General features: G+C 39.2%; 2 protein-coding genes across 6 annotated transcripts; one reads left to right on the top strand and one right to left on the bottom strand.

Moving 5' to 3' along the window:
* Window positions 1-39,458: 39,458 nt before the first annotated feature.
* On the top strand, window positions 39,459-45,605 carry LOC141617690 (zinc finger CCCH domain-containing protein 18-like). Of its 5 annotated transcripts, none has more exons than XM_074434855.1 (8): window positions 39,459-39,800; window positions 42,149-43,084; window positions 43,309-43,479; window positions 43,592-43,771; window positions 43,857-43,933; window positions 44,121-44,276; window positions 44,373-44,490; window positions 44,932-45,605. In XM_074434855.1, the coding sequence occupies exons 2-8, from the start codon at window positions 42,171-42,173 to the stop codon at window positions 44,999-45,001; spliced, it is 1,686 nt and encodes a 561-aa protein (XP_074290956.1). In that variant the 5' UTR covers window positions 39,459-39,800; window positions 42,149-42,170; the 3' UTR covers window positions 45,002-45,605. The 5 variants fall into 5 exon arrangements, with proteins under 5 accessions (XP_074290956.1, XP_074290960.1, XP_074290959.1 ...); XM_074434859.1 differs by having other exon boundaries at window positions 39,488-39,800; window positions 44,121-44,249; XM_074434858.1 differs by having other exon boundaries at window positions 39,492-39,729.
* Window positions 45,606-48,040: 2,435 nt separating this feature from the next.
* On the bottom strand, window positions 48,041-52,971 carry LOC141617689 (transcription termination factor MTERF9, chloroplastic-like). Its single transcript, XM_074434854.1, has 7 exons — window positions 52,394-52,971; window positions 51,228-51,309; window positions 51,101-51,150; window positions 50,316-51,008; window positions 49,430-49,847; window positions 49,211-49,324; window positions 48,041-48,528 (listed from the first exon to the last, which is right to left on the bottom strand). Exons 1-5 carry the CDS (start codon window positions 52,688-52,690, stop codon window positions 49,533-49,535), a joined length of 1,437 nt encoding a protein of 478 aa, XP_074290955.1. The 5' UTR covers window positions 52,691-52,971; the 3' UTR covers window positions 48,041-48,528; window positions 49,211-49,324; window positions 49,430-49,532.
* Window positions 52,972-72,089: the final 19,118 nt, after the last annotated feature.

Below are 72,089 nucleotides of genomic sequence, written 5' to 3'. Positions count from 1 at the left end.
CGATTCTCGTTGTTTTTCGTGTTGTTGGATTCCTTGCGTCGAGGGTAAGCTTCTAGCATAATTTTTATAATGTTTTGCTAGTTTTGGTCAAACCCTAATTTAGGGTTTGGGGGGTTTTATGAGTAGTAAGTAATTGGTAGCCTTTATGTGTTATGTGTGGTAGGAGGAGAATTCGTAGAGGAGCCGTTTTGAGACAGCTGTTTAGATCGTCTGCGTGTTTGCTTTCCAGGTAGGATTTCCTACTCAGCATTAGTCCCATAATGGGATATTGGTGTTGTGCTTTGTAGTTAGCTGTTTGATTGTGATTGTGATTGTGATTGTGATTGTGATTGGTTGTGATGGTTCTCGAGATGCGTTCTCGGCTGAGTGGGGTCACTTGCGGGAGTGATCTCACGCCCTAGTTTCGCCCTTCGTGGAACCCGCCACGAAAGGGGATGTGCACATTAATGATACAGGGTTATCGCTCGTACGATGAGCGGGGCTTAGGTGGGAACGGCTGCGGTCCCCCACTGGCAGGGCTGGTCCAGTGGACAGTCAGTGTTGAGAGGATGATGGGAGTTGGTTTGTGTGTGTGTGACAGTTCAGCTGTCTGTTTGCCTTATTGTTATTATCTGTTTTGATTGTGTGATTAGTACTGACCCCGGTGTTGTTTTGTAAAACCTGCGGTGATCCATTCGGGGATGGTGAGCAGATATTGAGCAGGTATAGAGATGGTACTGGATAGCTGGGGATGGCCACGACATGACGATAGAGTCTTCCGCTGTAGTTTAGTCTTTATTTACATTTCATTTGAGAACAGTCAGTTGGAATAATGTATTGTACTTTCAGTTGGTTTGAGGATTGTAACTTTTCATTAAAGCACTTATAATAAATGTTGTTTCTATTTTGTCTATTTGATTATCATACCTCGGGCAACCGAGATGGTGATGTCTCCATACCTGAGTGGTCCTGGTAAGGCACTTGGAGTATGGGGGTGTTACCAATGGTATCAGAGCGACGATCCTGAAACCTGTAACCAATGAACTTAATGAATATAGGGAGTCAATTAAAATGAACCCGGGGTAAAAGTTGTAGGAGCTAGTGCAAAGGCTTGGGAGACGTCCTAAAGTCGCGAGGGGTCGCCCTACAGCTTTGAACCGGTCACGTGGGGTAAATATGTGTTGAGTCATGTGTGTGCTTAGTAACTTGTGTAACAATGTGATGGAATGTGATGATGGATGGATGTTTAAATTGAAAGTTGATGAGATGAAAGGAAGGTGATGATATATATATAAACATTGTTGATAGCATGATGGAATGTTTTATAACGTGGCAATTAATAGCATGAATGTTATGATGTAATGTGATTTTATAAAGTTATCATGTTAGTATATGACGTAATATGCGGGTAGCTTTTACGTATTAGTGATACTTGATCGAGTGAGGTGACGACTCGATCGGGTAGGTTTTTGGCAATTTCGAGGCCGAATCGAGTTTTGGGGCACTCGATCGAGTAACCGGGGTACTCGATCGAGTATAGCCACTCGATCGAGTAGCCAAGATACTCGATCGAGTGGGTTAGAGATCGAAAGGTCCGTTTGGTTCTGGAGTTTGGGTACTCGATCGAGTACATAGGGGCACTCGATCGAGTAGCCCGTCACTCGATCGAGTGGGTTTGGGTACTCGATCGAGTGGGTTCTGGGCATCGTGTTTTCGTGTTTTGAAGTTTAGTACGTATGTTCATATCTACCCTTTCTTATATATGTATAGTTTCAAGATGCCGCCCAAGAGAAATGCCTTGTATGCACGAGCTGAGGTTATGACCCCAGATGATATCGTTAAGATGCTAGAGCACCAGGATGCTCTTACCGAGACCTTGAAGAGAGTGAATGAGGAAAAAGATAAGAGTAAGGAGAGGGAGGTTGATCCTTCTAAGATCGCTCTACATTGCGAGGTTTAACCCGAAAGAATACAAGGGGATTGAGGAACCTAACTTTCTTGATAGTTGGTTGAGGGAGATGGAGAACATACTTTGGATTTGGTGCGTTGTCCCGATGAGATGAGAGTGGAGCAGGCTGCATTTTATCCGAGAGAGGCAGCAGGCAAGTGGTGGGATTCAAGAAGGTGAGCGCTAAGGATATATACATCAACCAAGGCTTACCCGCAATACCTTGGGGAGAGTTTCGTAGAGCCGTGAGGAAGGAGTTCGTGTCGGAGCATGTGAGGAGTAAGTTGAGGGAAGAGTTTGATAAGTTTAAGATGTCACCGAGATGTCTGTGGCCGAGTACTACAGCGGTTCAATGAGAAATCTAGATATGCTTTGAGGATATGGGTTTGAGTGAAGAGAATCGGCTTTGAGGTTTGAGCGAGGGCTAACTCGCGAAAATTATGGATAAGTTACCCGTGGGAGTCCTTACCGACGTAAAGGAAGCATATGAGAGGGGCCGGGAGAGCCGAGAGGCTAGTGGAGATGGCTCGGAGAGGTCGGGAGGAGAGAAGAGGAAGTCTGAGAGTGAGGGTGGTGGCCAATCTAATTTCAAGAAAGGCAACCATAATCAATCTAAGGGATTTTCTTCAGATCCGGATTTAGTCTTTGGAACTTCCTTTGGGCGTGGCCGAGGGAGTGTGAGTAATAGTTGGGGAGTGACCTGCTTTGGATGTGGTGGCGTAGGCCACAAGAGGCATGAGTGCACGAGTGCACCCGATCTTTCGAGACCCGCACGAGCTTCGCGAGCAACGGGCCGGCTGGATCATGGCCAAACCGAGGAGGCCGAGCTACCGTGTGGAGGCAACCGCAACGGCGGTAATTCTTATCAGAAGACACCGACGAACAACAACAACAATCAAGGGTCGGTGCTAAAGCCGACCGCATCGCTAATACTTGTCCGGGAGGTGGGCGAGAAGACCGATGGCAAGTTGTTCATGATGGACAAGACGGCAATGAGGAGGATGCGCATGTTATCACCGGTACATTCCTTGTTAATGGTATTCCTACGTTTGTTTTATTTGATTCGGGGCTTCTCGGTCGTTTGTGTCTTGAGTCATGTAAAACAGTTGGGTTTGAGAGTATATGAGTCTGTTAGTGAGCGAGTTTTCATACCTTCGGGTGAGTCTGTACCATGTGGGAAGTTATTTAGAGATGTGTCTTTGATAGTTGGGCAAGTCGATTTCCCTGTAGACTTGTTAGAGTTTCCTTTTAATGGCTTTGAAATGATAGTTGGGATGGATTGGTTAGGAAAGTATAAGGCTAAGATAGACTGTCATCAAAAGAAAGTGTCCCTAAGAGGTCCTAAGGGTGTTAGTGTGTCTTACCGTGGGTTTTTAGTCAAACCCAAGGTTAAGTTGATTGCAGCTGTTACCTTGAAGTCTTATCTGAGGAAGGGATGTCCTTTGATCCTGTGCCATGTGAGAGATGATCGGATAGTGAGTCCAAAGCGCTTGATGAGATACCCGTGGTGGGAGAGTTTGCGGATGTTTTTCCTGGAGGAGATTCCGGTTTGCCACCGAAGAGGGAGATAGATTTCACCGTTGAGTTGAAGCCAGGGACGGGGCCAATCTCTAAGGCACCGTACCGTATGGGTCCTAAGGAGATGGAGGAACTTAGGAAGCAGTTGGATGATTTGATAGAGAAGGGATACATTAGACCAAGTGTATCGCCTTGGGGAGCACCAGTTCTGTTCGTGAAGAAGAAAGATGGGAGCTTGAGGCTGTGCATAGATTACAGGGAGCTGAACCGTGTGACGATAAAGAACAAGTATCCTTTGCCAAGAATAGATGACCTGTTTGATCGCCTTGAGTGGTGCAACATCTTTTCTAAGATTGATTTGAGGTCGGGGTACCATCAGGTGAAGATTAGAGATGTGGATATACCGAAGACGGCTTTCACGTCGAGGTATGGCCACTATGAGTATGTGGTGATGCCGTTTGGGTTATCTAATGCACCGGCAGTATTTATGGATTTGATGAACCGAATCTTCGACGCTCTTGGACCAGATTCGTAGTGGTGTTTATCGATGATATCTTAGTCTATTCTAAGACTAAGGAAGAGCATGAGGAGCATCTGAGGATCGTGTTGCAGACCTTGAGAGATCATGAGTTGTATGCTAAGCTGTCCAAGTGCGAGTTCTGGTTAGAGGAAGTTGCTTTTCTGGGGCATGTAATCTCTAAAGATGGAGTAGTCAGGATCCTAAAAAGATTGAAGTCAGTGACAAAGTGGGAAGCACCGAAGAATGTCGGCCGAGGTGAGGAGTTTCTTGGGTTTAGCTGGATATTACGTACGGTTCGTGAAAGACTTCTCCAAGATAGCTAGACCGATGACGGCGTTGATGAGGAAAGAGAACAGGTTTCGTTGGGATGAGAGTTGTGAAAAGGCGTTCCAAACCTTAAAGGAGCGTTTGACCACGCTCTCCCGTCCTAGCATTACCCGAAGGGAGCGAGAATTTCGAGGTTTATACGACGCTTCAAGAATGGGCTAGGATGTGTGTTGATGCGAGAATGGTAAAGTAATTGCCTATGCTTCTAGGCGATTGAAGCCTTATGAGGAGAACTACCCTACTCATGACCTGGTTGGGTCTTTGTGGTGTTTGCTCTCAAGATTTGGAGGCATTACCTTTATGGAGCAATCTTTAAGGTATTTTCGGATCACAAGAGTCTCAAGTACATCTTCACGCAGAAGGAGTTGAACATGAGACAGAGGAGGTGGATGGAGTTGATTGGAGATTATGACATGGAAATCATCTACCATGAAGGGAAGGCCAATGTTGTTGCTGATGCTTTGAGTAGAAAGAGTGTGCATTCCTTATGTACAGGCTCTATCTTTGATGAGCTGAGGGAGGAGGTAGCGAGTTTTGGAATTCATATGATGCAGAAAGGAGATGCCATGGGTGATATGACGGTACATATAGAGTTTTATGATGAAATTCGGGATAAGCAGGCTTCGGATCCTAAGATAGTTGAGTGGAGAGCTGGAGTAGAGAAAGGGACAGTGTCCCGGTTTTCCATTCATACAGATGGTAGTTTGAGGTTTGATGGTAGGTGGTGTGTGCCTAATGATGAGGAGTTGAAAAAGACAATCATGACAGAGGCTCATTGCACACCATATTCAGTTCATCCAGGTGGAGACAAGCTATATAAGGACTTGAAGAACACGTTTTGGTGGCCTGGGATGAAGAAAGAGACAGCTGAGTTTGTGTCCCGTTGTTTGACATGCCAGAGAGTTAAAGGGGAACAGAGAAGACCACAAGGTAAGATTCAGTCTTTGGAGGTGCCTGAGTGGAAGTGGGAATCTATTTCCATGGATTTCATTGTGGGTTTGCCGAGGAGTCAACAAGGTAACAATATGATTTGGGTGATAGTGGATCGTTTGACCAAGTCAGCTCACTTTGTTCCAATGAAAGATACATGGACTAAGGCACAATTGGCTATGGCCTATCGAAAGAACGTGCTTAAGTTACATGGAGTCCCTAAGGACATAGTGTCTGACAGAGATGCGAGGTTTATATCGAAGTTTTGGAAAGAGTTGCAGGAATCGTTGGGAACGACTTTGAAGATGAGTACAAATTTCATCCCGCGACAGATGGGCAGACAGAGAGAACAATCAAGACCCTTGAGGATATGTTGCGGGCCTGTGTGATGGATTTTGGTGGTAGCTGGGAGCAGAGGTTGGATTTGATAGAGTTTTCTTACAACAACAGCTATCACACCAGCATTGGTATGGCGCCGTTTGAGGCTTTGTATGGGAGGAGATGTAGGAGTCCAATCTGTTGGGACGATAGCGCGAGGCAAAGGGTCTTAGGACCAGAGATGGTACATGAGATGGTGGAACAGATTAAGATGATCGAAACGGATGAGAGCAGCCCGGGATCGACGAAGAGTTATGCGAGATCTACATCGTCGGGACATAGAGTTTCAGGTTGGGGACAAGGTTCTTCTGAAGGTATCTCCGATGCGTGGAGTTATGAGATTTGGGAAGAAAGGCAAGTTAAGTCAGAAGTTTATAGGGCCTTATGAGATCTTAGAGCGAGTCGGGGAAGTTGCTTATCGTTTGGCGTTACCAGCTGCATTGGAGAGAGTGCACAATGTGTTCCATGTATCGCAGCTGCGGAAGTATGTGAGCGACCCGTCACATGTGTTAGAGGCAGAGAGCTTAGAGCTGGATGAGTCCTTATCATACCTTGAGGTGCCTAAGAAGATCCTAGACCGGAAGGTTAGGAAGACCAGGAGTGGGGAGACAGTGTTGCTTAAGATCCTTTGGTCTAACCACGAGACTGAGGAAGCTACATGGGAGGCTGAAGATATCATGAAAGAGCGTTACCCTTTTCTCTTTGATCAGGTATGTATGGTTACGAGGACGTAACCTTGTTTCTTTTAGGGGGGTAGGAGAGGATCGCGAGAGTTTTTAAGAGCTTTTACACCCTTCTTTTTCATGTTGTGTCGGTATGTTGTCGGGATAAGTTGGGTTAGTGTCATGCTTTACGTTGTGTTTTGTTTGACCTTCGAGTCGGGAGGCTTATGGGAGTACCTTTGGTTTGGTAGTGGTTTGAACTTCGGGGACGAAGTTCCTTTTAAGGAGGGAAGACTGTAATACTCCGTATTTATAGTCTTAGGGGTACTCTATAGAGTAGCCCTTACTCTGTCGAGTAAGGGTAAGTGTCGCAGCAAAATAGTTTCTGACCTGTTGGGCACTCGATCGAGTAGCTCGGGCACTCGATCGAGTAGGGGGGTACTCGATCGAGTACCTTGGGTACTCGATCGAGCGCCCGGTTTTTGACGGGGAATTTTCGCGGGTTTTGTTAATTATGCGATTAGGGTATTTAAACCAATTCGTCTTTGTTTTAAAACACTTTTACCAAAACCTAAAACCTGTTTAAGAGAGAAAGCGGCAGCTTCTTCTTCCTAATCGCATCCTTAACGATTCCGGAGTTCGACGGTCGATTCTCGTTGTTTTTCGTGTTGTTGGATTCCTTGCGTCGAGGGTAAGCTTCTAGCATAATTTTTATAATGTTTTGCTAGTTTTGGTCAAACCCTAATTTAGGGTTTGGGGGGGTTTTATGAGTAGTAAGTAATTGGTAGCCTTTATGTGTTATGTGTGGTAGGAGGAGAATTCGTAGAGGAGCCGTTTTGAGACAGCTGTTTAGATCGTCTGCGTGTTTGCTTTCCGGGTAGGATTTCCTACTCGCATTAGTCCCATAATGGGATATTGGTGTTGTGCTGTAGTTAGCTGTTTGATTGTGATTGTGATTGTGATTGTGATTGTGATTGGTTGTGATGGTTCTCGAGATGCGTTCTCGGCTGAGTGGGGTCACTTGCGGGAGTGATCTCACGCCCTAGTTTCGCCCTTCGTGGAACCCGCCACGAAAGGGGATGTGCACATTAATGATACGGGGTTATCGCTCGTACGATGAGCGGGGCTTAGGTGGGAACGGCTGCGGTCCCCCATCGGCGAGTGGGTCCAAAGGTGGACGTCGGTGTTGAGAGGATGATGGGAGTTGGTTTGTGTGTGTGTGATTTCAAATTGTCTGTTTGCCTTATTGTTGTTATCTATTTTGATTGTGTGATTAGTACTGACCCGGTGTTGTTTTGTAAAACTGCGCGTGATCCATTCGGGGATGGTGAGCGAGATATTGAGCAGGTATAGAGATGGTACTTGGATAGTCAGGGATGGCCACGACATGACGATAGAGTCTTCCGCTGTAGTTTAGTCTTTATTTACATTTCATTTGAGAACAGTCAGTTGGAATAATGTATTGTACTTTCAGTTGGTTTGAGGATTGTAACTTTTCATTAAAGCACTTATAATAAATGTTGTTTCTATTTTGTCTATTTGATTATCATACCTCGGGCAACCGAGATGGTGATGTCTCCATACCTGAGTGGTCCTGGTAAGGCACTTGGAGTATGGGGGTGTTACAACTCACACTTAACACACAGAATCCACCAATCAAATATACTCACTTTATCAAGGAACTATGTATAAGAATCACTAAGTATGTCCCATCACACCACTTAAGTCTTTCTAATATCACAACCTCTCAAAACCAGGGTTATGGATGAACCACATACAAACTCCACAAAGCCAAATTATTCAACCAAGATTAACATCCCGTAAAAGAAAGAGTACTATAAAAAGGCGTAAAAGGGAAGATAAGTAAGGAACAAAGAACAAATTAGGGGTATAAGAGTAGCTTTCAAAGTAAAACAGAAGAGAGCTTAGAAGAAGGATAAGCACCAAGAGATAAAGAATAAGGCAAGGTACGTAAAGAATGAGAAATATCTTCGAGGAAGTAGAAGCATCCTTCAAAGTTTGAACAAATCTTCAATCCTCAGCAATAGGTACCAAATATTGATCTTCACGTTGGCAGGTTTATGGTTATTGATCCACGGGCACAACAATTATTAAATGATAATCAACAAACATGTTCGAACTTAACAAAGAGCAAGCACACTACAAACTACCACCTTAGGTCCTTAAGTCTACCCATCTCTCGTTCATTATTCAAGGTCAAGTTCAAATTTAAATTTGGGGTACACGTGTGTGCGTCGGGAGCAACATAGGCTCTGATACCAACTATGACACCCCGCGATAAAGCGGAAAATATAACTAATAAATTAAGGCGAAAATTATTATTATTATTGTCACTATTATTACTGTCCGACTAAAATACGTATTTTTATATAAATGAGCTTTTATATATTACTTTAATAAAAATTGTATTTGAAATAAAATTAATTAAATTCAAAAATTCAAAAATATAAAATAAAGTAATCAAACGGTTTAATAAATTTTAAATGTCAAAATGGGAAATTCGCGGGTGTTACATTTACCCCAAAATTATAACTCACAGCTTTGATATGGAGTATGGCCGTCGAAAAAGAAGCCGTCCACATAAGGTGACAAGCTCCAACAACTCAAATTCGGTCACCCCAAACATCTCACTGTCGGCAGTGTTGCGGAGCGAAGACAACACAAGTGCTCCTCTTCTGCCCCTTTTTCTATATGTTGCTCAACATTGCAATTATAAATACATTGTTCCAACTTACCATATTCCGTATCGCAGCTCCCTCATTTGATAGCATGGACATTGAACCAACTATTTCTTCGACAACGGCCCAATCCGCGGGCACCTCTAGCTTCTCAACATCAACGGAATCCGCAGCCGGCAATCCCCCAAACAGTTTGGTTCAACCTAACACCAACTACCGTAAGAGAAACTCAGGCACCAGTGTCATGGCTTGTAGTCCCCGTAGGTGAGGACGTCCACGCAGGTCAACAAGTGCTGATAACCCTGTCTCAACTGCTTGCGTCCCACAAGTGGCTTTCCAATCCGCTAACAGTATAAGCGGTAAACTTATCCCACTTTATTTATGTTTTGCTCTTTCTGAGTTACACAAAAACGTTACAACATTATTGCCTTAATAAAAAAATAGGTTTAGGGTACATCTATGAAGCCATGCATGACCAATCTCTTGCCACGGCGCTGACAAACTCGAATTCAAGTACGACATCTTTATTGGTTGTTAACTATATTTTATCTCATTCAAAGTAACGAATCTAGGCACATACTAGCCTTATTTTAGAAATTTACCTGAATTTACCTGAAATGCATTGTTAACTCTATTTTATCTCATTTCTAGTAACGAATCTAGGCACGTACTTGCCTAATTTCAGTAGTTTACCTGAATTTACCTGAAATGAATTATTTCTGCCTGTAAAATTACCCAGATGCTGGTGACGTGGAGACAAGCTATCGCCAAAGAGGTCGACCTCGCAAGTCTAAAATTCCTGGTAACTCAAACATCAACCTTACCGCTCCGAGCCGTGTCGTGTTAAGCTGTGAAAACAACACCGAAGGTATAATTTGCGAGCATGAATTTCATTGAACAACTTAAAACACAACATTGGTTTTAATTACTTGCACTTTAAAAAAAACCAACTGAAAGTATGGGCAATACAACTACGACTCACTTTGGTTATCATTAAATTTCACACATTTTTCAACCATTGCAATTTTTCAATGCCGCCTGTTATTCAAACTTTGGTATTCTACTATTTGATTCATAAAAAACTGAAGAGTCTATCACACCCGAAATACTCGAGAGGGGGGGGGGGGGGTGAATTGAGTATTTAAAAAACTTATGCCCACTTTTTATTTTATATCAAGGTAATTAATTACTTAAAGTTTATTGATTAAACTTTAACTAATTAACTAGATGATTATTAACGTAATGAAATGAACAAAAACGAAAATGCAAAAACATATGGTTTTGAAGTGGTTCAGCTTCACACGTCGAAGCCTACGTCCACTATTCTCGATTAATAATTTTAGTACCTTTCTCCGGATTACAAAATTATCAACCCAACTCGTATAGCTAACTCTAGCTATAACTCAATTTGAATATCACTAGATATTCGGTTTTGACTATCTTAAGTTACTAAGAAAGTAATTGATTGTTCTTCTAGGTGTTCACACAATTGAACGAGTAAGAAACAATATGAAGCACTATTATCCAATAACGTAACTTAAAAAGTAATTGCAATAAAGAACAACACGACTTTTCAAAACAATTTTCGATTGCAAAATAATGATAAACTTAATTTGTTTGCAAGGATATTTTAAAGCTCAAAGTTGAAAAGTAATTTGAAAGAATGAATAAGTGCTTGTATTTATAGTAGAGAGCAGATCTAGGTTTTGGAAGAAAACCCTAGATGCCGTGTGTGTCGTGAGAGGTAAGAAGGAGATTAGGTCAAATCTTCCTTAATCTTGGAAAGTAAGAAGGAATAAAAATAATATAAGGAGATAAGAAATCTCTAACAAATATTATTTTTATCTACTTTAGTTCTTATCCAAGTAAGAAAAATATCTTAATCCATTTATTTATTCTAATAATATCTTAGCAAAAGATATGGAATAAATATAAGGAGATAAAATATACTTAACAAATATTTTATCTAAGATCTTTACCTAAACCCTAGATCTCGTGTAGATTAGGAAAGGAATAAGATCTATCTTTTTCCTATTTTAATCCAACACTATTTTAGATAAAAGATACAAAATAAATATAAGGAGATAAAATATCTCTAACAAATATTTATTTAAGATCTTTACCATAAAACCCTAAATACTATATAGATCACGTGTGAAGTATATAGTAAGTAGGAGAACTAATTTTAACCTAATAATATCTTTATATAATGGAAAAGAATAAATCAAATAATATATGAAGATAAAATGTCCTAACCAAATATTATTACTAAGATTTATTCCAAACTCTAGCTTGCACAAAGAGTATTCGAATAAGGAGGAAAAACGGCTCATAGGCCGGCCACCCAAACCGAAACTCTAGCTAAGATATTAGGTTAGATAATTAGGGTTTAAATATGAATTAAAGGAAAACCCTAGATAGCATTGTTGGAGCCGGTGTCCTCCACAAATTAGTGTGATAACATTTGTAAATCTCTTACAGGTTCACAAGGGTATACTTCGTATATTTAATCAGTTGATTAACGTTTACCTAATAACGGTTGGCTTCTAGAAAGTTTGACGTTATTATCATACAGATGGCGGTGATCAACTGGTCCCTAAAGGTCACACCTATAGGACGTATTTGAGAAATGTGGTTATAGAAATATAATTACATTGATGCCCAAAATGACTAAAAAGTTAGTCAATGTGTTGATGAGATAATTATTTAATGAAAATTAAATAATATTAAGTTGAGACAATTAATCATCAATTCGTAAATTAAATATAATAAGTTATATTTAATCAAATATATATAAGGTTAGTTTGGACGAATTAATCTGTTAATTCGTAATTAAATATAATCAGTTGTATTTAATATCAACAAGTTGAATGTGTCATAGTGGTAATAGTGAGGGTACACAAGCCAAGAGGTCATGGGTTCGATCCTCACTAGATGACAATTTAACACACTTTATATATTTTTGGAAAGACCAAAATAAGGAAAATACACTCCCTATTTTCGGTCTGTTTGGCCGAAAATTAGGAGGTTATTTCTTTCCTAATTGATTTCGGATTTCGGTCTATATAAAAAGAAAGGTAGAAAATTATTTCTGACCTAATGCTTTTTCTTGACCTTGCCTCCTCTCTCTTAACACAAAAACAACTAAATTTTACAGAAAATTTTAGATTGATTTCTAGCATAATCAAAGGGCATATCTCATATCGTCTTGGGTGCAACTAATAGGCGAATATCAATTTTGATATTGTTCTTAGGCCATATTTGCTAGGACCGAAGGTTAATTCTAAATTCTTATACTTTGTTTATGTATTTTGTTTATGACCTTTAATCATCATTGTTAAAATTCGTTATAATCCTTCTAGTTTAAGGGAAGTATACAGATTATTTCCCACAAGCATGACAACTCATAAGTTGTTTTATTAATCAATAGGATAATCTCAAACTCATTTGATCTAATCATGTCCCAAATCTCACTCTACTATAAACATACGTTTCTTTAAAGATTTTATTATTTAAGCTTAGAAAAATATATTTTAAAAATATTAAAATCGTGTTCTTTATATTGCAGCTCAAAGTTATAGTAGAATCACCTATAACTTTGAGTTCAACTAGTAAAGTTATAACTAAAACAGCTATAACATTACTTGTCAAGATTACTTCTAAAATTACCGTTATCGAATGATGACCTATACTAGCTAATCTTCCTGGAGATCTTCAGTAGTAGAATCGTCTCTTTATCTTGATCATAAGCTCTTCATCTTGAGCTTGTTAAAGACTTGATCGAGCCTTTTGCTTGAGTGATCATCATCCTTGAAACTTGTTACAGTTACTATGACGCTTTAAGAATCTTCAATGTTATAGCTCAAGCTGCTATAACATTACTTGAATGATGCTTCACAAATCTTCAATGTTATAGCCAAGGATGCTATAACATTACTTGCTAAACTTGTAAACCTAAGTCAATCTAACAAAGACTAAACAAACGATTACGAGCAAGAGTATATATAATATAAAGCACACACTTGTCATTATCAAAACTTAACATATATCTATATGGTCCAACAAAAACAGGTACACTAAACACCTCCGAGTCCATGCATGACCAATCTCCTGCTGCCCCGATCATGAACCCTTCTTCAAGTACACCATACTTTATTATTTGCTTACTCTATTTTATCACCTTCATAGTAGTGAGGTCTAACTAGGTTTCTATATTCATTAAAATTTGTAGAGTGTAGAATGTCATCAGCTAACGAATACCATATAATTGTTTGAATCATAAAAAACAGGTCGAATGTTCGCCTCTGAATGCTTGCATGACCAATCTTCTGCTGGCCCGATCATGAACCCGGCTTCAAGTACGCCATATTTTATTATTTGTTATCCCTATTTTATCACCTTCATAGTAGTAATTTTAGGCAAACACTTGACTTACTTTTCTTCCTTAGCTGATATCACCTAACAAGGATTTTTTTGGGTGGAAAAATTACATAGGCAGAGATGACGTGGAGCTGAGTTATCGCCGAAGAGGCCGACCACACAAGGCTACAAATACTTAAAACTCAAACAACAAGGTTACCTCTCCAACTCCAACGGTGTTAAGATGCGAGAACACCACACGAGGTATATTTTCCTAGAATGTACTTTACTGAGGAACTGTAAACACATCACTGGTTTTAATTACTCACATTATTAACAACTGAAAGTATGGACAATACCCAGACAGCGAGCAACCTATCTTCAAGTACGCCTTACTTTGTTTATCATTACACTTCACACTTTATTCAAGCATTGAACTTCTACAATAACGACTCCTACCCTACTATAAATATAACCCCCTCCCTCCTCCGTGCAATATAATATTCCCTACATTTATTTGATTATTAGTTTAGTGCATAACTGGGTATCTATATTCATTGAAATTTGTATAAGGTGCGACGTCATCAGCTAACAACATATATATTCTATGAAATTTGTTATAGGGTTCAATGTAATCAGCTAATATATTCCATAGTTTGTATAATAATATAGCTACCTCGATAAGGAAGTATTTACAAGGTTGGAGTTTCGGCAGCCCAAACGAACAATGCGAGTTTTGTTACGCCGTAGTTTGGAATGAAGAATCGGTCGGCTCAAAGAACGACCGACCCAAATTTAATATTTGTTGTCAGAAAGGGAAGTGAAACTCCCATTATCGAAAGAACCACCTGAGCTGCTGAAAGGATTATTAGATCCAGCAGGGGGAACACGTTCAACTGAATTCAGAAGGCTCATCTGGTCGTACAACACAATATACGCATTCACATCGATGGGTGGCAGAGTTGACAACGCCATTAACAAAGGTGGTGCGCCGTATTGTTTTAGGTTCGGAGGTCAAAACCATCATAATATTGGGTCACTCCTACCACCCCAAGGAAAACAACCTCGGTTCATGCAACTATATTTCCATGACACTATTTTAATAAATGATTGGGACAAAGAAATGATTGAGACAAAGAAAATAACTAAATTTTGTGAGAGCATATGTTAAATTGTTTATACTCGTACGCCTATTATTTTAATTTCCCACTTTCAAAACAATGTAATAAACCCAAATTCTCATCATAGACGGACACTATCCGTCTATACCTATAGATGGATAGTGTGCCTCTCATAAATGAAAGTGGGTAATACAAGTGAGCGGGAAATGGATACCCACACTTGTCCGCCCACTTTAATTTTGTGAGAGGGCCACTATCCGTCTATAGCTCCGTCTATAGCTATACACGGATAGTGGTCCTCTATAATGTGACGGACTGTGTAATAAAAGCGTTAAACGTTAAAAAGGACGTGATTTATCACGGGGACAACAGTAAAAAAATGCCATTTGGGCCTGCAAATTGACACCCAGACCAGCCCAAAACATAAACGGATTACGGTCGGAAACACAAACGATGAACCAAAAAACAAAAAAATCCGTGATTTCAACGGGTCATAAAACTAGTTGCTATGTTATTGTGCATTCTAATTAGTTTGATAATTGAAAGTAGTAGAAGTAGACATTTTCTTTAATAACAAAGCTCAATTTATGTGAAATAAATGATTTCTCAATAATTAAGGTATAGTGGCTGGTATAAGTTACGTGATACTCCAATGAAAAAGGTCTGGTTTATACACATTATGAAACTTTCATATTATAACTTGATTTTCAAATTAGAACTTACATTTCTAACAGAAAATTCCGTGTTCCACGTTAAAAACATGAACTGTGAGCTTATAACATAAATATTTTCGGGATAATTTAAGTTTATATGGAAAGTGTGGACAAGGCCCTCGGGAACTGCGTCCGCGGGATCCACACTAGGCATAATCGACTCGAGGTTCTTTCGAATCGAATTAAGACAAATTAGAGTCGCCACCAAGTTTTTTGGGAACTTGGAACCGTTCAAGTCAACTTTACACCTTTCATCGAAAAGCATAAAGCCCATCGACTACGAGTGATTAAAGATAAAGACTTGTACCCTATATCACTCGATTTGAATGACTCTCGTAATCCAATGGTATTTAGACGGATCCACAAACCATAGATCTTGAGTAAGGGGTGAGGGTACGTGTTGGGAAGCCCATAAGGACACCCAACCCCGCCCGTCAATAACGGCCTCTACTAAGTCAAGTGTCGGAGTTCAAACAAGGTCATAGCTACTACGATATATGAAATGCAAACGTTGTTTTAACCCTATCATGTGACAACAATTTCTATGTCGTTTTAGATGCAACTAAACTAACTTTGTCAAAGTTGTAATTTAGCATGTGGGTTGATTGATCTAGCAACATTCAAACGAAACAAACAAGGCTTGATGGGGAATGGGGGAGCCGTTGGGATCTACCTATTACAAACCAGGCATTTCATGCCGACACAACAACAAATTAAAGATACAACTCGATCTAAATACAAAGCTATACACACGACGCAATACGCGGCCATTTGGCCTAGAAAACCGTGCACAAGAGGGGGTGACTCACGGCCTACATGACACACGGCCTTGGGTCACTCCTCGTAATGCGTGCTTTCACTTAATCTTATCGAATTAGACATAGGGCTACGCACCAAAGCATGCATTAGCATAAACCGGGCCATGTTGCTTTAAACAACATGCGGTTTACTACGCACCTACAAGCATTGGGGAACAACCGTCTAACCAAACAAGACTAAGGTTTTTTTAAAAGGGGTTTTGACTCGATAAAAGAAAACTAACTCGAAAATTACAACTCGATAACAACGATAAATTACAAGCGACAAAACAAAAGATATAAAACAAACGAGACAAAAACAAAAGAAACAAGAAAGGCCAAAGGCCACGGCCAAACCACGGCCCAAACCAACGGCCACCCTCACGGCCAAGACAAGGCCAACCTAGTTCCTAAGTTAGGTTCATTAGTTAAATGGATTTGCAAAGCGATACGGGAGATACATTAGAAAACGATGATAAAGAAAGGTCAGAAAGCTTCGCTTAAGATCGAGTGTTCCACACGGCCCAAAGGGGTTGAATTAGGTCAAGTTTGCAAATTAAGTTAACTCATCGAGTGTTAATAAGAAGGTGCTAATCACGCACTCTTATACTAGCGAGAAATTAGGTGAAAAGAAAGATGCGTTCAATTATTTACAGAATTGTTAGTTGATTTTTAAAGCTATGTCGATGTACCCTAATGTGTCTAATTAGATTATTAAATTAATTTAATGTCATCTAAATACGTCATAGGTTAACAATCATAGGTTAAACTAACATGCAACGGGTCCTAGGGTATGTCTATTTGGCCGAAACAATAAGGGGGTCAAAAGCGAAGAGCGAAGTTAGAAACTCGTTTTATTTATGCCCTACCTTGAACACGAGGATATGTAAATGAGACGGGGGTGTACGACCGACTGATGTAGCGGTTTCTTTTCCCATCTCAAGTCAACGCGGGTGTTCATGGTGGTACTTTAACTCATACTCGGACTAAACTAGTTTCATAATTAATTAAAACAATCGATAAACAAAACGAAAAACAAACAAAAACAAGACAATAAAAAAAGCATAAAACAAACGAAATAAAAGGGAAAAGAAGAGGATTTGATGCACCCTCAACCTACATGTATCGTTGACACCGTCTTGGGTCGTAATCGATGGTAGATTTTATCTCGAGAGGCCGTCGTCGACGAAGAACAAAGCAAACACGCGTTTTTGAAACTTTCTGGACAGCGATTTTCAAACGATGATATCTCCCTCGTTTCACGACGAAAATTCGATTTGAAAGATGTTTTGAAAACTAGAAAGAGAGGAGAATAGGAATCTTAAAGCAACCCCTGCTCCTTTTGGGTTATTGGGCACGAAAAAACGAGCACAAACAGAACTGGACAGACAAGAATAAACCGCGAAAACAGAGTGTATAACACTCTGTTTTTCGAGGGATTTCGTGTACTCTCAAGGGCAATTTGGCTCGTAAATATTTGTCTAATGTGTAGATGGATGTTATGTGGTTAATTAGGAACAAGAAAATCGAATTTTGATGGAGGTTTGATGGAGGAACGAGTTGCTTTTCGAGGAGGACACACAAACAGTTCAGTTTGTGTGTCGGTTTTGTTTAGGGTTTTTGGGAGGCAATTAGGGTTTGTTTCTGAGGTTTAAAGCTTGTGGGTGATAGTAGGATGTATGGAGAACTTACAGGAATGAATGTATGGTGAAGGGGTGGTATTTATAAGGAGTTAAAGTAGGGTAAAAGGGAGGGAGAGGCAGTCGGGCCTGCTCACGCATAGCTGCTGTCCAGCAGCTTTTGGGGGGGTTTCTAGGGTTCGTTTGGGGGTTTTTCTTGGTGATTAAGGTAAGGTAATATGGGTAGGATATTAGGGTATGGGTTAGGGTTAATGGGCACGGGTTTTGGTGGTGTTTGGAGCGGGTTTTGGGCTCGGGATTGAGCTGCCAAAACAGGGGGCTGCTCGGTTTAGTGCGGGTTGTTTGGGGCCTGTTTTGGACGAGAATTTGGGCCGTGGTTAGGGGGTTCGAACAAGGGTGGATGGGTAGAGGCTTGGGTTGGTTAGTGTACTCGATATTCGTGCCAATTCGTAAAGGAAACGGGCTCAAAAACCGAGCTAAAAACGAGCTCAAAAAACATGTTTAAAAAACGAGTTTTCTTCGCTTTTAAAATCGATTTTTCAAATCAATTAACCCATTAAAATAAATGACTCATAAAATGATTTTTCAAATCAAATATTTATTTTATTTTCAATAAAATAAACTTGGAAAAATAAATTCGAAATAAAATAAAATAAATTGAATTTACCTTAAAAAAGCTTTAATTTAAATATCATTTAAATTAATAAATTGAACTCACTTAAAAAAAAACATTAATTTAAATATCATTTAAATTAATAAAATACTTCATCGACGACGCCCATTCTACCTCGTAAAACGAGCTCCAAATAATGACAATGACAACTAAAGAAAACATGTGTCCTATCATCATCGGGTGTTTGTCGGGTTCTCTATAAATTCCAATATCGACGGATACGGGTATCTACAGAGCCCCCACTTTGACTGAGGCTTGGACAAGGCGAAAGTCAAAGTATACCCCAGGTCCCTCTCGACCTGAGGATTCTGCGGGTCGTTTATAGTCCATTAGACTTGCGTATATAAGCTCGCCAGCCATAAGAAGAGATCATACCTGAAACTTCGTTGGGGATTGACTCTTGCTTCTGTTGTGTCAAATTATCGTCATTGGTCGTCGACCCATAAAATTGCATATATGGTGGATTGAGCCTTATCCTTAGGCGCCTACGTATCCGTTTCTGACGGAATCAAACCCGCGTCGTAGTTCGGCAACTGCTGACACTTGCCCAAAGTTTATCATCTGCTGGCGTTTGTCCAAAATTCATCGTCTGCTGGCGCTTGTCCGAATGGGACGGGACTTTCCGAGGAGGTTGCCGCCACTCTCATCATTTGCTTTCAGCTACGGAATTCATCCATTTCATACTCTTGTATTGAATTGAATTCTTGGTGGATATCATCCTTTACATCTTGGTAATGGTCTCTCGAAGCCCACGGCCCAGAGCTGATTTGTGATGGCTCTAAAGTCGAAGACTTTAGAGCCCCCAGTTGAAGCATATCCTGCTGCATTTGAAACACAAAAACGTACTAGCAATAATCATCACATAAGCACATTTGGATCATCGATCCTAAAATTGGATCATTTGAAAGAATGGATCATCGACCCGAAAATTGAATTTGAAAATTTTGAATAATTGGGTCATCGACCCGAATTTTGAATTTGACATCACTTGGAATGTTGGGTCATCGACCCGAAATTTGAGTTTGAAAGACTGGGTCATCGACCCGAAATTTGAACATGTTGAAAATTTTGAATAATTGGGCTATCGACCCAAATTTTGAATTTGAAATGAATCACTTGGATGTTGGGTCGTCGACCCAAAATTTGATTTTGAACTTTGAGATTTGAACCTTGACTTGGATCATCTATCCATAATGCGCAAAAAGTTTTTGAAATTTTGAAATTTTGAAATATCTGGCATTTTGAAATCGAACCTTGACGGGTGAGCATGAAATACGACTCAGACACTCCGTATGACCCGTAAACAACGTGGGCGTAGCCCGCTACCGTAAAACAAAAAAGGAAAATAAAACCCTAAGTGTGCACGGGTTTTAATTCAATTATTGACTTGTTAGAGGTAGAAATGTAAATTGGCCAATCTGGCGCCAAAAGATGGCAAACGGGAATCACAAGGCCACCGGATTTGAGACAGGGATATCGTATGGCATGGGCGTGCTCCCAAGGGCACATGGGAATCAAGATCACTTGGCATTGACAAGGTGGATTAAACTCACAGAGCAACAACGTTGGCTTCGCCCAGACACTAAACACAGACTGATCTTATGAAAGCACTTAGACATCACACATCACTCTTGTTGGGACTTTTTTGTCACTCTTCTCCTCGCCTCCTTTCTTTTCAGCGGGTTTTCATCATTTCTTGCCACCGCCTTCTTTCTTTTCAGCGGGCTTTTACTATTTTTCTTCCACGCCTTCTTTCTTTTCAGCGGGTTTTTTCATATTTTCTGTTCCCAACACAAACCCACACCTATGTGACTCAGCATCTTTGCCTAAACCATTAGATAAAGCTCATTCTGAGACTCGATACTATTCATCCGAACCTATATCCTCATCCTAGCTTACATCGAGTACTAAGACCAACTCAAACAAAGGTGGCTTCATTTGGACTTGGTTAGGACCCGTAAGAAACCGACAAGATGACAACTTGGTTGATGAGTGGATTGAATCCCTTATTCTGAAGGACTGCCTACGTATTCGCGTGAAGCGAAATCAAATCCGACGTAGTTCGATCAAGGTGCATTAAATTGGCATTTTGATTGTGTGTACACACTCGAAGGTTTCACCTATGGTATCATGTCGTATCTGTTCTAGCCTCAGTAAGGTACGGTTGTATCCCGTGTCTAGGGTTGGTACAAAAGGTTTTGATTCTTTGGGATGTGGAGCTTGGTAATAACAAGTTGGAATGGTTAACCATCATTCGAAGGTTTGTTTTGTGGTGCTAAGGCCAAGGGCTATGGCTGTCGATGTGGTTGGAATGGGTGTCTCGGGTTTGATGAACCACGAGTGCAAATGGGTTGAAAAATGATGTGGGTTCAAATTTCCATGTCAGGACCCTAAAGGCTGGGTGTAACAACACAAGCGGAATAATTCTCAAAATTCCCGACTATCCCTTTGTAATCGTCTCGGGAAGGACTTAGACGGTAAAGAGGTTACTACTTAAGCTTTTGGGCTTCGCCCATTGAACCTCAACTATGGGTACATGACTTGAATTCTGGCTTCCGTAACTTCGACATTCAACCACAAAGCATTCTGCAATAACTTCAACATCTTTTTTCCTTTTTTCTTCTTCTTTCATCTTTTTTTATTTTTCTTTTCATTTTTTTTCATTTTTCCAATTTTTCTCTTCTTCTCATTTTTCATTCTTTTTCATCTTTTTTCTCTCTTTGAAAATGATCTTCTATTCATTTTCTTAGTCATAAATGGATACACCTTGAAAACCGGGCTTCGCCAACTAATTTGGGTGGGAACTAACAATTCCTTGTTAGAACGGGTTGATATCTTCTCTCTCGAGATGGGATGATTTTGTTGGGGAAAAGGCTTGCCTTCCGTCATCGATAGGGGAAACAAGGAGCTAGTCCGGGTTCGTCATAGAATCATCTAGAAGCTTGTCAAAAGCACTGGTTCTGATGGAGGTTTTCTACCGCCAGACATGGAATAGGTAAAGGAATCAAACACGGGATCCTAGTGTACCTTACATTTTGAAACAGGACATATTTCTACCCCAGGGATTCCTTTGAGTGTGTTGTGCGTTTTATCATGTTTTCGGAATGATTGAGGATTGAAAACAAGACAAATTGGGAAACGAAACTGCAACCTTTTATTGGAATGGCAAAAGCTTAACAGACTCGAAAGAACGATTCCTAGGACACACCCTAGGTCATCGCGGAACAAACGACTCAACTTCAAGAAAAGAAAGTCCTAGACTCGACTCGACTAAGATAAGAAAACAGATCCCGACTCATAGTTTTCAAATCTAGTTTTGAGCTTTCCCTTGTTCGATTGTCAACTTAGATGCTCGGCTCTTGTCCTTGATCCCTGTGATGGTCTGCCTCCATCCCGAGGTAGTCCTCTGAGGATCTACGCCAGTGGTGAAGGTTGGTGAATCGAATTGTCTTTTATTAACTTCGTTAATAAGAGGAGTACATTCTAGAGCAAGACTCCCGACTTGAATTTCATTCTTCGGGTTTGGCAAGAATTCAAAGCAATCCACATATATTTTCCCGATAAACACCCCTTTCAAGTGACATGGGTGGATAAGATGGGAATAATCGACATTGTCTTCGACAGAAACAAAGTTAGCGTGATCGGCAAATGGATTGGTGATGTTATTGGGTTTAACAGTTGGGATCGGGAGTGTTCCATTCTCAATCATGTCTTGAATTTCGTGCTTCAGTCGATAGCACCTTTCAGTATCATGGCCTTTCCCTTGATGAAAGGCACAGTAGGCATTTGGTTTATACCATTTACCTTGTTGATCAGCGGGAGGGTCCGGAGTTGGACCAATAGGCTTCAGCTTTCCTTGGGCTATGAGCCTTTGGAGAGCGTATGTATAAGTGCATCCGATATCGGTGAATGCCCTCGGAGCTTGGCGCTGCGGTTTCTTCGATTTCCCTTCTAAGAGATTGATGGCTTCATCAATATGGGCCGTTGCTGGGGCCTTGCCCTTAGACGATGAGGCCCCTTGGTACCCTTTCGGCCTTTCAGCCTCTGCCCTTATGACATCATCTTCTACCTTTATCCCGATTCTTATCAATTCTTTGAAAGAACCAAAATTCTGGTATTTCAGAGCATTACGGTAAACAGGTCGTAAATTCTTCACGAACTTATCTACCATTTCGACTTCATCAGGCTTCTTAGCTAGTTTCACGCTTTCGTAGCGCCATCTTGCGAAGAATTCAGTAAAGCCCTCTTTTTCCTTCTGTGTCATTACTTCCAAAGTCCTTATGTTAGTTTGAATCTCAACATTGTCGGATAGTGCTTACGAACTCCACCGTAATATCTTCGAAAGTGGGGAAGTTCTTTAGGTCCAGTTGTAGAACCACGCCTTCGGTGTTTCATCCGAGAGATTGAGCGAAAATTTCGAGAGCATGTCGAGCGGTACTCCCTTCGATGCTAAGTACCCCTTATAGGCCTTAACATGGTGGACTGGATCTTCTGTGCCCTTAAACTTTGGGATGTCAGTGAGTACCATGTTCGTGGGCAAATTATCCTGCACCGGGGCATAGGCCCTAGCATTCTCATAGTGAATGTTCTTCCCCTGGGAGAGTTTCAAACGGTCTTCGATGAACTTGAACCGTTTTTCCAGATCAGTCAGTGGTGGAGGGGAATCTTCACCCAACTTAGATTCGATTGCATCCATTCTGGTCATCATGAGGTTCACGGCCTCGGTGAGTTTGTTAACAGCATCTTCCATTGCTTGACGTCGGGTTTTTGGCGGCCTTTCTACAAGAAAACCCCGTACTGAGTCAATATTTAAAGTAAGAGCCCCTGCACACTTAAGGACACGACCCCAACTTGACTTAAACAAAGACTCGACTTGAGGTTGACTAACCAAAGGTTCGACTCACGGTTGGATTTAGACCTTGGTTCATTTTAGACTCGACAAAACGACATGACTCAAACTGTCATAACTCGATTCTAAACTGGACTTGGTGTGACTAAACCCGTGATTGGGCTAACATAGCCCATGGGTTCGAGTGAAACGTCCTAAAGGGCCTAGCTTGGACGTGTCTGTGGACTATCCTAGACCAAATGGTCGACCAACATGACTCAATGCCCAAGAGGTGAGCTTGGGTGACCCAACAAGGTCGTGTTCTAGACTCTTAGAACGAAACACACCCGGCCTAACACAGCCATGACCCGGACACGACTCGACGCATTTCATGCTTGGTTGAGGTTCGAGAGGCATTTTGGATTGGTTTTGAAAAAAATGAAAGATTGATTCGAAAATGAGATTTGAAATGGGCAAGATGCCACGGCTATAAAAGCTCATTTTGGGCCGAAAATTCTAGTCCTATTTGGGCAGCATTCCGCGTTTTTAAAACCATGCTATTTTGAAAGTAAGTTGTTCAAAAGTTCGGTTTTGAAAAGGACATGGGAAATTTCGAAAAAGACTCGGGAAAACAAATTGCACATTGTCATTCTCATGTTATAAGGATGTATGCTCCTAGACATCTCTAAGTCTCGGCAAGTCTTCTACAAGAAGGTCTATGCCCTCCATCCTTTTGCGGTCTTATAGAGCAAGGTGTCTTAAGGTAAAGTACCTAGAAGATCGTCCCCACCATCAAGAACCACGCGAGGCGAAGTGGAAGCGAGCAATGTGCAGCTTCCGGCATAGTGGGACGTCGCCCCCACGCATCACGAAGAAATCTTTGGGACGGCCCGGCAAGTCCTTAAGGGTTTATGCATGAATCGTAGCACTATGAGTAATGTTTTACTTTCCAACACTTTCTTTTCAAGTTTCACCTCGGAGGAAAAGACCCTAGAAACACAAAGTGTAACTAGTCCTCTTTTCCCCGGTAGTCGCCAAATCAGGACAAGGCCCTCGGGAACTGCGTCCGCGGGATCCACACTAGGCATAATCGACTCGAGGTTCTTTCGAATCGAATTAAGACAAATTAGAGTCGCCACCAAGTTTTTTGGGAACTTGGAACCGTTCAAGTCAACTTTACACCTTTCATCGAAAAGCATAAAGCCCATCGACTACGAGTGATTAAAGATAAAGACTTGTACCCTATAAAACTCGATTTGAATGACTCTCGTAATCCAATGGTATTTAGACGGATCCACAAACCATAGATCTTGAGTAAGGGTGAGGGTACGTGTTGGGAAGCCCATAAGGACACCCAACCCCGCCCGTCAATAACGGCCTCTACTAAGTCAAGTGTCGGAGTTCAAACAAGGTCATAGCTACTACGATATATGAAATGCAAACGTTGTTTTAACCCTATCATGTGACAACAATTTCTATGTCGTTTTAGATGCAACTAAACTAACTTTGTCAAAGTTGTAATTTAGCATGTGGGTTGATTGATCTAGCAACATTCAAACGAAACAAACAAGGCTTGATGGGGAATGGGGGAGCCGTTGGGATCTACCTATTACAAACCAGGCATTTCATGCCGACACAACAACAAATTAAAGATACAACTCGATCTAAATACAAAGCTATACACACGACGCAATACGCGGCCATTTGGCCTAGAAAACCGTGCACAAGAGGGGGTGACTCACGGCCTACATGACACACGGCCTTGGGTCACTCCTCGTAATGCGTGCTTTCACTTAATCTTATCGAATTAGACATAGGGCTACGCACCAAAGCATGCATTAGCATAAACCGGGCCATGTTGCTTTAAACAACATGCGGTTTACTACGCTCCTACAAGCATTGGGGAACAACCGTCTAACCAAACAAGACTAAGGTTTTTTTAAAAGGGGTTTTGACTCGATAAAAGAAAACTAACTCGAAAATTACAACTCGATAACAACGATAAATTACAAGCGACAAAACAAAAGATATAAAACAAACGAGACAAAAACAAAAGAAACAAGAAAGGCCAAAGGCCACGGCCAAACCACGGCCCAAACCAACGGCCACCCTCACGGCCAAGACAAGGCCAACCTAGTTCCTAAGTTAGGTTCATTAGTTAAATGGATTTGCAAAGCGATACGGGAGATACATTAGAAAACGATGATAAAGAAAGGTCAGAAAGCTTCGCTTAAGATCGAGTGTTCCACACGGCCCAAAGGGGTTGAATTAGGTCAAGTTTGCAAATTAAGTTAACTCATCGAGTGTTAATAAGAAGGTGCTAATCACGCACTCTTATACTAGCGAGAAATTAGGTGAAAAGAAAGATGCGTTCAATTATTTACAGAATTGTTAGTTGATTTTTAAAGCTATGTCGATGTACCCTAATGTGTCTAATTAGATTATTAAATTAATTTAATATCATCTAAATACGTCATAGGTTAACAATCAGAGGTTAAACTAACATGCAACGGGTCCTAGGGTATGTCTATTTGGCCGAAACAATAAGGGGGTCAAAAGCGAAGAGCGAAGTTAGAAACTCGTTTTATTTATGCCCTACCTTGAACACGAGGATATGTAAATGAGACGGGGGTGTACGACCGACTGATGTAGCGGTTTCTTTTCCCATCTCAAGTCAACGCGGGTGTTCATGGTGGTACTTTAACTCATACTCGGACTAAACTAGTTTCATAATTAATTAAAACAATCGATAAACAAAACGAAAAACAAACAAAAACAAGACAAATAAAAAAGCATAAAACAAACGAAATAAAAGGGAAAAGAAGAGGATTTGATGCACCCTCAACCTACATGTATCGTTGACACCGTCTTGGGTCGTAATCGATGGTAGATTTTATCTCGAGAGGCCGTCGTCGACGAAGAACAAAGCAAACACGCGTTTTGAAACTTTCGGACAGCGATTTTCAAACGATGATATCTCCCTCGTTTCACGACGAAAATTCGATTTGAAAGATGTTTTGAAAACTAGAAAGAGAGGAGAATAGGAATCTTAAAGCAACCCCTGCTCGTTTTGGGTTATTGGGCACGAAAAAATGAGCACAAACAGAACTGGACAGACAAGAATAAATCACAAAACAGAGTGTATAACACTGTTTTTCGAGGGATTTCGTGTACTCTCAAGGGCAATTTGGCTCGTAAATCTTTGTCTAATGTGTAGATGGATGTTATGTGGTTAATTAGGAACAAGAAAATCGAATTTTGATGGAGGTTTGATGGAGGAACGAGTTGCTTTTAGGAGGACACACAAACAGTTCAGTTTGTGTGTCGTTTTTGTTTAGGGTTTTTGGGAGGCAATTAGGGTTTGTTTCTGAGTTTTAAAGCTTGTGGGTGATAGTAGGATGTATGGAGAACTTACAGGAATGAATGTATGGTGAAGGGGTGGTATTTATAAGGAGTTAAAGTAGGGTAAAAGGGAGGGAGAGGCAATCGGGCCTGCTCACGCATAGCTGCTGTCCAGCAGCTTTTGGGGGGTTTTCTAGGGTTCGTTTGGGGTTTTTCTTGGTGATTAAGGTAAGGTAATATGGGTAGGATATTAGGGTATGGGTTAGGGTTAATGGGCACGGGTTTTGGTGGTGTTTGGAGCGGGTTTTGGGCTCGGGATTGAGCTGCCAAAACAGGGGGCTGCTCGGTTTAGTGCGGGTTGTTTGGGGCCTGTTTTGGACGAGAATTTGGGCCGTGGTTAGGGGGTTCGAACAAGGGTGGATGGGTAGAGGCTTGGGTTGGTTAGTGTACTCGAGATTCGTGCCAATTCGTAAAGGAAACGGGCTCAAAAACCGAGCTAAAAACGAGCTCAAAAAACATGTTTAAAAACGAGTTTTCTTCGCTTTTAAAATCGATTTTTCAAATCAATTAACCCATTAAAATAAATGACTCATAAAATGATTTTTCAAATCAAATATTTATTTTATTTTCAATAAAATAAACTTGGAAAAATAAATTCAAAATAAAATAAAATAAATTGAATTTACCTTAAAAAAGCTTTAATTTAAATATCATTTAAATTAATAAAATGAACTCACTTAAAAAAAAAAAACATTAATTTAAATATCATTTAAATTAATAAAATACTTCATCGACGACGCCCATTCTACCTCGTAAAACGAGCTCCAAATAATGACAATGACAACTAAAGAAAACATGTGTCCTATCATCATCGGGTGTTTGTCGGGTTCTCTATAAATTCCAATATCGACGGATACGGGTATCTACAGAGCCCCCACTTTGACCGAGGCTTGGACAAGGCGAAAGTCAAAGTATACCCCAGTCCCTCTCGACCGAGGATTCTCAAGGGTCGTTTATAGTCCATTAGACTTGCGTATATAAGCTCGCTTGACCATAAGAAGAGATCATACCTGAAACTTCGTTGGGGATTGACTCTTGCTTCTGTTGTGTCAAATTATCGTCATTGGTCGTCGACCCATAAAATTGCATATATGGTGGATTGAGCCTTATCCTTAGGCGCCTACGTATCCGTTTCTGACGGAATCAAACCCGCGTCGTAGTTCGGCAACTGCTGACACTTGCCCAAAGTTTATCATCTGCTGGCGTTTGTCCAAAATTCATCGTCAGCTGGCGCTTGTCCGAATGGGACGGGACTTTCCGAGGAGGTTGCCGCCACTCTCATCATTTGCTTTCAGCTACGGAATTCATCCATTTCATACTCTTGTATTGAATTGAATTCTTGGTGGATATCATCCTTTACATCTTGGTAATGGTCTCTGAAGCCCACGGCCCGTGAGCCCCTGATTTGTGATGGCTCTAAAGTCGAAGACTTTAGAGCCCCCAGTTGAAGCATATCCTGCTGCATTTGAAACACAAAAACGTACTAGCAATAATCATCACATAAGCACATTTGGATCATCGATCCTAAAATTGGATCATTTGAAAGAATGGATCATCGACCCGAAAATTGAATTTGAAAATTTTGAATAATTGGGTCATCGACCCGAATTTTGAATTTGACATCACTTGGAATGTTGGGTCATCGACCCGAAATTTGAGTTTGAAAGACTGGGTCATCGACCCGAAATTTGAACATGTTGAAAATTTTGAATAATTGGGCTATCGACCCAAATTTTGAATTTGAAATGAATCACTTGGATGTTGGGTCGTCGACCCAAAATTTGATTTTGAACTTTGAGATTTGAACCTTGACTTGGATCATCTATCCATAATGCGCAAAAAGTTTTTGAAATTTTGAAATTTTGAAATATCTGGCATTTTGAAATCGAACCTTGACGGGTGAGCATGAAATACGACTCAGACACTCCGTATGACCCGTAAACAACGTGGGCGTAGCCCGCTACCGTAAAACAAAAAAGGAAAATAAAACCCTAAGTGTGCACGGGTTTTAATTCAATTATTGACTTGTTAGAGGTAGAAATGTAAATTGGCCAATCTGGCGCCAAAAGATGGCAAACGGGAATCACAAGGCCACCGGATTTGAGACAGGGATATCGTATGGCATGGGCGTGCTCCCAAGGGCACATGGGAATCAAGATCACTTGGCATTGACAAGGTGGATTAAACTCACAGAGCAACAACGTTGGCTTCGCCCAGACACTAAACACAGACTGATCTTATGAAAGCACTTAGACATCACACATCACTCTTGTTGGGACTATTTTGTCACTCTTCTCCTCGCCTCCTTTCTTTTCAGCGGGTTTTCATCATTTCTTGCCACCGCCTTCTTTCTTTTCAGCGGGCTTTTACTATTTTTCTTCCACGCCTTCTTTCTTTTCAGCGGGTTTTTTCATATTTTCTGTTCCCAACACAAACCCACACCTATGTGACTCAGCATCTTTGCCTAAACCATTAGATAAAGCTCATTCTGAGACTCGATACTATTCATCCGAACCTATATCCTCATCCTAGCTTACATCGAGTACTAAGACCAACTCAAACAAAGGTGGCTTCATTTGGACTTGGTTAGGACCCGTAAGAAACCGACAAGATGACAACTTGGTTGATGAGTGGATTGAATCCCTTATTCTGAAGGACTGCCTACGTATTCGCGTGAAGCGAAATCAAATCCGACGTAGTTCGATCAAGGTGCATTAAATTGGCATTTTGATTGTGTGTACACACTCGAAGGTTTCACCTATGGTATCATGTCGTATCCTGTTCTAGCCTGTAAGGTACAGTTGTATCCCGTCTCTAGGGTTGGTACAAAAGGTTTTGATTCTTTGGGATGTGGAGCTTGGTAATAACAAGTTGGAATGGTTAACCATCATTCTGAAGGTTTGTTTTGTGGTGCTAAGGCCAAGGGTTATGGCTGCTGATGTGGTTGGAATGGGTGTCTCGGGTTTGATGAACCACGAGTGCAAATGGGTTGAAAAATGATGTGGGTTCAAATTTCCATGTCAGGACCCTAAAGGCTGGGTGTAACAACACAAGCGGAATAATTCTCAAAATTCCCGACTATCCCTTTGTAACTGTCTCAGGAAGGACTTAGACGGTAAAGAGGTTACTACTTAAGCTTTTGGGCTTCGCCCATTGAACCTCAACTATGGGTACATGACTTGAATTCTGGCTTCCGTAACTTCGACATTCAACCACAAAGCATTCTGCAATAACTTCAACATCTTTTTTCCTTTTTTCTTCTTCTTTCATCTTTTTTTATTTTTCTTTTCATTTTTTTTCATTTTTCCAATTTTTCTCTTCTTCTCATTTTTCATTCTTTTTCATCTTTTTTCTCTCTTTGAAAATGATCTTCTATTCATTTTCTTAGTCATAAATGGATACACCTTGAAAACTGGGCTTCGCCAACTAATTTGGGTGGGAACTAACAATTCCTTGTTAGAACGGGTTGATATCTTCTCTCTTCGAGATGGGATGATTTTGTTGGGGAAAAGGCTTGCCTTCCGTCATCGATAGGGGAAACAAGGAGCTAGTCCGGGTTCGTCATAGAATCATCTAGAAGCTTGTCAAAAGCACTGGTTCTGATGGAGGTTTTCTACCGCCAGACATGGAATAGGTAAAGGAATCAAACACGGGATCCTAGTGTACCTTACATTTTGAAACAGGACATATTTCTACCCCAGGGATTCCTTTGAGTGTGTTGTGCGTTTTATCATGTTTTCGGAATGATTGAGGATTGAAAACAAGACAAATTGGGAAACGAAACTGCAACCTTTTATTGGAATGGCAAAAGCTTAACAGACTCGAAAGAACGATTCCTAGGACACACCCTAGGTCATCGCGGAACAAACGACTCAACTTCAAGAAAAGAAAGTCCTAGACTCGACTCGACTAAGATAAGAAAACAGATCCCGACTCATAGTTTTCAAATCTAGTTTTGAGCTTTCCCTTGTTCAGTTGTCAACTTAGATGCTCGGCTCTTGTCCTTGATCCCTGTGATGGTCTGCCTCCATCCCGAGGTAGTCCTCGAGGATCTACGCCCGATGGTGAAGGTTGGTGAATCGAATTGTCTTTTATTAACTTCGTTAATAAGAGGAGTACATTCTAGAGCAAGACTCCCGACTTGAATTTCATTCTTTGGGTTTGGCAAGAATTCAAAGCAATCCACAAATATTTTCCCGATAAACACCCCTTTCAAGTGACATGGGTGGATAAGATGGGAATAATCGACATTGTCTTCGACAGAAACAAAGTTAGCGTGATCGGCAAATGGATTGGTGATGTTATTGGGTTTAACAGTTGGGATCGGGAGTGTTCCATTCTCAATCATGTCTTGAATTTCGTGCTTCAGTCGATAGCACCTTTCAGTATCATGGCCTTTCCCTTGATGAAAGGCACAGTAGGCATTTGGTTTATACCATTTACCTTGTTGATCAGCGGGAGGGTCCGGAGTTGGACCAATAGGCTTCAGCTTTCCTTGGGCTATGAGCCTTTGGAGAGCGTATGTATAAGTGCATCCGATATCGGTGAATGCCCTCGGAGCTTAGCGCTGCGGTTTCTTCGATTTCCCTTCTAAGAGATTGATGGCTTCATCAATATGGGCCGTTGCTGGGGCCTTGCCCTTAGACGATGAGGCCCCTTGGTACCCTTTCGGCCTTTCAGCCTCTGCCCTTATGACATCATCTTCTACCTTTATCCCGATTCTTATCAATTCTTTGAAAGAACCAAAATTCAGTATTTCGAGCATTACGGTAAACAGGTCGTAAATTCTTCACGAACTTATCTACCATTTCGACTTCATCAGGCTTCTTAGCTAGTTTCACGCTTTCAGCGCGCCATCTTGCGAAGAATTCAGTAAAGCCCTCTTTTTCCTTCTGTGTCATTACTTCCAAAGTCCTTATGTTAGTTTGAATCTCAACATTGTCAGCATAGTGCTTACAGAACTCCACCGTAATATCTTCGAAAGTGGGGAAGTTCTTTAGGTCCAGATTGTAGAACCACGCCTTCGGGTGTTCATCCAGAGATTGAGCGAAAATTTCAGAGAGCATGTCAGCAGGTACTCCCTTCAGTGCTAAGTACCCCTTATAGGCCTTAACATGGTGGACTGGATCTTCTGTGCCCTTAAACTTTGGGATGTCAGTGAGTACCATGTTCGTGGGCAACTTATCCTGCACCGGGGCATAGGCCCTAGCATTCTCATAGTGAATGTTCTTCCCCTGGGAGAGTTTCAAACGGTCTTCGATGAACTTGAACCGTTTTTCCAGATCAGTCAGTGGTGGAGGGGAATCTTCACCCAACTTAGATTCGATTGCATCCATTCTGGTCATCATGAGGTTCACGGCCTCGGTGAGTTTGTTAACAGCATCTTCCATTGCTTGACGTCGGGTTTTTGGCGGCCTTTCTACAAGAAAACCCCGTACTGAGTCAATATTTAAAGTAAGAGCCCCTGCACACTTAAGGACACGACCCCAACTTGACTCAAACAAAGACTCGACTTGAGGTTGACTAACCAAAGGTTCGACTCACGGTTGGATTTAGACCTTGGTTCATTTTAGACTCGACAAAACGACATGACTCAAACTGTCATAACTCGATTCTAAACTGGACTTGGTGTGACTAAACCCGTGATTGGGCTAACATAGCCCATGGGTTCGAGTGAAACGTCCTAAAGGGCCTAGCTTGGACGTGTGTCATGGACTATCCTAGACCAAATGGTCGACCAACATGACTCAATGCCCAAGAGGTGAGCTTGGGTGACCCAACAAGGTCGTGTTCTAGACTCTTAGAACGAAACACACCCGGCCTAACACAGCCATGACCCGGCACGACTCGACGCATTTCATGCTTGGTTGAGGTTCGAGAGGCATTTTGGATTGGTTTTGAAAAAAATGAAAGATTGATTCGAAAATGAGATTTGAAATGGGCAGCATGCCGGCTATAAAAGCTCATTTTGGGCCGAAAATTCTAGTCCTATTTGGGCAGCATTCCGCGTTTTTAAAACCATGCTATTTTGAAAGTAAGTTGTTCAAAAGTTCGGTTTTGAAAAGGACATGGGAAATTTCGAAAAGACTCGGGAAAACAAATTGCACATTGTCATTCTCATGTTATAAGGATGTATGCTCCTAGACATCTCTAAGTCTCGGCAAGTCTTCTACAAGAAGGTCTATGCCCTCCATCCTTTTGCGGTCTTATAGAGCAAGGTGTCTTAAGGTAAAGTACCTAGAAGATCGTCCCCACCATCAAGAACCACGCGAGGCGAAGTGGAAGCGAGCAATGTGCAGCTTCCTGGCATAGTGGGACGTCGCCCCCCACGCATCACGAAGAAACGCTGGGACGGCCCGGGCAAGTCCTTAAGGGTTTATGCATGAATCGTAGCACTATGAGTAATGTTTTACTTTTCAACACTTTCTTTTCAAGTTTCACCTCGGAGGAAAAGACCCTAGAAACACAGTGTAACTAGTCCTCTTTTCCCCAGCGGAGTCGCCAAACTGTGGACAAGGCCCTCGGGAACTGCGTCCGCGGGATCCACACTAGGCATAATCGACTCGAGGTTCTTTCGAATCGAATTAAGACAAATTAGAGTCGCCACCAAGTTTTTTGGGAACTTGGAACCGTTCAAGTCAACTTTACACCTTTCATCGAAAAGCATAAAGCCCATCGACTACGAGTGATTAAAGATAAAGACTTGTACCCTATATCACTCGATTTGAATGACTCTCGTAATCCAATGGTATTTAGACGGATCCACAAACCATAGATCTTGAGTAAGGGTGAGGGTACGTGTTGGGAAGCCCATAAGGACACCCAACCCCGCCCGTCAATAACGGCCTCTACTAAGTCAAGTGTCGGAGTTCAAACAAGGTCATAGCTACTACGATATATGAAATGCAAACGTTGTTTTAACCCTATCATGTGACAACAATTTCTATGTCGTTTTAGATGCAACTAAACTAACTTTGTCAAAGTTGTAATTTAGCATGTGGGTTGATTGATCTAGCAACATTCAAACGAAACAAACAAGGCTTGATGGGGAATGGGGGAGCCGTTGGGATCTACCTATTACAAACCAGGCATTTCATGCCGACACAACAACAAATTAAAGATACAACTCGATCTAAATACAAAGCTATACACACGACGCAATACGCGGCCATTTGGCCTAGAAAACCGTGCACAAGAGGGGGTGACTCACGGCCTACATGACACACGGCCTTGGGTCACTCCTCGTAATGCGTGCTTTCACTTAATCTTATCGAATTAGACATAGGGCTACGCACCAAAGCATGCATTAGCATAAACCGGGCCATGTTGCTTTAAACAACATGCGGTTTACTACGCTCCTACAAGCATTGGGGAACAACCGTCTAACCAAACAAGACTAAGGTTTTTTTAAAAGGGGTTTTGACTCGATAAAAGAAAACTAACTCGAAAATTACAACTCGATAACAACGATAAATTACAAGCGACAAAACAAAAGATATAAAACAAACGAGACAAAAACAAAAGAAACAAGAAAGGCCAAAGGCCACGGCCAAACCACGGCCCAAACCAACGGCCACCCTCACGGCCAAGACAAGGCCAACCTAGTTCCTAAGTTAGGTTCATTAGTTAAATGGATTTGCAAAGCGATACGGGAGATACATTAGAAAACGATGATAAAGAAAGGTCAGAAAGCTTCGCTTAAGATCGAGTGTTCCACACGGCCCAAAGGGGTTGAATTAGGTCAAGTTTGCAAATTAAGTTAACTCATCGAGTGTTAATAAGAAGGTGCTAATCACGCACTCTTATACTAGCGAGAAATTAGGTGAAAAGAAAGATGCGTTCAATTATTTACAGAATTGTTAGTTGATTTTTAAAGCTATGTCGATGTACCCTAATGTGTCTAATTAGATTATTAAATTAATTTAATATCATCTAAATACGTCATAGGTTAACAATCAGAGGTTAAACTAACATGCAACGGGTCCTAGGGTATGTCTATTTGGCCGAAACAATAAGGGGGTCAAAAGCGAAGAGCGAAGTTAGAAACTCGTTTTATTTATGCCCTACCTTGAACACGAGGATATGTAAATGAGACGGGGGTGTACGACCGACTGATGTAGCGGTTTCTTTTCCCATCTCAAGTCAACGCGGGTGTTCATGGTGGTACTTTAACTCATACTCGGACTAAACTAGTTTCATAATTAATTAAAACAATCGATAAACAAAACGAAAAACAAACAAAAACAAGACAATAAAAAAAGCATAAAACAAACGAAATAAAAGGGAAAAGAAGAGGATTTGATGCACCCTCAACCTACATGTATCGTTGACACCGTCTTGGGTCGTAATCGATGGTAGATTTTATCTCGAGAGGCCGTCGTCGACGAAGAACAAAGCAAACACGCGTTTTTGAAACTTTCTGGACAGCGATTTTCAAACGATGATATCTCCCTCGTTTCACGACGAAAATTCGATTTGAAAGATGTTTTGAAAACTAGAAAGAGAGGAGAATAGGAATCTTAAAGCAACCCCTGCTCGTTTTGGGTTATTGGGCACGAAAAAATGAGCACAAACAGAACTGGACAGACAAGAATAAACCGCGAAAACAGAGTGTATAACACTGTTTTTTCAGGATTTCGTGTACTCTCAAGGGCAATTTGGCTCGTAAATCTTTGTCTAATGTGTAGATGGATGTTATGTGGTTAATTAGGAACAAGAAAATCGAATTTTGATGGAGGTTTGATGGAGGAACGAGTTGCTTTTCGAGGAGGACACACAAACAGTTCAGTTTGTGTGTCGGTTTTGTTTAAGGTTTTTGGGAGGCAATTAGGGTTTGTTTCTGAGTTTTAAAGCTTGTGGGTGATAGTAGGATGTATGGAGAACTTACAGGAATGAATGTATGGTGAAGGGGTGGTATTTATAAGGAGTTAAAGTAGGGTAAAAGGGAGGGAGAGGCAGTCGGGCCTGCTCACGCATAGCTGCTGTCCAGCAGCTTTTGGGGGGGTTTCTAGGGTTCGTTTGGGGGTTTTTCTTGGTGATTAAGGTAAGGTAATATGGGTAGGATATTAGGGTATGGGTTAGGGTTAATGGGCACGGGTTTTGGTGGTGTTTGGAGCGGGTTTTGGGCTCGGGATTGAGCTGCCAAAACAGGGGGCTGCTCGGTTTAGTGCGGGTTGTTTGGGGCCTGTTTTGGACGAGAATTTGGGCCGTGGTTAGGGGGTTCGAACAAGGGTGGATGGGTAGAGGCTTGGGTTGGTTAGTGTACTCGAGATTCGTGCCAATTCGTAAAGGAAACGGGCTCAAAAACCGAGCTAAAAACGAGCTCAAAAAACATGTTTAAAAAACGAGTTTTCTTCGCTTTTAAAATCGATTTTTCAAATCAATTAACCCATTAAAATAAATGACTCATAAAATGATTTTTCAAATCAAATATTTATTTTATTTTCAATAAAATAAACTTGGAAAAATAAATTCGAAATAAAATAAAATAAATTGAATTTACCTTAAAAAAGCTTTAATTTAAATATCATTTAAATTAATAAATTGAACTCACTTAAAAAAAAAAACATTAATTTAAATATCATTTAAATTAATAAAATACTTCATCGACGACGCCCATTCTACCTCGTAAAACGAGCTCCAAATAATGACAATGACAACTAAAGAAAACATGTGTCCTATCATCATCGGGTGTTTGTCGGGTTCTCTATAAATTCCAATATCGACGAATACGGGTATCTACAGAAAGTCATCAATCAAACTAACATTTGAGTTTTAACACTAAAGACTTCAACTTTCAAACTTAAAGCGAGAGGTTTTGAGCAGAGCGCCCGGATTTTCCTTTTACATGTGTAGTGAAAAGGAAAAAAGAAGATTGAAGCCTTAGTTATGGCATGTTTATAGCTTATCTTACCATGGATTATTCGATATACCACATCATTCCACACTTAATCATTGTGATAATTAAAAGTACCAAACATCTTTCCATTAATAATAAAGCACAATTTATATGAAACAAACAATGATTTTTCTCACTAATTAGGGTACAGTGGTATACTATAAACTTGCGCTTATAATGAGTTAAAAGCATTTGTTGCCATTATAAAAGTTATATTTTTCTAATATTGCCTTTTACAATATTTTTTCCTATAATTGCCATTGTGACATTTACATTTCTTAGATAATTGTCATTTGTAGTATTTGTTACCTGCTATTGCGAGTTTACGGGTTAATGTACAATTTTAGTTGTAATTCAATGTATTTTAAGTATCAGTAGTATTTTAGTATTATAATTCAATAGTTTAGCAAAATATTGATTTTGAAATGGCATGAAATGCTTTTGGACCCTATTTTTTTCAGCTGATAAGAACTGAACTGAACTTAATGAAGTTGAATTGAACTCAATATAGACAAACTGAACTAAACTCAATTGAAATAAGAGTTAATTTGTGAAGAGATGAGCCGAACTAAGCTAGAATGAAATGAGCTGAATTATGGACTTGCTTGGGATGAGAGTAATTATTAAGGGAGTAATGAAAGCTAAAATATGAAGAAATGGGAGGAGATTAGTGTTTTGTGGTGGTTGTGGAGGGTGGAAAGAGGAGGTGTGGGAGGAACTATTACCTCTATATGGAGGTAATAATTACTTGGAGGGGGAGGTGGGTAGCAATTACTCTCCTAATGAAGAGACTATTACACTATATTTTCCCATTTCTATCTCCAACTCCCATCCCTTCCCTCCATTTTTTAGTTCATTTTAACTCTATTACTCCCTTAATAATTACTCCAATTCCAAGCAAACCCTAAGTACAAATAAATAGGGCCTTAACTTGCTTATAATAGTTTGATTTTCAAATTAGAACTTTCAGTTCTAACAGAAAATTCTGAGTTTCAAGTTAACATAAATGTTTTCGGAATAACTTAAGTTTATATGGAAAGTCATCAGTCAAAGTAACGTTCGCGTTTTGACATTAAAGACTCCACCTTATAAACTTGAAAGCGCGAATTTTTGAGCAGAGAGTGAGCTTACAATTCAAAATCTTTCCAAAGTTAAACGCTCTATTTAATCATTAACAAACTTTCGCTAATTTTCAAGCTAAATTCATACTCCTTAATTTTCTGAAACTAAAGAGTTTAAAAATTTGACTCAAATAACAAACAAAGAAAACAACAATCTTTCATAACTTATATAAACTAAGGGGTCGTTTGGTTACCAATTGAAAAACATAGGCGTTAGAAAATCCCATGATTTTAAAAAAACAAGGTTGTTTGGTTGCCATTTTTTGGGGAGAATATAGGAATTTGAACTTTTCAGGAACTTCCAATGTCTACATAAGACCATCCCCAAGCAAAAGGTCAACTTAATCGGGTCAATTAGAATTTTACTCTTAATCACTCCTTATTAACTTGACCCATGTTCACCCTCCCAAGCAAAATGTCACGACCTGGGTCAATTAATCCAATCATTTTCCACTTTCTAACATTTCCAATTATTTTCTACACTCTACCCCACTAAAACCTCTCTCTTACTTTTTTCAATTATTATTTACTAACTAATTATACACAAGTTTTTATTGTAATTTTAAAAAAATAAAAGTACTCCAATATATTAAACATTAATTTAATGACGTACACTTCGGAAAAAAATTATTAAATAACAAAGTTAAAATTTAATAATCGAAAAGCCGATTTCATTGACAATAAAAAAACCACATACATAATTAAAAAAGCCGTATACATAATTTGAGCAATTAAAAAAAGCCGCATACATTAAAAAACCGTATACATAATTAAAAAAACCGCATACATAATTAAAAAAGCCGTATACATTAAAAAACCGCATACATAATTAAAAAAGCCGTATACATTAAAAAACCGCATACTCTTTGTACTTTTTATGTTAATATATTAGTTTTTTTTTTTGGATTTTAAATATTGTAACCAATTACAATTTGACACATGTAAGGTCAATTGTTGGGTCAATTTGAGCAAGTGAAGGTCACCAATTGACCTCTTCTCACCTTTTTCAACCCTTGGGTCATCCTAATCTTTTGCTTAAATGTGGATTAAGGTGACCTTTCACCAATTGACCCCCCAATTGACCTTGCTTGGGGGTAGTCTAATGTGGGAAGTGGCTTACTTACTCCCCTCGGTCAATAGAAGTTTATGTGAAATTTAATTCCTGCATGGGCAACTAAACAATTTTGCCAAATTCACCCGAATTAGATAATGGAACTTAATTCCTATGAATTGTAGGTTCTTAGAAAGTTGAAGTTCCTTGATCAACCAAACGACTTCTAATACTCCTACAGTCCTACTATTGACAAAAACTTATGTAAAACGATTTTATATAAGCATCGTAAAATTGAATAGATAAAATTTCTCTTATAAATTGTTTTTAGCAACTTTCATTCATAAGTTATGTTATTGGTGCAACCTATTTAATTTATAATTTTATATCTAAGACACTCACAACAAAAAGCATAACTACAATCAATCAGTTATAAACACAAGAAAAAGGGAATGATAGGAAATGATAATATCACTACACTTTTTGTTAACGTCATACCAATAAAAGCTGCCGGTCTAAGAACATGTTACTATAATTCACCGTCTCACAAAAACGAATGACATTATTAATTTTAGAGTGACATTATATATTCCCTAAAAGAATATCTACGATTTTAGTATCTCAACTATCACCTCAAGTCCTCAACACATCACTTGCTCAAAATTGACTGAGTTGAGTAAAAAAAAAAAAAAAAGGTGATCACGTTTACACGTTGAGATAATCACTCAACAAATTCAGTAAATTTAGGGAAAAAATTGTCACATAACATTGCAAAGCAGTTACATAATTCTATTTCAACTGCGCAAAAATCTTATCCTAGTCAAAAATTTAAACGAAAAAAATGCACTTTTTTCATTATAATTTGCACGTAAAAAATCATCATAACCCCACTATCACCATTTCCTCATTTTTTTATTTTTTTAAAAATTTAAAAAATACTCTTAAATACTTAATTACCCCACATTCATGCAACTTAATCATTAAATTAAATATATATAAGCAGTAGAGTGTTACAAAAAATATAATGAAATAAATAAAGAGTGGAAATTTGAACAGTTTCTTTTTAAAGCACTATCATCTCTCATTATTTTTGCTTTTAATAAATGTATTAAAATCATGTCTTAGTAGCAAAATGATCAAAGTTTGAGCTTTTTAGAGAGAGAAAGTAAGTAAATTATGTGTTTTCATGGAGTTTAATGCTGTAAATTGGTGTTTTTAACCACCTTTTTTCCTTTGGTGAGTATATCTTCCTTTATTTTTTCCTTTGTTGTTCGCAAATACTTGTATAAAACCGTCTTAAGGAGACTGAGACTACTGTTGTTGTTTGTTTGATGGGTACTTTGATATTACCTGCATATATATTTTTTTTTATTTGTAGAAAAATGGTGAAGAAAGAAGTGATCTTTTGAGTTGATAGGACTCAATTGTTAGTTTAAATTAATCATTTTTGGATTTTATAGTGTATTAAGAAAAAGGTCTTCCACTTCATGTTGGACTTAAACTCTTAAAGTTACTATTTATTTTAAATTCATCCAATTTTCTGCCTTCATTTTGTATGATTTTGGAAGTGTTTATTTTATGGAGCAAAGTTAATTTTGAATCTAAGGTAAAGTTTTCTTCACTCCCTCCCTCTCATTGAGACTGAGGGAGTAACTTCTTAAAATGGAAAAGTTAAGTACAATTATTTTCTGATTTTGGTTTGCCTGTAACATAGGAAAGATTACATTTTTATCAAATTTATTGGGAGATTACGACGGTCTCTCACCTCTATTTTTTATGTTTTGTCTCTCATCAATTTAGTGGAAGACGGTCCCTTCAGAGAGACAGAGACCAAATGGCAAAGTAAGGGGATATACTCCCTAATTTTTTATGTTAATGTTATATCAATGACATTTATCATAATTTACCGAACAAAATTTAAGATAAATGTTATTCGAAGGAGTCTTGTATAATGTTTAGATTGAAATAGTAGAGGTGTTGATAGTGTATTATTTGTAAATTTATTTTTAATGTTTAATGAATGAATTCTGTAATTGTTCGGGTTTTTCTAACGTGTGCCCTGGGTACATATTAATAACCTAAATATGGTAAGACTTGCAAGAGATTCTCACTAATTATGGTAAAAATGAGTTTAAACTTCAATATTTGATGAGAATCTCTTGCAAATCTTACCACATTTAGGTTATTAATATGTGCTCATTAGAAAAACCCTTGTCCTTGTATGAATAGGAAGTTAGAAATAGAAGGAAAATGTTGGAATTAAAGATCCTGAAATGGAGGAGCACTAGTTTTGCAGTTGGAGATATAAAAGTCTTTCTTTTTTTTCCCCCTAAAATGAAGGCTTAAAAAAACATTGAGCTTATAGAATATATAGGGATATTTGTTACTATGATAGGACTCAATTTTTAGTTTAAATTAATCATTTCTAGATTTTATAGTGTATTATTATTACTATTAAGAAAAGGTCTTTCACTTCATATTGGACTTAAACACTTAAACTTGCTACTAAGTATGTATTTTAACGTATTTTAAATTCATTCATGCAATTTTCTGCCTTCATTTTGTATGAGGAGCAAAGTTAGTTTGGAATCTAAGGTAAAGTTTTCTTTTCTTTACTCCCTCCGTCTCGATCATTAAGGAAAAACAAATGATTGAGACGGAGGGAGCGACTTCTTAAAATGGAAAAGTTTAAGTACAATTATTTTCTGATTTTAGTTTGCCTGTAACATAGGAAAGATTACATATTTATCAAATTTTTATGGGAGTGACAGAGTAATTATGTGGTGTGGTTATCTGTAAAAGAAGATGAATTATTAAATGGAGTTGTTGGCTAAAATTCCTCACTTAGGAAATATTTCCCATTTTTGGGTCTGTTACTTTTCTGGATTTACAGCTTTTCTGTGAGTTGTTATTTCTAGATTTCTATTCTACTAATTTGTCTACCTTTTCCTTGTTTTCTATAACTAATAAGTAACAATAATAATATAATGCCAACAAATAAAGGAGGGGTTTTTATATGTGTTTCAAATTTCAGACAGTTCCACCTTTCTCATTTGCAGCATTATATTCACATTTTTTGTGTAATTCTAAAACAATGCCACCATGAATATTTTAGTTGGTTTTTGAGTAAGATAGCTTTTTTGTGATTCTGCTTCGAGAAAACGACCCGGTTTGCATGCAAGTATAAGTTTAGGTATGTTCGACCTTACTTGCTAGATCCCGCCTCCCTGTTGGTTGTTGTAGTTGCTTGTATTATTAAGGCTCTAGGAAAGGTGTTTTTTTTTTCTCTTGTAGATTGTTAAGAATTAAATTGCTCTGGATTACCATTTATGGCTGTTATATATTTGGTTAAATTTCTTGATGAGAAATTGTCGACTATGTAGGAACAGACATTGGTTTCTTGATGTAGTTGCTTGTATTACGGCCTAAATCGTTGCATTCTTACTAGTTTGTAGTTTAGAATTTAAGAACTCTTTGTTGTCGTTCAGAGATTGTTGCATGAGACGGTCTCATGACAAGATACCCATGAGACTGACCCGTATTAGTAATGTGATTTCTTGATGAGATATATGTTGACAATGTAGGAACGGTAACCATATATGCAACATGGATTTATCGGATGCAACAAAAGTTCTATTGGACAGAATCCAGAAGTTGGAGCCGGAAATAGCAACGAAGATTATGGGATGCATTCTTATACAAGACCATGGAGAAAGAGAAATGATTAGGTTAGCTTATGCTCCTGAAAAATTACTTGAAAAATTAGTGCAGAAAACTAAGCTTCAATTAGGATTTCTAGCTAAATCACCTGTTTCGACTTCCATGTCTCCTCCAATCTCCATTAATCTGCCACCGGTTTCTGAAAACCCTATGAGCTACATGCCATTTTCACCCAATGGATCTCAACCCTACTCGTATCCACCTACAATCAGGGTCCCACCCTACTGGGACCCAAGTGCGCTGACACACGAGCAACACCAGATTCTAAACTCAGAATTTGAGTCATTCAGAGATTCATCTTTGGAAGATTCCGGATTCCAAAATCCCACTCAGTACATGGGATTTGAAGATCAGATGGACCCTATCAGTGTTTTCTATGAAGGTGCGGCAGCATTGGGTAATTTGAACATGAGAAGAAATCGTCGATCAGCCAATCCAGCTGAATATCCTGCTAAAATGTGCCATTATTTCAACAAGGGATTTTGCAAACATGGGAATTCCTGCCGGTATTTACATGGGTCGGATAATTTCTCTCCGGTTTTCAGCTCTCATGAACTTAGAGCTGACGATCATCTGTTTTCCCCTGGCTCTCTAGAAAAGCTGGAGGTCGAGATCAGTGAGCTGCTGAGTTCAGCAAGGGGGCCTGTCTCCATTGCTTCACTTCCTATGTTGTATTGTGAGAAGTATGGCAGGATGCTTCAAGCTGAAGGGTACCTCACTGAGAGTCAGCGTCACGGTCGAGCTGGTTATAGCTTGACTAAACTTCTTGCGCGATTGAAAACAATTCGGCTTATTGATAGGTAACTGTATATTTTCCCTTTTTCTTTCGGAAGTAATGTGGTTCTAAATTATCTAAAATTGCTACTGTTGCATCTCAAAAGCATCGAAAGTCTCCAGATGTTAGCCAAGTTAAACTGATGGCCTGTTTCAAAACTCGTCACTATCAAACAGCCCTTGTGACTCCCTCTACTCCAAGAAAGTATAAATTATATACCGTACTGATCATTGTGCAAATGTTGTGTAGACCACATGGCCAACATGCTGTCATTTTAGCTGAAGATGCCTCCAAATACAATGTTGACAATCGAAGTGAAAGGAATGATGTTGGTTCAGCTGCGAGTGGATCTCGTCAGATATATTTGACTTTTCCTGCTGAAAGTACATTCACGGAAGATGATGTATCCGACTATTTTGGGTATTCCTAGACTCTTAGTTCTAAATTCCTACTTCATAAGTTTGCCTCTAGACTTCTAATTACTATAGATTGTTCGTTTTGCTTATGATCGTCTTCTGGTCTTGTATTGTAGGGAATTTGGGACGGTGGAAGATGTTAGGATCCCTTGCCAACAAAAAAGGATGTTTGGATTTGTAACATTTGCCAGTCCTAATACCGTGAAGACAGTTTTGGCTAAAGGGAACCCACATTTTGTTAGTGGGTCTCGGGTTTTAGTCAAACCTTACCGGGAAAAGTCTAAGCTGGTCGAAAGGTCAGTTGTTTTTCCGATTGAATGGTGTTTCATGATCTGCTTTTGGGATACTACATGTTATCTAATTCCTGTCGTATCATCGCAGGAAGTACATGGATAAAAATGATCATGGTATGCATTACCGGGGAAATTACTTGGATCTAGATCATGAATTCCACCCAAGTAAGTTAATTGCCTTTGTTCATAAGACACTGTTTAAGTTTACGCTGTCGTGCTAACTTGGGTGCAGATAATAGAGGTGCATCAAGCTTGTAAAATCTAAACTGTAAATATAAATCCCAAAACCTATGCATCTAAATAAGATTAGATTAATAACTATGAGAATTTTGCTAATGAGTATGACGTACAGTGGCCCCACGGTTTTTACGAAGACAGCTGATGGAGCAGCAGGAGCAGGCTCTTGAAATGGAAAGGAGACGCCTCTCTGAATTGCAATTTGGACGTAAAAATATGCAAAATCGACAGTTCATTGGCTATGGTATGGAGGAGCAACAATCCTTAGAAGGTTTACCACCATTTCTGCGTCTTGATGTTCTTTCTCTTCATTTGTTCTTCATAATTTTGGGTTTCGAATCTTCTGACTATTATTCCATTTGTGCAGATGCTCCCATTTTTTCAAGTGTTCAGCAATACCGTCAACTGTTTGATGCTATCAATAACGGCTCTGCCGCTGATGACAGATCCAAACATCTCAGCACAGACTTTACTGAGCAAGAAAGGTATGCACCCAGCTGTATTTCCTTTTGAAAGTTAATGTTTTTGTCGAATCAAAGAAAATAGCAAATGAGGGTAACTTATTTACCAAAAATTGGTTCGGGGGTAAATTATTTCTCCCAAGTTGGTAATGGAGGCTCGTTTTCCTAATTTCGGAGTATAACACGCTGACACACTGAGCGAATAATAAGATGACTTAAAACCAGTGAGCCGTCCAGTGATTCTCATGTATGATGTTACTTGGCCAAGAATGTTTAAAATTGCTGAGGGATTCAACGAGGTTGCTCAATTCCTGAAAGTCAGACCTATCCTACGTGGACCAGTGTTTGATAAAAATAGTTTTGGATCCGAACCCATGTAGATATATGTTTGGTTGTGAGCTTAAAAACGTTAGATATTGAACAGATATTCCGATACTTCATTGACCGTTCTAATTTTGTTATCAGTCAGGGGATTAATCTTCCAGAGAACCCCTTTGCATCTGCAATAGGAAGCAGCATTCCTGCAATCATCTAGTTCCTGGGCCTTACGACAGGGGGAATTATAGTAAAAGTAGGTCTAACATCATTGGTATGATACAAAACAGTTCATTTATTTTGATTTTATTTAAGTCCTACCTCTTTAAAGTACCGTAGCAAGAGTATATATAACAGAAAAAAAGATGGGAGTAAAAGGTCAGGTTCAGACATCAGAAGCTTCTGCTCATTGGTGATTCGGTCGCAAGAGTTTGATCGGAAAAGAAGACTATGATGACAGACAGGAAAAGGAAGATTATTATCACAGTTAAAAAAACAAAGATACTGCTATACAAGGGGGTTTGCATTGTTTTCGGGGTTTCTAGCAGGTGAAATATATATCTTAACATCTCGTCTAAGGGATTTATTTAGTTACAGTCCCCTCGTAGGTGATGAAGACGAAAGAAAGGAAAAGAAAGAAGAATTGTTTTAGGGTTTCATGCCCGATATATGGGTTTTGAGAGGTGATTTTATGTTTGATTACCCTGTTATGCCCTAGCCATAGATGGATAATAACATCTTGACAGAGCCAATTTAAAAGGGATAGCAGCCCTTAAGAACTTATTTTTACATAAACTAATGAAATACTAGTACTTTCTATAAAATCTAGATTAATCTTTTTTACTGTTTTTTTTCATATATTTATCATTTGCTATATAGCACGGCTTAGATGTTCCCGTTGGAAATCAGACTCGATAGTCTTATAGAAACCTTCGTATTTTTGGCTAATACGAACAGGGCATGCAGATAATATAAAGAGTCCGAGGTATCCAAGAGTTTGGATATGGAAAAAAAGTTACTAAAAGAAAATGAACTTCCTACTCTGTATATAAGGTTTCACACGAGTCAAAGAACCGAGATGTTTACACTCTTGATTTGATTTCTTTACTTGGATCATATAAACTTATCCAGCTAGTCTTACTTAAGACGGAATCGGGTATTCTCATTTGTCTTATATACACATGTAATACATTTGACCCGTCTTAAGCTTAAGACGAATGAATATACCAGTCTTAAATGAGAATTTGTGTAATCCAATTGGGTAAGGTTGATATTGATGTGACCACATGAGAGTGCCTAGTTAAGAGGGAACAGTAGCTTTGGTGCTTTCAATTTAATCTTTAATAAAATTTGAATGAAATGTTTGAAAGATCTTCTGAAAATGAAACCAAAGTAAAAAGCAACACAAATGTATGTATGTCTCTTGGTTTGCGGGTGATTTATTAACACTTTGACATGCTTATATTGGGTGGTGATTGGGAGCCATGAGAGTGGGACTACCAATGTTTTGACTCATTTTTGGCTGCCTTGGACCATTTTTGTCACTTGTGTTTTTGCAGCTTTTCAATTGGTGGATTAGTCCATCCTTCTTTTCCTCCTTATCATTTCTAGAACACAAATTCTTGTTTGTGACGGCACATATCCGTCACTCTTGAGTGACGGATACCATTTTACCTCACAAAGTATCCACTTTTTCTCTCTCTGCAACACTATTCATGTGGTCCCCTTTCTCCACTAACCCATTTTGTTACCATTTTTACTCACAAAATATCCGCCACAAATGGTAACCCGTCACAAGGGAGACCAATTGTTTCTAGAAATGGTAAAATATGCTCGGCAGAAATTCTAGAATAAGACTGTTTCACAACATAAAATGATCATTTTTTAGAAAAAAAAGTTCGTTCATTTACTGCAATTAATAGACCGTCTTACAGTGTAAAATCGTCTCATAGAATAATTCCTAAAAACAACTCAAAATGATTGTCTAACTCGGTCCTCGAGATGCTCTGATAAGTTTGTTATAAGACGTATAACAATCTTATCTCATACAGAGTATTATGCAACTCGGTCCTAATCTTGACAAAGTCTTAACCCCACTTTCTAGAAAACTAGAACTAATTAATACGTTTCTAAAAAAAAGTAAAATAGAAAAGTAGAGTATGAAGTAAAGTCTGACGAATAATGTATAAAGTTTGAGATGAGTTTTAAAATTTAATGAAAAATTAATGTGGCAGAGTCTTAAGATTTCAGAGGGTTTACCTAATAATTTTAGGAGGTAATATTGTGATATAATGGACCAAAACATGAACCACAAACACTAACAAAACATTAGACTAGTTCATGTTTTAGTTGGACTGGGACATAAAAAAACGCTTGTGATTTCGAAAGCTTTTCTGCTATTCAGTGCGATACCATGTATTCCACCTATTCGGGTTTTAAGGGTATCATTAAGGCAAATTGTTGGCTCTTTTGATAAAATACAACATTGTGCTAGACCGGTTTGTAGCACGAGATCAGTAACTACAAAGAATGGAGTACTAAATAGTACGTACTTAAACAAGTACTCTTTTTGTCTTGGTCATTTGTTCAACACAAATTCTCATTATAGACGGACACTATCCGTCTATACGTATAGACGGATACCATTTCCCCTTACAAAATACCCATTTGTCATAAAGTGGGAAGCACATGGGGAGTGTCCCACCTTGTCCCCAATTAGTAGATTATACAACCAGTTGTATATGGTTGTATGGTGTAGAATCCGAGCTGTGTACTAAAGTTTTCGAGTTTTATTAAAAAGAATCTGAGCTATACTTTAAAGTTTTTGAACTCACACACTAAACATAAAAAAAATAAACTCTTACAAAACTCGATAAAATTGCATATAAGCTCGGATTAATGTATATGGTTGTACAATGCTTATTATACAACCAGTTGTATAGTAATATTTGTGTCATTTATTTACCTTTTAATTATTCTTTGTGAAAAGTATTTTAATCAAATGTGAACAAATGATCAGGACGCTACAACTATATTAGCGAGACAGTAGAAAACTTTACCTGAACCGGTAGATACATTTGGCCTTTTTACTGCCAAATTGCAAGCTATTTTGGGTCCCATCTAGAAATTGTCAGGTTGAGATAATGGGTATGGGAATATCCATGTTACCCTAGGTAGAACCGAGTAAAGTTAACCGATGACTTTTGAGACTAATAGTTAATATGGTAGGAAATGTGCTAAATCTACTAATACACGTATCTTTGAGTTCAATGTATTATGTGTACTTCATCATGTGTCATACATTAGAGTATTCAGACGCAGTTCAACCACATATTGTGGCACGAACAGCCTTTACAAAAAAATCACATTTCTGGGGTACAGGTTTACAAATTACAGTGCTCGACAATTTGGTGAATGGCATATGGACAATCTCCCATAGCGTGATCCATCTGTTTACAGTGTTCAGGACTAGATACATGTATACAGAAACCAGGACAAGAACACACGCACAAAAAAATCTCTCAGAAGTGAGGTTGAGATTAACTTACCCTCAGAGAAGACTGATGATACCATTGATAGCCTATGCCAAGATAAATTTCCATCTACAAAATTTTTATCCAGAGATACTTGCAATGTTCTGCAGGCAACTGAACAAGTGTCTTGTGCAATGAATTTGTGCAAACTCTATGGTCAGTATAGCTGAAATCCCGAGGATTAAAATCCACCAAACCGTTACTTCATGTCGACCTGTAATGCATTTAACCACTCGTATGAGAACATTACGCTTATACATAGAAATTCACAAAGTGGAGAAAATTAAAAAAAATATATTAAAAAATAGGGTTTTTCTAAGTGGTACTCTCCAGTTTTTACGAACTCTACGTGATACTCCTCATTTCTAGAAATATCATTGGTACCCCCAAGATATTTTACTTATTCTAAGTGGTAACCCAGTTAGTAATTTCCGTTAGATTTTCTGTCACTTACCTCTAATTTCCGTCACCCCTCAATTAAGCCCCACTAGTTCTCACATCTTCTATCATCACTCCATCATCTACAATCCACCAAAGCCACCACCTATCACCTCCTTCAACCAACCCCTAATCAGTATTTCAGTTGTTTTTTTCCCCTAGTAACCTCCCACCTCCCTCTTTTTAATAGGAGTAAAATATTATGATATGATAAGGTAACAGAGACAACTTAGTGTTCCCGTAGCTAGAAACTTTTCTAAAAACTCTGTGCAAAACTAGTCGATAGCTAAATCCACTTTTTTTTGGGGGCAAGGTAATTATGATGGGAAGGAGAAGGATGTAACTGCAAGGGGCTGAAAGGAAAGCCTACACTTCTCCGTATTCCTTACCAATGAGTTATCATAAAGTAATGAACTTAAAATTGAGAACATCAGTTTGGGTATAGGCGTATAGCTAACCTTCAAAGTCTGACGTCAAAATTCACCGGAGTCGACCTGAAGCTTAGATTGCGACATTCTTCACCTTCAATCATTGTGAGTATAATTATAAACAAGAGCGGACGAGATAAATTCCTGTTTTAGTTTTGCATAGCAATGGTTGGTTAGTAGCAGATAATTCCTCAGTCAAAGATCTAAAAGAGAAAGGTAAGAAAATTTGCAGAAAAGATGAGAACATACCATGAGTGTCAGGATACAATATCGTCGCTAAAAAACAGTGATACCAGCCCTTCAGCTGTCTTGTTAGTTCTATGTCAGTGGAAACAAGATTTACAGTAATTTATCATTGCTTTTCATACTTCTTGGCAAACTCTTTGAGCAACATGTTTTGCCTGAATTCTATGTACTGGTCAACACTAGTTCCAGCCCACTGCTGACAGAAGGATTCGTCAGTTGGGACTAGAGAACTAAGAGGAAATGGTCCCTCTGGTGCTTTGTTAAGGAAAACCAAGAATCTATGTCGGGGACGTATTCTCTGTTCCAGTGACAGACTTAAGTACATTGGATACTTAGTCAAGGATTGGACCTCATTCTGTAGTTCATTTACCAGATACGTGTACTTTGGCTTAAGATTTTTCTCCAATGACAAAGATAGTACCTGCAAAAACATCATGATAAGAAACTCACAAATACTCAAGGTGAATGACACAGAGCGTTATTGTTTAAATGCGAAAGGACACAAGTAGTTTTCTTTTACAATGGAGCCAAAAGCTCGTTATTCGTGGTTCGGATTATGGTCAAATAAAGCAAAATGGCTCACTAAAATTGTAAAATAGCCATCATTCGATATACTTTTCACCATAGATTATATGGAAACAACATCTACATGATGCGTATATTCAACCCTCTCATCCCGTCATTTGTGGGGGACTTTTGAGGCACTTGGGTTATGTTGTTGTTGGTGAGAAAGAGCATAATATATAAAGTATGAATATATGCAGAACCATGTATATATCAATGAATCACTTATTAACCCATAACAAATTGTCAATCCCTACACAATGGGCAATTGAGCACCTAAGATAGTAGTTAAGCATTAACGAATTAAAGAGTTGAAGAAAGTCACCTGAGTAATACTAGTCAAGACCTTTAAGATGTCAGAATTTTGCAAACCAATGCTTCTCAAAAACTTTATCCTAGGCAATATTCCATCTTCAATACTGTAATGTAGGAGTTGAGGATGTTTAGTGACCATTTTCACAATGCTTTCTCTAGGTGCTGCCAACTCTTCTGTAAGGAAATCGAAACGATCATTCCATGAAATGTCAACACGCTGAACAAGAATTTGCGGGCTCAATGTTACAACTTTGCCCAAGTCGTTTGCTTTGATACCAACCTCTTCAATCAAATATCTTACAGTGGGCTTCAAGGAATTTTCAACACTATAAGAAAATATTGATGGGGCAGCAGTGATCACTTGCGCTATCTTTGCTTCAGGGATGCCTAAATCAAGCAAAAAAGACACACGTGGCTTCATAGTGCTGTCCACTGTATACTCAAGAATTTGTGGTTGCCTTGATAACATCTTTTTAATGTCCTTGTGCTTTACGCCAAGTTCCGTAAGGTATCCAAGTCTCTCCCGTACGGAATGCAAATTTATATTGAAAGCATTCATGTGCCTCCGATGCATCTGAATAAAGTGAGATTCTTTCATTCCATAGGTGCTTAGGTAATCAAGAAGGGGAATCCATCTATTATCTACTCTAAATTCCTCCGAGAGCTGAGCATACTTTTTCTTTGCACCTTTATGCGCATCAAACTGCAATGGAAGACATGAATAGAAAGGCTTTTTAATGCAGAATGCAACAAGCCATACTCAAACTGACACTTAGCTACATAATCAAAGCCTACCTTCCCTTTGGAACCTGGTTTACCACCAACATTAGCTTTTCTTCGGTTTCCTAGAAAAAGACGGTTGAGTGAGTACTGAGAATTGACTCACAAAAACACATACCAAGAAAAAAGCATGGATCCATACCTGGCCTCGTCTTGGCCACTTCAAGCAATTTAGAACTCTGTCGACCATTAGTAAAATTTGCAGGCTCTGCAAATTCATCATCCTGCACACGTAAGCCATGAAACAATCAAACTTTAGAGACATACAAGTCAAGAGTTTTAAGACACGCAAGTCCATTGACAAGCCATAAGAAGCCAATGGTTTTTGCATCAAGGACATTTTTTAAAACTTTTTTTAACGGAAGTCGGAAAACAATAGAATCACAATGCTTCAAGACCTGATGTTTTTAGATATCAGGTTACAAACCTACAGAAAGCAGCAACTTCTCTGCCCTTGATGTCGAATAACTCACAACTACAATGTCATCACAACTCAAGTTCAAAGACAACCATGAGCAACAAGGTCACGAAATTGAGAAATGGTAGAAGTTAAAGATGTAAGAGTTTTAAATGAAACTTTTCATGGAAAATAGTTCGATCACATTGTGCAATGATTTAATGGCAATAGAAGGATATTGGCCGTAAATTCCATAAGCACAACACAAGTATATTAGAATGTTGTTTTCTTCGCTTTTAAGGTAACCATTTGATTGCAACATATAACATCCACAAAATCCAAGTGCTTCAAAGACTCCTGCAAATTGGAGGTCAGATGTATGCAACCTTAACTCTCTTTCAGCGGCACAAAGAGTTTGTTTCCTAATCAGCCAAATGAAAATTGCGTCGAGTATTGCTTTGCTTCTAAATGACTGCTACTAGTGATTAGCAAAGTACTCCTTTGTCCCGGTCATTTGTTGTCCTATTCCATTTTGGGTGTTTCAGTCAATTGTTGTCCTTTCTATTTTAAGAATTAACTTAACGAGCAATTTGATCATTCACACCCAATTTGTAATTTTGTTTCACTTGTCATTTAGTAATTGGCTCCCTCCCCTTTCCTTGGTCTTTGGTCTTTGTGTCAAAAACAAAGGACAACAATTGACAGGGAGTATTAATCAAAGATTGAGTAACAAGAACAAACATACTTGCTGAGCTGATACAGCAGGACGCTTCTAAATAATAATAGTGCCGGAAATCAAAACGCAATCAACTTGACCGCATTAAAAGAAAAAATCGCATACTCGCGCTCCGTCATAATAATAAAAAAAAAAGGGTAAACAAATGATGGAATGAGAGGAAGTAGAAACATACATCATCATTGAACCAGGGGGAATCATCATCGTCGTCATCATTATCAAGTACCTCCGCAACGGCTACAGCAACGGAGTCGTCATCATCATCGTAGACGGAGAGAGGGTCGCCGTAGGGGGAGCGGCGATTAGGCTTGAGAAGATTAGAATTGGAGTGAGCGGAGGGGAGGACGAAACGGCGGGGAACGGCGGCGGAAGGAGGTGAAGAGAAGAGAAAGCAGCGGCGGAGGAAGAAGAGATGGAGGGGTGATACGGTGGTGGAGGTGGTGAGGATAGAGAGAAGCATATAAGAAGACATTTAGCAGAGAAGAGAAGGGGAAATTAGGGGAGAAGGGAAAATGCCCTAAAAATGGAGGGAAGGGAAGGGAAGGGGGAGAGAATCAGGGGGTTTAGCGTTATCTTCTTCTTCATCATCTTCTGAATATTCTTGTGAGTGTGAGGTGAGTGGCATGGTGTGGAGAGGCTGTCAACTGTGGACCAGACGATTTCAGGATAAGATGCAAGCTCGTTTTTAGCCTTCTTTACCGTTGAGTTTTTCATTTTTCTTCTGCTTTTTTCACTCTTTCCTGTTTCTTATCCAGGTGTAGTAGAGGGGGAAATTGTTGATTAGATTTGATACGAGGACCCAAATCGGACACGAAATTAATAGATTTGAGTTAGGACATTGTAATTTATAACTTATTTTAAAGATTTGGATTGATACAAAAGTATTCCGATTTATATGATAAGTGAGTTGAAAATAATCGGTTAAAATCATAGATAATCTTTAGTAATACTATATAACTACTTTGAATGCCCGTGCGTTGCAACGGGGTAATTAACTTATTTATAATGCAGAAAACAAAAAACGTTATAAGCGTTTAATGTTTACATTATATGTTTAATGATTTGTTTACATATTATTAAAATATCTTTTTCAATAAAAATAAAAGATTAATATATACGTGGGTTAACTCTTATTTATAATCATATAATCATCCCACCTTATACCAATCTTTCGATATGGGACAATTCTACTATTTATAAGTAATATATTCACAAAAATTGGATTTTTTTTTCTGATGTGGGACAATTCTAATATTTATACGTAATATATATTTATCAAACCTGCATTATTTTTCAATGTGGGACAAATAACATACTCAGAATTACACCATCTTTTTTGCACTTAGTTCGACATCCAACCAGGATCTCGAATACACAGAATACGGACAATTGCTACTCATTATATCTAATAGTTATATTTAAATTTAATAATATGATCAAGTACTCTCCATTAATATTTGTACGTTGTTTTTCTTCAAAAAAAAGTTTAACATAATTGAGATACGGAAATTTCCCGTGGTACCCCTTAATTTTGTTAGATTTTCCATGTTACCCCTACTTTTAAAAATTTGCCTATGGTACCCTTGAGGTTCCATTTTTTTGCCCATGGTACCCCCTAATCTAAAGGTTGTTAAATAGACGTTAAGTTTGATGGCGTGACAATAAAATAACAATTAAAAAATAATACCCCCTTTATTGTTTTATTGGTACGGATATCTCTCTTTTAAATGCAAATTTAATTAACTATATCATTATAATATTGGAAATTTCTCATGATAACCTTGAACTTTGATAGATTACACATGCTACCATGGACGTTAGTTTTCTATTTTTTTATCATAATTAAAATATGTGCAAATGATAAGAACCTATACTCTAATGATAGAATATTTTTTAACACAATTCTAATTATATTATTTAAACATAGTATATTTACCACACCTACATTATTTTTCAATATGGGACGTATAAAATCTATAGGTAAAAAATATAATGATATAAACTTTTAAGAGCTCTCCAAGACAATACTTAAGCGACTCAAAAGATTTTGGGTTGATGCCTAAGTTCCAAGGATGCTCATAGAATCATCCACCTTATGCTATATTTCGATGTGGAAAAATTCTATTTTTTATATGTAGTATATTTATCACACCTATATTATTTTTCAATGTGAGAGATATAACATACTATGAAATACACCATCTTTAATATGTGCAAATTATATAAAATCTATATATACTCTAATGATAGCATTTCTTACCATGAATCTAATAATATTACTTTTCATAATTTTTTTTACCAACATTATTTTTTCAAATGAAATTTAAAAGTTTTTATATAAAAATTAGAAACATCACTTGAATATAAAATAAGAAATACATAGTATATATATTATAACTATTGTAGAGACATTAAATTAGGTTAGAAATCATTATTGTAGAAATCATTAACTTAGGATTATAATTATTGTAGAGACATTAACTAAAAGATTTTCCAAACATTAACTTAGGTTAGAAATCATTATTGTAGAGACAATAATACAAACTCTTTTAAGAGTTATCTCTAACAATACTTAAGGGATTCAAAAGATTATGGGTTATGACTTCTATTTATAATCATAAGATCACCATGCCTTATGATAATCTTCCGATGAGGGACAATTCTAATATTTATACATAGTATATTCAACACACTTACGTTACTTTTCAATGTAGGACAAATAACAAACTAAGTACACCATTTTTTTTTGCACCTACTTTGACATCAAACCGATTTAATAATGAGAAAATACAATACAATACAATATACACTCTAATGATAGCATTTTTTTGTCACAATCTAATTATATAATTTTCATACGATACTTTTTTTTCAAATGAAATATAAAGTTTTTATATAAAAATTATAAACATCACTTTAATATAATATAGAAAATGTATATATATGGGACATTTCTATTATTTATACATAATATATTTACAATACCTACGTTATTTTTCAATATGGGACATATAACATACTAAAAAGTCTATATCTTTTATATCAAAAAAATTTGGATTAATACCTAAGTTTCAAGTATGCCTCCTATTTATATTTATAGAATCACCCTACCGTATACTATTATTTCAATGTGAGATACATAATTTAATTATTTAGACGTAGTATGTTCATAATGCCTACATTATTTTTCAATGTGAAAGATATAACATACCAAGAAATACATGTCTCTTCTTAAAAAACCACTATTGTATACATATTATTTTTCTTCGAAGGTAAAACCACTTAGTCTCGATCATTAGATATGGATCTCTACATCGTACATATAACGACTCATTAATGCTCTATTACTGCATTCAGAAGACAGCCATTAGTAAAATCTTTAGTTTTGTATTGTGTCAGAAAACTACCATTAGTAAAACCGTAGTTCCCAACGATTTCCACTTTATTTTTTATATCATATCGTAAATAATGATAGAAAATCTTAAGAGCTCTTTAAAACAATATTTATGAGACTCGAAATTTTTTGGTGGATACATAAGTTCCAAATATGCATCCTATTTATACTCATAGGATCACATCACCTTATACTAATCTTTCGATGTGGGACAATTTTACTATTTATATGTAGTATATTCACCACACCTACTTATTTTCCAATGTGGGAAACATACTAAAAAGTACACAATTTTACGTATTAAGAAGTACACCATCTTTAATATGTGCAAATAATATGAAATTTATACTCTAATGATAGCATTTTTTAACACAAAGCTAATTATATTATTTTCATAATTTTTTTAACGATATTTTTTTGCCAAATGAAATGTAAAAGTTCGATATAAAAATTGGAAATATCACATGAATATAATTTAGGAAATATACTTATTATAATAATTAAAAGATTTTCCACTTTATTTTTTACATAAAAAATTATACTTTCCTAAATTGATTTTTGATGATGTGGACGCTCTCGGATCGCTTAAAAAACTCTCTTTTATATATATATATATATATATATATATATATATATATATATATATATATATATATATATATATATATATATATATATATATATATATATATATATATAGAGAGAGAGAGAGATTTTACAAGCACAACAAATAAACTCTACCGTTTTCAAAAAAAAAATATATTAATAAATTCTACCAACATTGTCAATCTACTTAAAGTAAATTAATAATAACTCTTATAAAAGAAAAGAGTTTTAAATTATAAAATAGTAGATAATGGATATTCTCTCTCTAGGGTTTCCTATGGGAGTCTCGTCTTAGCTTTGTCTTTGATTGCTCCTTCTTGCTCAAGGTTGTCGTTCGCGTCCTTGGTACGTGATATCTTGTTCTCTAGGGTTTCTTTCTCTTAATTTTAATCAATTTGACTTCTTGTTCGCTCTAAGCACACGGTTGGAAGATTTTCGCTTTAACTTGTTTAGTTTCGTACTGCTGGGGTTAGGGTTTGTAACTAGTATGGCTGGTTCGAGTAGGGATAAAGGGAAGAAGGTTGTGGAGGATGGCTTTGGAAGGGGGCCTGACGTCTTTGAATGGGAGGTAGATGACGAAGTAGGGCAAGAGGTAGACACGTCTTTCTTGTTGGTGGGGAAAATCTGGTCATCAAGATTGATTAACAATAAAGTTGCTATTGAGACGATGATTAAAGTTTGGAACCCTAAAGGAAAGATTGTTGGTAATATACTGGACCCTAAAGACCAAATCTTTGCGTTTCGATTTGATGAGGACAGGGATAAATTGAAGGTTTTTTATGGACAATCATGACACTTCGATAAATTTGTATGGTGTCTCAATGAACCAATTCTAGAAGGGAGGATGATGGATACTATTTTGCATAATTTGCCAATCTGGGCGCATGTTTACGATCTCCCCCTCAAAGGACGATCGAATGTTGCTAACCTAAGGAGAATTGTTGCTCAGCTGGGAGGTTTTGTTCAGGTTGATGAGGTGCCACTGCCGGAGCTTAAAAGTGCAGTGCGCTTTCGAGCCCTTCATGATGTTCGAAAGTCCTTGAAAAAATATGTTGAAATACGTATGCCGAATGATCGTGTTTTGACGTTCAAAGTGAAACATGAGAGGTTGCTAACGGATTGTTATGGTTGCAGGGTATTAGGCCATGGAGAGAAGGATTGTGATGGCGGTTCTAATGATTCAGGAGAGCTACTTTATAAAGATGATTTAAGGTCTCCACCGAGATGAATGGCGCGAGTGTATATGGAGAAGGATTGTCCGAAAGTAGAAGATAGGAGAAGAGGGGCTGAAGATGAATATCAGAGGAGGGAGGATGATGAGGTAGAGAAGATGATAACGAGATTGCAAGTTATTGCCCTAACTAATAAATTGACGAAGAAGGCTAATGTACGGTGTAACACCCCCATACTCCAAGTGCCTTACCAGGACCACCCAGGTATAAGGATGTTACCATCTCGGTTACCCGAGGCAATGATAATCAAATAAACAATAATGAAACAACGTTTAAATAGAAATACTTTAGTGAAATGTTACAATCCAAAAACCAAACCAAAATACGAATACATGTCTCAAACCAACTGTCCAATCAGCTAACTGAAATTTTTATGAAACTTACTAAGCTACAGTGGAAGACTTCTATCATCAGACCGTGGCACATCCCAGCTATCCCAGTACTCAACTCATACCTGCTCAATATCTGCTCACCATCCCCGAATGGATCATCGCAGGTTTTAAAACAATAAACCGGAGTCAGTACTATTCACACAATTTATATAACCAACAATACAGTAATCAAGACAGCTCAAACAGTCACACACAATCACTCACTCCAATCAATCTCCATCACCGGCTGTCCACTGGACCAGCCCTACCAGTGGGGGACCGCAGCCGTACCCACCAAATCCCCGCTCATCATACCGAGCGATAACCCTGTCCCATTAATGTGCACATCCCCTTCCGTGGCGGGTTCCACGAAGGGCGAAACTAGGGCGTGAAGCCACTCCCATGAGTGACTCCACTCACCAAAACGCATCTCGAGAACCAGAGACAAACAATCACAATCACAATACAACATCAACAACCGTCTGAATCAATCAACAATTCACTAACTACAGACAATCACCACACATTATGTAACTAATACTGAGTAGGGAAACCCTACCTAGAAAGCACAACAATCAGACGATCTCACAGCTGATATCAAAACGCTTCCTCTACGAATCCTCCTCCTAATATACAAACATATAATCACTACCAATCATACAAAACAACAAAACCCCCAAATCCCCAAATTAGGGTTTAACCAACTTTAGTGGAATGCTATAAAAACGGTATATAGGTCTTACCCTCGACGCAAGGATCACAACGGTATAAAGAAAGATAGAATTCGACCTTCCAAGCTCCGGGATTTGCCAACAATGCGATTAAAGCGAATGACGTAGTTTGATTTCTCTTCTCACAGTGATTAGGTTTTAAAAAGTGTTTTAAGAACAATGACGGAAGTATTATATACTCTAATCGCATTATTAACAAAACCCGAGAAATCATCCCCCGTAAACGGGCTACTCGATCGAGTAACTAAGGTACTCGATCGAGTGCCCCCTTACTCGATCGAGTATCAACGTTACTCGATCGAGTACCCAACAGGTCAGAAACTATTTTAAACTGCAACTCGCCCTTACTCGACAGAGTAAGGCCTACTCGATAGAGTACCCAGAGACTCATAAATACGTAGTATTACAATCTTCCCTCCTTAAAAAGAACTTCGTCCCCGAAGTTCAAACCACAACAAAACAAAGACACACACTACGCACTCCCAACTCAACATAAAACATGTTACTAACCCAAACTCAACCCGACTCAACGACAACAACCATACCGACACAACATAAAAAGGGTGTAAAAACTCTTAAAAACTCTTTGCGATCATCTCCTACCCCCCTAAAATAAACAAGGTTACGTCCCCGTAACCATACATACCTGATCAAAAAGGAAAGGCTAACGCTCTCTCATGGCATCCTCTGCCTCCCATGTAGCTTCCTCAGTCTCGTGGTTAGACCAAAGGATCTTAAGCAAAACTGTCTCACCACTCCTAGTCTTCCTAACCTTCCGGTCAAGAATCTGCTTAGGTACCTCAAGATATGATAATGACTCATCTTGATCTAAGCTATCTGCCTCTAACACATGTGACGGGTCACTCACATACTTCCGCAGCTGCGATACATGAAACACATTATGCACTCTCTCTAACGCAGCCGGTAAAGCCAGACGATATGCAACCTCCCCAACTCGCTCTAAGATCTCATAAGGCCCGATGAACTTCTGACTCAGCTTGCCTTTCTTCCCAAATCTCATAACCCCACGCATAGGAGACACTTTCAGAAGAACCTTATCCCCAACCTGAAACTCTATATCCGTGATGTAGATCCGCATAACTCTTTTGCCTATCCCGAGTGCTCTCATCCGTTCCCCGATCATCTTAATCTGTTCAACCATCTCATGTACCATCTCTGGTCCTAGAACCACTTTGCCTCAAAGACTTTGTCGTCCCAACAAATCGGACTCCTGCATCTCCTCCCATATAAAGCCTCAAACGGTGCCATGCCAATACTAGTGTGATAGCTGTTGTTGTAAGAAAACTCTATCAAATCCAACCTCTGTTCCCAGCTACCACCAAAGTCCATCACACAAGCTCGCAACATATCCTCAAGAGTCTTGATCGTTCTCTCGATCGACCGTCCTGTCGCAGGATGAAAAGCTGTACTCATCTTCAAAGTTGTTCCCAAAGATTCCTGCAATCTTTCCAAAACCTTGAGATAAATCTCGCATATCTGTCAGACACTATGTCCTTAGGGACTCCATGTAACTTAAGCACATTCTTCCGATAAGCCAAAGCTAATTGTGCTTTAGTCCATGTATCTTTCATTGGTACAAAGTGAGCTGACTTGGTCAGTCGATCCACTATTACCCATATCATATTGTTACCCTGTTGACTCTTTGGCAAACCCACGATAAAATCCATAGAAATGGATTCCCACTTCCACTCAGTACCTCTAAAGACTGAATCTTACCTTGTGGTCGTCGTTCCCCTTTAACTCTACGGCATGTCAAACAAAGAGCCACAAACTCTACTGTTTCTTTCTTCATCCCAGGCCACCAAAACGTGTTCTTCAAATCCTTGTATAGCTTGTCACCACTGGATGTACTGAGTACGGTGTACAATGTGCCTCTGTCATGATTTTCTTTTTCAGCTCCTCATCATTAGGGACACACCACCTACCATCGAACCTCAAACTACCATCTGTATGAATAGAGAATCGAGACACTGTCCTTTTCTCTACTCCAGCTTTCCACTCAACCATCTTAGGATCCATAGCCTGTTTACCTCGAATATCATCATAAAGATCAGCCGCACTGTCAAATCTCCCACAAAGATCCCCTCTCTGCATCATATGTATCCCAAACTTCCCCACCTCATCTCTCAACCTCATCAAAGATAGAGCTGTACACAGGGAGTATACACTCTTCCTACTCAAAGCATCTGCAACAACATTGGCTTTTCCTTCATGGTAGATAATATCCATGTCATAATCGCCAATCAGCTCCATCCACCTCCTCTGTCTCATGTTCAACTCCTTTTGAGTGAAGATGTACTTGAGACTCTTGTGATCCGAAAATACCTTAAAGGTCGCCCCATAAAGGTAATGTCTCCATATCTTGAGAGCAAACACCACTGCACCCAACTCTAGATCATGTGTAGGGTAGTTCTCTTCATACGGCTTCAATTGCCTAGAAGCATAGGCAATCACCTTACCGTTCTGCATCAACACACATCCCAACCCATTCTTTGAGGCATCTGTATAAACCTCAAAGTTCTCGATCCCTTCAGGCAATGCTAAGATACGAGCTGTGGTCAAACGTTCCTTTAATGTTTGGAACGCCTTCTCACAACTCTCATCCCAACGAAACCTGTTCTCTTTCCTCATCAAAGCTGTCATAGGTCTAGCTATCTTGGAGAAATCTTTCACGAACCGTCTGTAGTATCCAGCTAAACCCAAGAAACTCCTAATCGCAGCAACATTCTTTGGTGCTTCCCACTTTGTCACTGCCTCAATCTTCGCCGGATCTACAGCTACTCCCTCCTTAGAGATAACATGCCCCAGAAAAGCAACTTTCTCTAACCAGAACTCGCACTTGGACAGCTTAGCATACAACTCATGCTCCCTCAAAGTCTGCACACAATCCTCAGATGCTCCTCATGCTCCTCCTTAGTCTTAGAGTAGACTAAGATGTCATCGATAAACACCACCACAAACTTGTCCAAAACGTATAATATTCTGTTCATCAAGTCCATAAACACAGCCGGTGCATTAGATAACCCAAACGGCATCACCACATACTCATAATGGCCATACCTCGACGTGAAAGCTGTCTTTGGTATGTCCACCTCTCTAATCTTCAGCCGATGGTATCCCGACCTCAAATCAATCTTATAAAAGACTGATGCACCACTCAACTGATCAAATAGGTCATCTATCCTTGGCAAAGGATAATTGTTCTTCACCGTCACTCGGTTCAGCTCCCTGTAATCTATGCACAACCTCAAACTCCCATCTTTCTTCTTCATGAAAAGAACTGGTGCTCTCCACGACGATACACTAGGTCTAATGTATCCCTTCTCTATCAGATCATCTAACTGTTTCCTGAGCTCCTCCATCTCTTTAGGACCCATCCGGTACGGTGCTTTAGAGATTGGCCCCGTCCCCGGTTTCAACTCAACGGTGAAATCTATCTCCCTCTTCGGTGGCAACCCCGGAATCTCCTCTGGAAAAACATCTGCAAACTCCCACCATCGTATCGATCAATCGTCGGACTATCTATCCGGTCATCTCTCACATGGCACAAGATCAAAGGACATCCCTTCCTCAGATAAGACTTCAAGGTGACAGCTGCAATCAACTTAACTTTGGGTTTGACTAGAAACCCACGATAAGACACACTAACACCCTTAGGCCCCCTCAAAGACACTTTCTTTTGATGACAGTCTATCTTAGCTTTATACTTTCCTAACCAGTCCATCCCGACTATCATCTCAAAACCGTCAAATGGAAACTCTAGCAAGTCTACAGGTAGATCAACTTGCCCAACTATCATAGATACATCTCTAAACAACCTTCCACATGATACAGACTCACCCAAAGGTATAAAAACTTTCTCGCTTACAGACTCATATACCCTCAAACCCAACCGTTTAACATGACTCGAAGATACAAACGACTGAGACGCCCCCGAATCAAACAAAACAAAGGTATGAATACCGTTAACAAGAAAAGTACCAGTGATAACATGTGCATCCTCCTCAGCTGCCTTCTTGTCCATCATGAATAGCTTTCCATTTGGTCTTCTCGTCCACCTCCACACAAGACGATCTTGGTGATGTGGTCGGCTTAGCACCCGACCCCTGATTGTTGTTGTTGTTCGTAGCTGGTTTCTGATAAGAATTACCGCCATTGCGGTTACCTCCACCCTGATAGCTCTGACTTCCCCGGTTAGACCATGACCCACCTGGTCTGTTGCTCGCATAACTCTGTGCAGGTCCCTGAGAATAGCTCCCCCGAGCCGATCCCTGAAAAGCTCCCGGTGCACTCGTGCACTCATGTCTCTTGTGGCCTACACCGCCACAGCCATAGCAGGTCATCCCCCAACTACCACTACCACTCACACGGCCACGCCCAAAGGAAGCCCCATCACCAACAATCGACCCGAAGAAAACCCTCTAGCTTGGGTGTGGTTGCCTTTCTTATGACTAGATTGGCCACCACCCTCACTCTCAGCCTTTCTTTTCTCACTCACTCTCTCCTGAGCCATCTCCACCAACCTCTCAGCTCTCCCAGCCCTCTCATAAGCTTCCTTAACATCGATAAGGACTCCCACGGGTAACTTATCCATAATCTTGGGTGTCAACCCTCTCTCAAACCTCAGCGCCAGGTTATCCTCACTCAAACCCATATCCTCAGCATATCTAGACTTCTCATTAAACTGCTTGTAGTACTCAGCAACTGACATATCATATGTCATCTTAAACCCATCAAACTCCTCCCTCAGCTTACTCCTCACATGCTCCGGTATAAACTCTTTCCTCATAGCCCTCCGAAACTCTTCCCAAGGTATAGCAGGTAAGCCCTGGTTCGCATACATCTCCCTAGCACTCACTTTCACCGTATCCCACCACTTGCCAACTGCTTCCCTCAGGTAGAACGCAGCTTGTTCTACTCTCATCTCATCGGATGACGGTGAACCAGTCTAGTATGTTCTCCATCTCACGATGCCAGTTGTCAAGAAGGTTTGGTTCCCCGGTTCCCGTGTACTCTTTTGGGTTAAACCTCGCTATATAGAGACTGATCTTAGAGTGATCAACCTCCTTATCCTTATCCTTATTCACTTTCTTTAAAGCCTTAGTGAGAGCATCTTGGTGCTCCAACATCTTAACAACATCATCTATGTTCATGGTCTTAGCTCTCGCATAGTAAGCGTTTCTCTTGGGCGGCATCTTGAAACTATATAAGAAAGGGTAGACATAAACATACGCACTAAAACCTCAAAACACGAAAGCGGACTGCCCAGAACACACTCGATCGAGTGCCTAAACCTACTCGATCGAGTAAGAGGCTACTCGATCGAGTGCCCACCATACTCGATCGAGTGCCTCGACATCAGACCCCAAACAAACCTTCTGATCTCTAACATACTCGACCGAGTAGCCAGGCTACTCGATCGAGTGACCCCTTACTCGATCGAGTGCCCTAGGTACTCGATCGAGTTCCCAAAAACACGATTCTGGTTACAAAATCGTCAAATACCCACTCGATCGAGTCAGACCCACTCGATCGAGTCATGCTAACTCGAAAATGCTACCCGCATGCTATATCATATCCCAACATATAAAACAACTTTATAAACACAACATTATATCATAGTTAAGCATACTATGCTACTCAACTATTCATATGATTAACGAAACAACTATATCATGTTATCAAACACCACATAGTAAACATCCAACATGCTCCTTATTCCAACAACAGTTCTATATGTCTCATCAATCTTTCATTCATATTCTCAACCTTTTACTCCAAACATCCAACAATTACAACATACTTCATCACATCCACACACAAGCAAACAACCAACACATACGACTTGACATACACCCCCCATGTGACCGGTTCAAAATTGTAGGGCGAGTTCGCGACTTTAGTACGTCTCCCAAGCCTTTGCATTAGCTCCTACAACCTTTACCCCGGGTTCATTTTAATCGACTCCCTATATTCATTAGGTTCATTGGTTACAGGTTTCAGGATCGTCGCTCTGATACCATTTTGTAACACCCCCCATACTCCAAGTGCCTTACTAGGACCACCCAGGTATAAGGATGTTACCATCTCGGTTACCCGAGGCAATGATAATCAAATAAACAATAATGAAACAACGTTTAAATAGAAATACTTTAGTGAAAGGTTACAATCCAAAAAGCAAACCAAAATACGAATACATGTCTCAAACCAACTGTTTAATCAACTAACTAAAGTGTTTATGAAAACTACTAAGCTACAGCGGAAGACTTCTATCATCAGACCGAGGCACATCCCAGCTATCCCAGTATTCAACTCATACCTGCTCACCATCTCCGAATGGATCACCGCAGGTTTTAAAACAATAAACCGGGGTCAGTACTATTCACACAATTTATATAACCAACAATACAATAATCAAGACAGCTCAAACAATCACACACAATCACCCACTACAATCAATCTTCATCACCGACTGTCCACTGGACCAGCCCTGCCAGTGGGGGACCGCAGCCGTACCCACCAAATCCCCGCTCATCATACCGAGCGATAACCCTGTCCCATTAATGTGCACATTCCCTTCTGTGGCAGGTTCCACGAAGGGCGAAACTAGGGCGTGAAGCCACTCCCGCAAGTGACTCCACTCAGCCGAGAACGCATCTCGAGAACCAGAGACAAACAATCACAATCACAATACAACATCAACAACCGTCTGAATCAATCAACAATCACTAACTACAGCACAATCACCACACATTATGTAACTAATACGAGTAGGAAACCCTACCTGGAAAGCACAACAATCAGACGATCTCACAGCTGATATCAAAACGCTTCCTCTACGAATCCTCCTCCTAATATACAAACATATAATCACTACCAATCATACAAAACAACAAAACCCCCAAATCCCCAAATTAGGGTTTAACCAACTTTAATGGAATGCTATAAAAATGGTATATAGGTCTTACCCTCGACGCAAGGATCACAACGGTATAAAGAAAGGTAGAATCCGACCTTCCAAGCTCCGGGATTTGCCAACAATGCGATTAAAGCGAATGACGTAGTTTGATTTCTCTTCTCACAGTGATTAGGTTTTAAAAAGTGTTTTAAGAACAATGACGGAAGTATTATATACTCTAATCGCATTATTAACAAAACCCGAAAATCATCCCCGTAAATCGCTACTCGATCGAGTAACTAAGGTACTCGATCGAGTGCCCCCTTACTCGATCGAGTATCCATGTTACTCGATCGAGTACCCAACAGGTCAGAAACTATTTTAAACTGCAACTCGCCCTTACTCGACAAAGTAAGGCCTACTCGATAGAGTACCCAGAGACTCATAAATACGTAGTATTACATACGGGGGCTCGAGAGGAATACGGTGGGGGGGGGGGGGGGTGACTCGCAGGTGATGGTGGTGATGCCAGATGAGAGAAGGGAGGGAGAGGATAGGAGGAGTGTGGTGGCTAGATGTATACCTCCGGGTTCAAGGGAGTTAAATAGGATGGATGTGGAGGAGACCGTGGCTAAAGTGAGGTGTGTGGAGGAAAGTGAGGCTGGGACTGCATCCAAGGATTTAATCCTAAAGGAGGGTCGAACATGGAGACGATTGGTAAAAAAGGTGGAGACAGGTCAAATTGAGAGGGCTGGAAATTCCGATGAGAATTCTAAGTGGGGTAGGGAGGATGAAGATGATGATATGATTCTTATCCGAAGAAGGGTCTAATTCACAGGGATGTGCATATATCTGAGGCGGAGGTTGACTTGGCTCAACCCCGCCCGACCCAATGAATTGTTTGAGCCTTAACTGTAGGGGGCTGGGCAACCCCGATGCAGTAGGCGGTCTTCAGAACCTCATCGACTGGAGGCCCCGACTATTTTGTTCTTATCTAAAACTAAATTGAATAGTCATGATATGATTAAAATTTCGAAACAGTTTGAGGGATATGAGTGTCTGGCGGTGGATAGTGAGGGCAGATTAGGTGGAATAGCATTTCTTTGGTGTAGGGAGGTGGTTTGTACTCTTCGGTCAGCATCAGTGCATTACATGGATATGTATGTTGATCTTGGGGGCTCGATTATAAGAGTTACAGGGTTCCACGGGTGGCCTGTTGTTTAGGATAGATATATTTCTTGGCAACTGTTACAGATTCTTACGTCTAAGTCGCAGGAACCTTGGTTATGTTTTGGAGATTTTAATGAAATTTTGTTTTCTAATGAGATGAAATGAGGTAATAGAGCATAATGGCAGATGAATAATTTTAGGGACGTGGTCGATGAGATTGGCTTTTGAGACTTAATTTTTAAAAGTTATGAGTTTACCTACGATAATGGGCATGATGGAGCGAATAATAGACATTGTCGGTTAGATAGAGCTATGGTTAATGAGGGGTGGCTCATGTTGTTCCCATACTCGCGTCTTTTTCATCTTAATCGTGAATGGTCGGACCATGCACCCATAAGGGTGGTTCTTGATGGGCGGTCTGATTACGCTGGAAATAACGGGAAGAGGTTTCGCTTTGAGCAAATTTTGGTTGGTGAAGACGATTGTAAAGAGGCTATTAGACATGCGTGGGGTACGAGAGATTATGATGTTGTTGACACTATCAGTAGGAGTGCAAAGGAGCTGCGGGAATAGAAGGGTGTTAGCATTGGAAAGAATCTTCGTGATTTAAATAAGAAAAAAATCGTTTGAAGCAGCTAAATGAAGGGGGTAGTGTAACACCCCCATACTCCAAGTGCCTTACCACGACCACTTAAGGCATGAGAATGCTACCATTTCGGTTACCCGAGGCAATGTATATCAAATAGACAATAACGAAATGTACTTTATTAAATATATTTAAAGCGATACATGTTCGAACCAAAACTATCAAAATGAAATACAACTGTTCCAAAAAGCTAACTCAAAAAAAGTAAACAAATGTTTATGACACAGCGGAAGACTTCTAGACATCTCGTGGCAACTCACCCCATCTATCCCATGCGCGTCCATCTCATGCCTATTCAATAACTGCTCACCACCCCCGAAAGAATCACCACAGTTTTCAAAACATTTAATAGGGATCAGTTACTGATTACACAAAAACAATACAACAGAAACAATACAACAATCACCCAATCTCCATCATAACTCCACACACCTGACTACACACTAAAGTATGTAGTCCTGCCAGAATACCCATCTCAACAAGTATTCCACACCACCAGTGGGGGACCACATCCGTTCCCACCTAAGCCCCGCTCATCTCATCCGAGCGATAACCCATGTTCCTTAATGTGCACATCCCCTCTGTAACGGGTTCCACAGAGGGCGAATCAAGGGCGTGAAGTCACTCTTGCAAGTGACTCCACTCAGCCGAGGAGCACCTCGCAAACCACAGACAATTATACAACCAACCACATTATACCATAACAATTACCAATTACCAATTCCGAGATGATATAAATCAACAACAATGATCAACCATCAACAATACAATGTAAACAATAACTGAGTAGGGAAACCCTACCTGGAATAAGCAAATCACCAAGATCGTCGCAATCAACTAATCAAAACCGTTCTTCAACGCAATCACCTCCTATAATCACACAATCATACAATCACTATCTAATACACATCATACACCCAAAACCCCCCAAAATACCCAATTAGGGTTTCAACCAAACTCAATGAAACGACATAAAAACTGTACAAGGATCTTACCCACAATGCGACGGTCTCAACGGCGTAAAGAACTCAACGATCCGACGACTCTAGCCCTTAGGATTTGATAGCAATGTGAGAAGGGAAGGCTACGTAACTTTTGTTCTCTTGTGAAAAGTTTAGAATGAAGTAAGAGTGAAAAAGAAATGACAAAAAATGTTTTTATAATCTTCTCGCGTTGCTATCAAACCTCTGCAATTAACCCGTAAAAAGTAACTTACTCGATCGAGTAAGTTACTTACTCGATCGAGTGCCCCCTACTCGATCGAGTGCCACACATGCTCGATCGAGTACCCATCAGACAGACTACTGATTCGTAACCAAAACTCACTTACTCGATAGAGTAAGCCTCACTCGATAGAGTACCCAAAGACATAGAAAACCGTAGTATTACAGTCTTCCCTCCTTAAAAGGAACTTCGTCCCCGAAATTCAACCCATACTCAAAACAAACATACTAACTCGATCAAGACACAACAACGCAACTAAGAACTAAAAACGAAACCCCAACCTATAAAACATGAACTCTTAACACCAACTCCACCAACTATGTCTAGCTCCACAACATGGCTCACGATATCGCATGAACTCTTAACACCAACTCTACCAACTAAGCCTAGATCCACAACATGGCTCACGATATCGTATCCACCACATTATATTCTCTCGACACTAACTCCATACACTTCCAAATATCATCCACCAATGTCGCTAGCTTGGTCTCACTACATATTATCCACTAGAAAATCCAATATCAAAACACTCATAAACATCAAACGGAATGTTACATTCTACCACCTTTAAAAAGGAACTTCGTCCTCGAAGTTTACTCCCACTCATAACATCATCATCCAACTGTCAACACTATCGAACTCATAAACATTATCACTACTACAAGCACGGCCATGACCTTTTAACAATATCAACCACAAAATAATCCATTCTTTATTCTCCACCAAGACTCAAACTTCCAAATCTACTACAACATGTATAACCATCGAACTCTCTTTGCCGCATCCTACTCCACTTAAGATAAATGTTACGTCCTCGTAACTCACTAATACTAGATCCTTAGCTATATCTTCTCATTATCCTTATCACCACTGCATGTCAACGATAACCGTCTATAACTTCAACACCTATAACCATTCCTATTTCCAAGGCTCTCTTACTTAAACAGTTCTCATACCTCAATTCATTCGGCACACCACCTAACCTATACCACAAAATCCTTAGCATAACCAATACTCCAATTCTTCCACATTATTGTAAAACGACATACTCCTCTAAACGACATACTCTTCTATGCAAAACAACTATCTCCAAAAGCATAACTCATGCTCCACACTTATTGCCCACACTCACACTAGATCCTCAAGTTCCTTTCTTTCATTACCGCAAAACTCATTCATAAATTAACAAGATATTAATTCCCAACACTGTATACTCACTATCCTAATAAATATTATGAACCACTTGCCGCTTCCAGCTCAGCACACACGTTCCACAAAACTCTTGCCACAACTATGTCCACCAATGCCTCATATAATACAAGATCAAAAGTATTCTAACCACCTCTCACAACTATGTCCCATCAACAGAATATTACTATACCATGACAACCACATGCACAACTCTCTTCCATATCATACACCACCCTCACTCCCAAGCCAAAACTAGCAAGAAACATCAATAAACAAAACAACAGTCTATATGTCCAAACGAAACTCACAAGAAACAACAGTAAACAAAACACCAATCTATATAACTAGTATACTCTTTCGAAAATGTAATCATCCCACCTACTCCACCACAACCGATAACGGCATCGCAAAACCGTCACCAACAGCCACACCGCAGCCGAAAATACCTGCATCACAACATGAAGTACCGTGCCCGGATCACCATCCGAGGCACAACAAGCACATAACCACTGACTCATATTACTTCCTGGATAAGAAAACTTACTCAAAACCGCATTACTAGATCATAACGCAACATATTAAACGGAATAAACAGATAAGAACCTCATGAATATCATCCCTACCATTTCACGGAATAAACATATATGATGAATACACATACAAGTATAACTAGCCATGCCAAATCACCCAAACTATCACTTTTGAATGTCATTCCATTAGGTTACCATACTCAACATATATTATAGAACATTCAAATGACAGCTTTATAACTATCACACCATACCACTTCTCGTGAGGTTAGAACCTCACACAAACATTTATACACATCATAGACCCGTAATCACATCCAAATAGTCAATCCTGATCACGTAAGTTACCACTTGATAAAGGTTATCTCTCGTCCGAGCTTAACTCGCATGCCCCTCATAACACATTCTCCCATTCGCATAACCATCACTTCCTGCCAAATATAACCATACCGCTAATACTCCACTACTAGCAACCGCCTCCTATGACCACATCTCATAATTCCTCACAACCGTACATATCAATCGAGCCTCTACAAAATCAACCTCTTTAGAATTGCTATCTTTCTTATCTATCATCACCCTTAACCACTAGTGACAACACCACAATACCACCATTGTTCGTATAGCAAATCTCTTACACTCATCTCTAAATATCACGATTTCTTTCCCATCTTCGGTTGACATCCCAAATATTGAACATTAAGTCCATCCACAAAAATTACCTGAACATTCATCCCGATTCTGTCATTAATTGCATCGTCACCCAACTCGCCACCAAAATCTCATATCGTGTCAATACTTTACCAACTTTTACTCCTCTTAATTCTTCGAAACTCATGACTAACATGTTGTCCTGAAACTCCTATATAACCGTTAACTCTTATCCTTATGATAGTATAATACATCTCGACGATTCCTTACTTCTATATCACATAACTCCGGTCAACATTCTCCTAGTTTACTCCCCTCATTCTTTTGTTTTTATACTCGACAAAATCAATTAACAATTCAACTCCTTATTCCTTCTACTTAACTCTTTAGTGCTCCAGTTACCTTCTCATTGCTCCAAATCTCAAATCCTTTTATTTCATATCAGTACCATCTCACTCTTTCTTACCATGGATCTTCTCTTATCATGATATCACTCACCCTTGTCACCAACCCATCCACACAAGCACTTTTTTTTTCGCCTCTAGAAACCAAAACTCATTTCATACCGTTAATTGCCCAAGGAAATCACACACTAGGTTCACCTCTTAATAAACAAAATTTCCAAACTCACTCACTATCTACAAATCCACGTCACGACATAACTCAATCTAAGCTCTTTATACACCATTCTTTTCCATCTATATACAACGACCTTTCCATTACATATATTCTTAACCAACCCAGTTATAACTACCTTCATAATCCTTAAACATCCCAAGTTACCACCATTTGCATCCCTCATTTCAATCTTTTCATTCTCACGTTCCATTAACTTACATCACCCCTTGTCCATATACACTTACCTTTACATTACTCTAACTCGTGATTATATCACTCACCACATCTCACAAAACATTTTCCCTGTCTCGATAAGCTCATCCATCATCCATCATCCTTTTTTTTTCTTTTTTTCTTTTTTTTTTCTTTTTTTTTTCACTATTCATCACAACCACATATAACTCATATCCTCCCCACTAAACTCATACCCATTATAAGGTGCCACTCCCCTCATCATAAGATTGGGTAACTTATGCATTAGGACTAACACATATGTAAAACAATGCATAAAGAAGCAAAAGGACAACTTTCAATTAAACATGATATGCGATGAAGTCAAAAGATAAGCATATGACCCAAAACAAG

Source organism: Silene latifolia, chromosome X (assembly GCF_048544455.1).
Source record: "Silene latifolia isolate original U9 population chromosome X, ASM4854445v1, whole genome shotgun sequence".
NCBI lineage: Eukaryota > Viridiplantae > Streptophyta > Magnoliopsida > Caryophyllales > Caryophyllaceae > Silene > Silene latifolia.
Note: the sequence above shows the minus strand (reverse complement) of the source record. Positions and strands in the feature narration are given on the sequence as shown.

Excerpts from the sequence above, each read along its gene's own strand:
- LOC141617689 (XM_074434854.1), bottom strand. The coding sequence starts at position 52,690 with ATGTCTTCTTATATGCTTCTCTCTATCCTCACCACCTCCACCACCGTA. Across the intron at positions 51,310-52,393 it reads CCCCCTGGTTCAATGATGAT|GATGATGAATTTGCAGAGCC; the intron begins GTATGTTTCTAC and ends TTACGTGTGCAG. Across the intron at positions 49,848-50,315 it reads TCTTGACTAGTATTACTCAG|GTACTATCTTTGTCATTGGA; the intron begins GTGACTTTCTTC and ends ATGTTTTTGCAG.
- LOC141617690 (XM_074434855.1), top strand. The coding sequence starts at position 42,171 with ATGGATTTATCGGATGCAACAAAAGTTCTATTGGACAGAATCCAGAAG. Across the intron at positions 43,934-44,120 it reads AGATCATGAATTCCACCCAA|TGGCCCCACGGTTTTTACGA; the intron begins GTAAGTTAATTG and ends TATGACGTACAG. Across the intron at positions 44,277-44,372 it reads GGAGCAACAATCCTTAGAAG|ATGCTCCCATTTTTTCAAGT; the intron begins GTTTACCACCAT and ends CCATTTGTGCAG.